Genomic DNA, 72,089 nt, shown 5'->3' with positions numbered 1-72,089 from the left:
CACTTCCCCAACCCTGGCACTAATGTGGTTAGTTCCTCCTTTATCTATAAATCATGTTGAATTTACTTCATATTTATTCATCTGTCTATGTGTTGGTTTTTATGTATGATGTAAGTTCTTTAAGGGAAGAACTGATTCTCTTTTGTAAGTTTATTTCAAATATCTAGACCAGTATCTTGCACATAATAGGCACTTAGCAAACACTTGTCAAATTCAACTGAATTTAATTAAATTCAAGTCCTTAAAACATTTTAATCTCAATCATTTGATCTTAGAATATTGGATATGAACTATTAAAATGGTTATCCACTAGATTGAGAATCAGGATTGATAAACTCTGTTCCTAAACCACCTTTTCCTCACTGCATACAATTACTATCAGAAAAGAAAGGAAAAAAAATAGGCATTAAATGAAAAAAATGAAACAAGAGAGGATTTAGGGCCAGCAGATGTTCCCAGCTGAAATGCCAGCTGGTGGTTAATTGTTTGTATGGAGTGGAGTCTTTTATAGTGAGAAGAGGAGAGAATTCATTTTCATTGCAAAAAAAATGCAGTTTTCTAACAAATGAATTTGATATAAACCTCTTATTAAGTTAAAAGTTGTAATGTCCAAGTACATGACCATAATCAGTTATTGCTGGGATTGACATTTCCTAGAGATATTTCATAAACCTAAAAAATTGCCTTCTCTACAAGATACCATGATAGCTCCCTGAATTCTTATTGTTGTTGCTTCTATCACTGCTACAGATGAAAAGGACAACTTGTTTTCATAGAGTTCTCCCCTGATGAATAATTGTTTGAATCAAAGAACAAGCTAAGTGACATCCAGACCAAAAATTAGTATAGAGCAGGTACATAGTCTGTTTCTGGCACCAAGGAGTACTTTGTGAGAAAGCCTAGCTGTCTTCTGTGTTATCAGCATTAAAAACTTGAGAATGTTCTCTGAAAGATTTGGGCTACCTATGTTTGTGAGGCTCCCAGTGAGCTTACATTTTAGCAATGTAGAAAACAACTTTTACAATGGGAACAGTATTGAAAGCTGAGACATGAGGTTTCCCAATGCTTGGTGAAGGCATCACCAGACAGACAAATCTGACTGTCTGCTTTCTGATTGACTCTCTAAAGAGAAACTCAATTAATATCTGGGATCTTTCTCATTTACCCCTTCTGTATTTCCTATCCAATCAAATAAAGGTTCATGTCATAGACATGCTACAGAGATATGACTACACTACTCTGAAATCAACAATCAATCAAAATTAAGTGCTTATTATGTCAGACAACGTGCTAAATATACAAAATAATTGGTTTAGAGGTTGAAAAGCATTGAGTATCCCATATAAGGATAAAGAGATTAAGTGATTTGGTAAGAATCACATAATAAGTAAGCATTTGAGGCAGAATTTAGATCCTCAACACTACCATCAACAAAGACAATGATAATAATAATAGCTAGCATTTAAATAGCACTTAAAAGCTTTTGAAAGCTCTTTCTATACAGTTTCATTTGATCCTCATAATAACTCTATATATGCTATTATTATCACCATTTTGTAACTGAGGATGAAGAAGTTTAAATAACTTGTTCTGAGTCTTAGTATCAATAAGAATTTGAATGCAAATCTCCAACTTCAACATCATTTAATCATGGCACCTCATGAAAGACTAAGGGCTTCTTAACCCCCACACTCAGCATTTTAACTATCTCTTGAGACACCTGGACATAAATTTCTTCCTGTAGACTCAATAGCAAAACTTAGTCTTGTTAATGTTTATGCACAAGAGCAATATGGGAAATTGTTGCCATTTATTTGCTGCTCTGGATGTGTTTAACATGTATTTACTCTACCAAAATTGAATTAGCCAAGGTGAGTAATGTTTTTTTATTCATTGCAATGAAATTTAGGAAGATTCAAAGTATTCTTGAAGTCCAGTAGCTTTTTTTAAGTGCCTTTGTTGCTTTAATCTCCTTTTTTAGAAAGGGAGGGTCATGGAGCCAGGCTTGGCACCCTGACCAGTGAGGCAAAGCTATATTTTCAAGTTTCAGGCAGGGCTGGATTCACAGATTTGAAAAACAGCCAATGCTCCCACTCCTAACAGGAGATGACAAGAGGCTTTATCTCCTTCACAGATGCTGTTCATCTATAGTGTGCAGTTTATTGCACTGTCTGTGGTCAGCAATAGGGTTTCTAATGTATCTTGTATTTGCCAGAGCTGTTCCTGAACCCTAGCACATGAAGAACTGAGATTAATCTCCACCACATTTTCTACTCATTAAATTATTAACGACAACCTTCTGCGGTTGGTATTTGACAGGAGATATAGTTTCACATGTGGTCGACACATATTTTGGATAGTAGACCTACAGTTGGTTGGCTAATGGATCAGCAATGTCAAATTTTCTCTCTGACCAAACCTGGAGTGAAATATGTCTCAAGGGCTCCTCCCAAACCTTGGATTGGTTGATCCTCAGCTACACAGTTCAGTTAAGGAATAAAGAGAGGTGGTAAATAATGACAAGATTCCAACTAAAGGTTTGTTTTAAGGAGAGTAAATGTTTCTACATGATGCAAAATTAATTGAGAATCCAAAATCAAACCAACAAAAAAAAAAAAAAAAAAAAAAAAAAAACAGGAACTTGTATCTGGTAGAATTAGTTTGTACAGTGATACTGAATTTGAAGGCTGAAGATCTGAGTTCAAATCCCAACTCTGCCAAATCTAGGTAACCTTGGACAAAGAATTTAATTATTTTGCCTCAATTTCTTTGACAATAAAAGGGGGGGGGGGTTAGAGATGATTTTTAAGATCTCTTTCATCTGTAAATCTTATGATCTTGTGATCCTGAGTCCCCTCCTTCTTGGCTGGCTATCTCATTCCAACAATCTCTTTCTCCTATGTCTTCTCTCAACCTTTTTTTAATTTCATTCTCTTTGGTCTTCTGTCCATACCCATTGGTGAAATGTACAAGGTGTTTACAAATCCCCTAGATAGATCAGAAATGTCCCAACTGATAACATAGACAAGTTTTGTCTTTTAAGTCATTCCCAACACTGCTCCCATACTGACAGCAGTGTGAACTTTCTACCTTCTAAAGCCAGTCTTCACATTGAATCAACTTAGTTATCTCCTAAGCCCTTGAAACTCACCATTCCCCACTGACCATGACAAGACTTTCAAAGTTAACATGTGTTCCTTCTTGCTCTGGATTCAATTCTGAGGATGACTCACAGAGGGCAGATGTCTAATGTTATCAATCACATAACCTGTTTAAGTTAGTCACATATAAAAGACAGCCTGTCCACACTTGAGGAACTACCTCCACCCCATCCTCATCTTTAATTTTCTTTTTATATCTGTTTTAACTGCCAGCAAACTTTACTCTAAGTTTGAAATCGTTGTTTGTTTGTTTTTTTTAACATGTAACTTCAAACAAATTTTTTCTATCATAAATCATACCCACCCTACCCCTTTACAGAAGGCTTCTGGAGTAATAATCAGAGAATTCTTGTTCTCTGTTACTATAGTTATATTCTAAGTCCTGATAACTAGCTGTGTGGCAGAAAGTAAGTTCCTTGACCTTTCTAAGTCTCAGATTCCTCAAGTATAAAAGGAGAGGCTTGAGCTAGATGATCTATAAGATTCCTTCCAATTCTAGTGGTCTGGAATTCTATAGTTATTATCACAGAGTCCATCAACCAAGGAAATTAAAAATAATTTTCCTTTCACGATTAAATAGGGAAGCACACCCCAAATGCTAAGAAAATGTTTAAAATAACAAGTACACTTCAAATAATGAGAACCAAGAGAGCCATTGGCATGGATGCTGCTGGCTTGAATTAGAATGTAATATAGTATTGCTATCCATACTATCCAAATAAATATAGCTTTCCAGAATCATTTAGAGTCTGGTTAATGAAAAATTTAGTACTTTGCCTCTGCAATCCCTTTACACACATCAGGCAAGGCAAATAATCCAGGGGAGGTTTGTGCTGAACTGAATTGGACTGGAGTTCTGAGGCTCACCTGGAATGGATTTGGACTTCGCCTCCACTGTCTGGTTTGAAGAAGGGAAGGGAAACTGCAAAGTGCTGGCAAACCCATGCTTCTCAAACAACATAGCAACTTATTTGTGCTATAATGAGTGTGCATATGTGTGTGTGTGTGTGCATGTGTATGTGTGTGTGTGTGTGAGAGAGACAGAGAGAGAGAGAGAAACAGAGACAGAGACAGAGAGAGAGAGAGAGAGACAGAGAGAGAGAGAGAGAAAGACTATTGCTGTCAGCAAATGATAATAAATACATAAACAAAAATTCTCTTTTTTAGTTTTATAAAGTGAAGAATCATAGATAAAGATGTTCTCTAAACTTTTAACTATCTACAATCTTCATAGTAGATACACTTAGAAATATGATTGATTGCTTTCTCCCAGGTTAAATAGAAGAGTATAAATTAGAGAATCCATTGGCCAAGTAGCTTGGAAAGACAATCCATTCTTTCCTCTGTTGGATCTATTTTCTACATTCCTTGGCCAGATTATTTTTGTTTTTATAAAGGAAGTCCCATTCAAAAATTATTGATCATTCTCTTTTGCCTAAACTAGGATTCCCCAAATAATGTGTCCACAGAAAGATGGTGTTCTATATGAGATAAATAGTAGTCCCATAAGGAATTTGGAGGTACTATGAATATTTCCCCTCTACAATATTAAATCTAGAAGTATGTGCCAAGATGCTATTATGCATGACTTCCAGTACAAAAATAGATTAAACTTGCTATATTTTGAGCCAATATTTCTCAACCCTTCTCCCTTCATCTGAAAAGAATTCTGGACTCATAGGTTGTGTCAACATATTTCAAGTGCAAAAGTGATCTTTAGCCAAATAAGTTTGAGAACCACTGACCTACCAAGTAAAGGCCAACATCCTTAACCTGGAATCCAAAAGCCTCAACAGTCTGAAGGTCTCAAATCTTCCCTTTCCAGTCTTAATTCTAACTATTCAATTTCACTTAGCAAAGCTGCCAGGGTATATACATCTAACCTATATTTTGTAATGTCATTCCCAATGTCAGCTATTTAGAACATTAGAGAGCTGCCTGATGTACACAGTGATTGAATTAACTAGTACCAATTACCTAGCATAATTTGTCTGAGATAAGAATTTAACTTTTGTCTTCCTGATTCTTAGGCCAATTTTGAATTCACTAATTTATATTTTCTCTATACTACATATAATGGGAGCTTTATAAATGTTTACTGATATTATCAATGGCATGGTTTTCCAAATATCAGTCTTTAAAGGAAGAGTATGATCAGAGGAAGAAGATCCCACTAGATGACAATCCAAACCACAGTTTATCTATTAGATAATAATTGAAAGCAACAAGTTCTCATTGACATTTATGATATGATTACTCCTACCCCATTGTACTTACATGCAAAGATGATCATACCTTTGATCTTGCCATTACTTGCAAATGCACTATTTCCATGTTCATGAGCTCTGAAATGTCCTTTTCTGATAGATTGCCTTTCCTCCACTTCCTCTACATTGAAACATTGAATCCTGTTACTCAACATCTTAATCTCTAATCCGTGAACCCATCAGTTCTTTCTCAAGCCAGTATCCTTATATAATTACACTCACTTGTCATCCTCATCTTGACATTTTGGTAAATTCAAGTTCTACTGGTCTCTATTTTCATGAATCCTTTGACCCCCCTTATCATACTGCCAATATTATTTACTAATTTTTCCCTTTACCTTGGATCACTCCCACCATATACTGCCTTTACTCCTACCTATTCCTTGTTGCTAAACCAAGGTGGAGAAAAAAAACAAATTAGTTCTGATTATATCCACCATAAATTTATGTCATTTAACTCCATTCAGGCTCCCATTGTGCTAGGAAATCTTACTACTTCACTATCATGTTTAGCATAGTAACTCTTTAAACTCTCATTTTTTTTTCTCAAACTTCCTCATCCTCCCATGTTTTCAGCTGAAAACCTTGCTGTATATCTTATTTTAAAATATTGGGATTATTTCTCCCTCTTCTTTCTTCTTCCTTGTCTTATTTTATATTGATGCTTTATGCCACAATATCTTCCTTCACTCTTGCCTCACATGATGAAGAGATCCAATTCCTAGCCAAGACAAACTCCTCCATATGCACAAATAACAAATTTCAGCAGATTGTCTCTTTACCATCTTCACTTTATTGTTTCCCTCTCCTTCAACTAGCACTTTCTCTACTGTCTACAAACATGCTCATGTCTCCTTTATCTTCAAAAGATCCTAGCATCAAAATTTGGATGTCCAGCAGATCTCTTAAACTTAATATATCCAAAACTGAATTCATTATCGTTCTTCCCCAAACCTTTCTCTCTTTCTTACTTCCCTGTTACTGGGAATCCTTCTGTCATCATCATCTCTTCACTGTCTTTCAGCCTCACCCCCAATAATCTTTAACCAAGTCTTCTTGATTTTGCCTTTGTAATATCTCCCATATATACTCTTTTCTCTCCTCTGACATTGCTACAACTCTAGGGGAGGCTCTCATCACCTCATGCCTGGACTATTGCAATAGCTTGGTAGTGGTTTTGTTTTCCACAAGTTTCTTTCTCCACTCCAGTCTCTTCTCTACTCAGTGATCTTCCTGAATCATAGGTCTCATTATGTCACAAACACATACCTAGTAACCTCAGATGACTACCTATTGCCTCCAGGATCAAAGATGTATTCCTCTACTCTTCTTTCAATACCCTTTATAACTTATCCCTCCCCAAACTTTCCAGCCTTCTTATACACCCCCAGACACATACTCTGTGTTCCAGTGATACTGGTCTCATTGTTGTTCATAGAATGAGATACTCTATCTTTTGATGCTGAGCATTTGTACTGGCTATGTCCCATTCCTAGAATGATCTCTGCCCACATCTCTGTATCCCATTATCCTTAAAATTATCCTTAAAATTCCAGAAAAAAATTCCCCTTCAAAGGAAATCTTTTCTTATCCCCTTTAATTCTAATTCCTTATTTCTATTAATTAACTACAATTATTCCTATATATAGTTTATAGATTCTTTGTATGTAATGGTTTACATATCATCCCCTTCCCTTAGACTATGAGCCACCAAAAAAAAAAAAAGAAACTAGACTTTTTTTGGAGGTTGTTTTTGTATCTCCAAAATTTAGCATGGCCTCTGGCACATAAGTGCTTAATAAATCTGAGTGACTGATTGCTAGATGAGGTAGTATAGGTGAGACTGCTCTTATATTCTTGAAGAAATAAGGGGCAGTTGGAAGTCATATCTAGTGGCTTGGGAGTTAAGTTATGTAGAAGAGGGAGCCCTGAGGGAAATAAGCAGGCCTTCTATCTTCCCAGAGAATGGTAGGTTTTGATGGTAAGCAGGAGATGATTATCAAACAGTTAGATCTGAATATACCTGCAGATTTTTGCTTTATGTCATTAATTTGCCTACAGATATTCCACAGTATGTCTTGCTGTGACAATTATGTCCAGTAATACACACTGTTACAACTTATTGAGAAATTAACCTATTGAGGGGAAAGATTTGATCAGATCATGTCTATGATGGCAGATGTTTTCAATGGGTCATCTAGCAGTTGGGACCTTCTCCATAGTCACTAGGGACAACCTCCAATAGTATTCCAATGGTGTGACCAGGAAGACATTAAACCTCATACAAGAACCAAATCAAAACATTTCATAATGCTCAGAGGAAACACCTCAGTTGAACTATTTTTCACTGGCTATGCTATTTTATGAACCATGTTTCTCTTTGCTTACAAATAATGTAATCCAATTCGGAGGGGGGGGGGGCGGGAGGACAGGAGATTCTTATAAATTCTTGATATTAGTTTAAAACTAAAGTTTAAATTTTAAAGTTTAAAATTTTTAAAATTTATTTTTTTTTAATTCAACTCTTTTCTAGAGTTTTGTTCCATGTCATACAGTCAAACTTTTAGAGGGGATCCATAATTTAGGTGTATGAGAATAGAGGCTAGATAAAAGTAATATGTTTAATGTGGCCTATCTCTATTCATTCCATTCATGCACTGGAGTTGATTTTTACATATATTAGTTGAATTCCTCTGATTAAACACAAATCATTACACATATTCACATATACATATACATAAATCAACTCTGTCCTATTCTGTTTAGATTATTATAACATAATGTGGTTGTCAGTATCTTGGTATCATCTAAAACCATAATTATTTTCATTATAAACACATAGAAAAGAGAACTGATCAAGAGGATTATGAACAAGAGCTCAGTAGAAAAAATCCAAAGTCCCATATTTCCACTTAATTGCTCTTTGGCATTTGGCAGCTCACTTTGTCTTTTTTATACTTTCTCATCTATATTCCCTATTGATAAATGGTCAAAGGATATGAATAGACAATTTTCAGATGACAAAGTTAAAGCCATCTATAGTTATATGGAAAAAATGCTGTAAATGATCATTGATTACAGAAATGCAAATTAAAACAACTCTGAGGTATCATCTCACACCTCTCAGATTGACTAAGATGACAGGAGGAGGTAAGGATAAATATTGGAGGGGATGTGGGAAAACTGGGACTCTAATGCATTGTTGATGGAGTTGTGAAGTGATCTAGCCATTCTCAAGAGCAATCTGGAACTATGTCCAAAGCACTATAACACTTTGTATAATCTTTGATCCAGTAGTGACATTATGGGTAGGAAATCATAAAAGAGGGAAAAGGACTCACATGAGCAAAACATGTTTGTAGCAGCTCTTTTTGTGGTAGCAAAGAATTGAAAAATGAGTGGATAGTGGTCAATTGGGAAATGGCTGAACAAGTTGTGGTATATATAGATAATGAAATATCATTGTTCTATTAAAAATGATGAACTGATTTTAGAAAAGCCTGGAAAGATTTACACAAACTGATGCTGAGTGAAACAAGCAGAACCAGGAATATGTCGCACACAATAACAGCAAAAATGTGCTATGATCATCTATGAAAGATTTGGTTCTTGTTAGTGGTTTAGTGAACCAAAACCCCAATAGACTTTGGATAGAAAATGTCATTTGCATCCAGAAAAAAAATTTGGGAAACTGAAAGTAAATCAACACATGCTATATTCACTTTTTTCTATTTTTTTTTTAAATCTGTCCCATGGTTTTTCCCTTTTCTGTTTTCTCTCCCAACATGATTCATAAAATAATGTTTATTAAAAATAAATAAATTTACTAAAGAAAAAAATTATTCTTCTGATATTTAAAAAAATTTTTTTCTCATCTACAAAGTGGGGATGAAAATAGCCCTCTACACAAAACTGTTAAAATGTGGAAAATAAAGCAATGTAGTATTTGTTTACTCAAAAAAAAAAAAGCCATTTGGGAATTTTTCTTAAATCCAGTCATGATAAGTAGCTAAACATTTCCAAAAAAGATTTCAAAGCACTTTATCAAAGTGCAGAGACATGTTTTCCTGATCCATTTTGCTTCCCACTTGGAAGCTTGTCTAGTTTGGGGAAGACTGCACATTCTTTCTGAGTTGCTCTTGTTTTGGCAAAGACCAGACCTAGCCTCTTGATTTGTAAGCCGTTGTGCATTTTCAAGGAAATTTAATCCGTATGTTTTTGATTCGTTGACACAATAATGCAAGCAAATGGTGTTTCGTAAGTGCTACTTGATTTCCAGGAAGCTGTTTGAGCCTTCTTTTCGTGAAGTTTTGTTTCTTAGAACAAGGGGATTTCCTTTTGTTGGCTGGCAAGAAGAAAGGGTCCTGTCAGAACTGGTAGGACACCTCTTCCTTGAAGCCTCCAAGTTAAAAGCAATCTCTCCTTTCTCATAGAACCTTGCCTAATTCTCACCTTTGTATCTCTCTCAGTCTCTATTGTATACTTGTTTGTCTGTACGTTTTTCTTTTTCTCCTACTACCCTCCATCACACTATAGATCCCTTTAGAGCAAGGTCTATGTCATATAGATTTTTATATCTCCTGCATTGAAGAAAAAAGACATTTAAGAAATGTCTGTTCAATGAATGATTGAATTGCTCATGCTTAGTCCTTTTATGGAGTCCTAAGGAAGGTCTAGATGACTGAGTTGGTTTCATCCATGAAGTAGTCCTTGAAATGGAGAACTATTACCATCTTAGTCAATATCTACACAGGAGAAATCAACCTATATCATTTTTTTCCCTCCAAATTCTCTTCAGGGGTGAGAAAAAGAGCAAATTAAAGGAATTTTAATCTTAAGGGAATGAATGGCTGGCCTAAGGGTACAATCCAAATTCTTGTAAAATGATGATTCATTAGCACACTTTCTGAATTAGTATCACTTATCTAAATATCTACTATGGGAAATCAATCCAGCTTGTATTCTCAAGCTACCAAGGAACTGGCAAGAGCGCTGTCTGTATTGATTATTGGATAGCTTAATTCAGAGCCTTTGCGCCAAAATGGTTGGTACATGTGTGGAGATTACTTAGTGATCCCTCCTTCTCCCTGTTTAGTCTAGGAAGTATTGTTTCCATGAAGGTCACTAATAATAATAGCCCATATTTGTGTAATACTTAACATGCTATCAGGTGCTTTCCCTACAGCTCTCTGCAAGGTATGTTATATAAATATGATCACTTTTATTTTATAAAGAAGGAAATTAAGGTTAAATAAGTTAAATTGTTTTCCTAGATAGTGTTGGAGCTAGAATTCAACACTATTTTTTTGACTCTAGATTCCTTTCTATTATGCTACACATATAATAGAAATTCCTTAAGAAGGAGAAATAAGATATCTTAGCAGAAATATTAGCTAAACTTGAAGGCAGAAGAGACTTGTATTTGAATCCCTTTTGTGACAGTAAATAATGATGATGAGGATAATGATGATGATGATAACGATGATGATGGTAACCATCATTTATATATTACTTTAAGATTTGTAAAATGTTTTATGATATTATCACATTTGATCTTCACAATTCAGACAAGTAGGTACAATTATTATTTACATTTTACAGATGAGAAAACTGAATCACATAGAAATTAAGTGATTTGACCAGGGTAACACAGCTAGTATGTGATTGTATATAAGTCATTTATCCTCTTGTATTTTAAGACTAAATATTTGGATCAGTGACAAAAAGCACTGAATTTAAAATCACAAGATCTGGTTTAATGTCCTAACTCTACAATTTAATAACTGGATTAGTAACTTATCTGCTCTAGGGTTATTTCCTCATCTATAAAATAAGAGAGCTGGGCTAAATGTCTCCTAAAATCCTTCTGCCCTAGATCTATGATGCTATATCCTACAGTCTGAGGGTTGTGTTGTGACAGAGTAGGGTTTTAGAAAATTTTTGCATAAAGATTTCTAAAGTTTACTAAAGTTTATTAAGAAATATGTAAAGATTAGAATACCAATATCTCAAATTACTATAATGCTCCAGAAGACAAGTTCTGAGAAATCTTGGTGTACTTGCATTCAATCTAGCCACCAATATCAACTCCCCTGATTCACACAGGACACTGGATTCAAAGACAATTAAAGGTCACAGTGCTCAGGTGAAATCCTGGTCTCAAACCAAATCCAGCAACCTTGGGGTTAGATCTACAATCTAACATTTGTTCATTATCATTCAACTTCTCTAGAAATCAATTTTCTCTTATGCACAGTCCAAGAGTTTGGCTGGATGAGCACTAAGGTCTTTGCCAATTCCAAATTTTGATGGGGTCTTCCTTTCTCTAATTTTGACACATTTTCTTTTACTTTCCCCATACCAGTTTTTACAAAAGTCCATTATCCTCTGAAGATTTCACTTCAAAAGTAAAACCACACTTAAAATGAAAAAAATTCCACCACTTTTGCTGGAAAGCTGAGACCTTTCTGTTTCTGGACTGTTTTCTTGGGATGAGGCTGGTTCAGATTTGAGCCACATGTGGTATTGAAGCATAACATGTCAGTTCTAATGCAGCAAAGTTCCCAAAGGAACCTCAAATCAGAGGAGGTGGCTTGTCTGCTGAGAAGCTCTGGAAGACAAGAGAGTAGTAAGGCAGAATATACAGACACTCTTTTTTTTTTTCTTTTTTTCTCCCATAATTTAGACCAACTCTCCCTTAGCCACCTGTTCTCAGTCTAGTGTGGCAACTTCAGGTTCAAGTCAGGAAAAAGAAGTGTTTGAATCTTGCCTCTAACATTTACCACCTGAATGATTGTGGGCAAATCTCTTATTTTCCAAAATGGTATATTTCATACTTCAAAAAGTCATTGTGCAGAGTAAATATTATAATGTGTTCAAAGTACTATTGTTATGGAGCTCTTTTTTCTGTTTAAATAGTCCTATGATTGCTGCTGTTGAAAGGATATATAGGTGAAGGATTTCCTCTATTAAAATATATTGGCATCTTTTCTGTAAGTTAGAAAAATTGCCCAGGGCATAAAGGTTCACAGAGGCATACAACCAGTATATATCAGAAGTAGAATTTAAACCAAGGTCTTTCTAATTTCAATGTCAGCTTTTTATCTAAGCTGCTTCTCTTAGAGAGAGCTTAAACTACTATATTGGTTCAACCTTTTGATGTGATATTGCAAGAAAATCTCTAATGGAGAAAAATTACCCATGCTTATGTTTTGTAAATAAAAAGCTTAATAACTTTTTTATTTAGAGAAAATCTCTAATGGAGCAGTATCAGATGGCCATGATAGACTATACCAGTCTAAGAAAATGACATCCAGAAACTGTCAACATGAGAAAGTACCCCATTTATTGAAATTTAAATTTTAATCAAAAATGTATTCTTTAAAATTCTAAATTAGTATAAAATATAATTTAACTTAAAATTATATCTGTAAAATTTTGTTATTTATAACTATGAAGTTATTGAAGGTTAAAAACTATTTTAAAACTTTTGGGACACCTTGTATAATGTCAGTGACTTGTTGCTCAGTGACCAAATTCAATGTGGCATTCAGAAGATTACAAAAAGTTGCTTGGTTTTCTTTTGTATTTAGAATCAGACTTGGCTTGCAGCACCCTGAAATGTTATTCTGACTCTTCCTGTGATGACTATAACAGGCTTTTTCCAATTACATTGTTTGCAATGATTACAAATCCATTTCAACTGGTTGTTCTCCCTCCCTTCTCCCAACAATTTGGCTTCTAAACCAAACTAAAATTTACCCTGTAGGATCTTGAGAAAAAGCCTTATTCATTCTATCTATCCTCTCAACAGCCACATTTAGCAAAGTTCTGGTCACATAGAATTGCATAAAATATGTTGTTTTTTAGTTGTTTCAGTCATGTCCAACTCTTTTTGTGACCCTATTTGGGGTTTTCTTGGCAAAGAGAAACTGAGCAAAGTTAAGTGACGTGCCAAGGATCACACAATTACTAAGTGTCTGAGGTTGAATTTGAACTAAGTTCTTACCAGCTGCAGGACTGATACTCTATGAACCACCTAACTGCTACAATAAATATTCGCTTAATTAAACTAATTGACATTGAAGACCCAAAGGTCTTCCCAAATCAAGGGATGAAGGGCATAATACATAGGAGTAAATGTTTGAATAAAGAATAACAGATTCTTAAAATTATAAGAGATCTCAAACATCTTCTCTTTAACTCATGACTAGCTAGTAGAATTCTCTCTATTTCTCTGACATTAATTATCCAGTTTCTTTCTGAAAATTGCTAGTAAGGAAAAATCCACTCTTTCTGGAAGTTCTCCACCTCACTTTTGAGCAGCTCAGACAATAATTACCATTTAGAAATCACTTTAAATTTTATATCAAGCTCACAGAATTGAGGGAAATACTTTTTAGACCTAAAAATGAGTATTATAATCTCCTTTTTACAGATAAGAACAGTGGGATTTTGTTTGGGAGGTTAAATGAAATATCTAGTCAGGTGGAGACAAAGTAGTCTCCTAATTCTGAATATACTTTTCTTCCTATTTCAACCCTTGCTTCTATAACTTTTAAGCTTGCCTTTACTTTGAGCTAACACATATCTACCTATAACTTCTACTCATTATTCCTATTTCTGCCCTTTGAGGACAAGAAAAATAAGTCTATTTCCTCTTCCTTATGAGAAAACTTCAAATGCTTTAACACAACTCTCATGTCCCATTTCCATCTTCTATTTTCTTATGTACCATTTACATCTTCTATTTTCTGCATGAAATATGCTCAGATCTTTGGTCATCTTCCCAACATGTTGTTTATGATTCATTTCAGGCATGTCCAATTCTCTGTGACTTTATTTGGGGTTTTCTTGGCAAAGATACTGAAGTGATTTGCCATTTCTTTCTCCAATTCATTTTTCAGATAAGGAAACTGAGGCAAACAGGGTTAAGTGACGTGGCCAGGTTACACAGCTAGTAAGTATTTGAGATCTTCAGTTGGCTGTAGTTCTCTTAAAATTTGGCATTTGAGAACTGAATACTATGTTCTTTGCTGTCTAACAAAAACAACATAGAATGTTTCTTTTTCCCCTGGATATGGTTCCTCTTTTACTGCAAACTTTTTTCTTAGCTTCTACAATACACTTATTATTTAAATTGTTCTTGCAATTCACTAACACCTCCAGATCTTTCCTTTTCCCCCCTGTCATATACCTATGCTTTCTTCTTCCTGTATTTCTTGAGTTGATTTTCTAAACCCAAATATATGACTATATATTTTATCCTATTTTTAATCTTAGTCTGAAACCATCATTCAAGATTTTCAAGATCTTTTGGAATTCGTACTGATATCTATGAGTTACTGTTCCTCAATGGTTTTATTATTTGTAAATTTGACAAGTATACCATTTTATCTTTATCAAAGCCACCAATTAAAATGGCAAACTTTGTGGAGCCAAGGAAAATTTTAAGATTATACTCTAGATTAACATCATTTTATTAATGTTTACTCTCTGATTCTGATATAGCAAGCAATTCAAAATCTATCTAGTAGTAATGTCATCTAGTTTATATCTCTCACAGAGATAGATAAATAAATAGAAAATAGACATGATAGTATACATAGGTTATAACAAAATGCTTTGCAAATTGTAAAGCATTGTAAATGTCATATGTTTCATACATATATACACATATTTTATAGGAATATATATATGTTAAGCATAAAGTAAAAAAATAGACTATTGATAGAAGTATAGAAGGAGAAAATGCCTTCTTCTAATGCAGGTAAGCAACTCTTAAAGTGCTGCCTAGTGTTTCCATATGGGAATTCTTTCCTGATATTTTAAGGTGAGGGCAAGTATGGATTTTTTTCTAAATTCTAAATCTTGAGAAAAAATTGTCAAGAAATTGAGGGAAAGTATAATGGAAATTATCCTATAAAAATTAAAGCTTAGCAACATTGAAACATTACTGATTTGAAGGCATCTACTATATCAAATCTAAAGCAAGAGGAGAAACCCTGATATGCAGAGTCAAAGGTTAAGATCAACATTTCAGGGAAGTGGGACAGGAACAAGATGGGAAAGAAATCATCATGATCTAATCAGTCAGTCGTGCTTTTAACTGTTTCCATGTCATAAGTATCTACAAATAAAATGACATTTTGGAAGCAAAATAAGAATTTAAATTGGCATTTTCAATAAATTTTCCTTTGTAGTGCTGTTAACTGCACAAAGAACGAGAATGTTTTATTCTTCAAAGACTATCCAATAAAGTTCTTTAACATCCTCTGTCTAGATATCCTCTATAGGCTATAGTTCTTTGGAAATACTTCTAAATCTAATATTTCTCATTTGTTAAATAATGTTAGATATCCATAATAATGAATAAGAAGTATGAAAAATGTCAGATGTATTTTGAGAAAGTTAAAACAAAGTCAATCAGCTCATTGCCAGATATGATTTACATCATTGTCATGATATATTGGTTCATAAAAATAATAAGCCATCCATTTACTATTTTTACAGAAAGCTCTGGAAATTTTAGCATAACTATATGATGGAAAAATGATTCATTGTTTACTCATTATTAGTTAAACTATGTAAATAAAACTGATGAAAACAGAGAATAACTTATGATATAAAGAATCCTCAGAAATTCCATTTTTTTTCCTTCCAAAATCCCAGAATAATGTCTGTCAGATATCTGGAAACACTATCCTAAAGCACTGGAAAATTAAGTGATTTACCTAAGGTCACAGCACCAATTTGGGTCAAAATTATGTACTGCCTGTGATATGAAATAAATGAAAGCTAACTTTTGAGGGAGGGTCAAACAAACATATTTAAAATTGAGAAGTAAAAAAAAAAATGGGGAAGTATAAACAAAGGGAACAAAAACTGAGGAGAGAGAGGGAGGAAGGCAAGGGAAAGGGAAGGAGGAAGAGAGGAAGAGAAAGGGAGGGAGGAAGGGTGGAAGGGAGGGAGGAAGAAATGGAAGGAAGAAAGGAAGGAAGGAAGGAAGATAAAGAAAGCTATTACTTTTAATTTTACACTTAAACTCTTCCCAAGAATATTTTCATAAATGAAATAGAACAGGGGAAAAAAAGATAGTTGCATATAAAATCATAAATTTCAGCTACATAGATTTGATTTTTAAAGGATTTGTTAAATTCAACTTACTGTTTCTAAAGCTGTCCTGCTTTTTATGTGCCTCTTTCAGAATTTTTTCATTTCCTTATCTGTTTGTTTGTTTGTTTGTTTTAGAGAGCTAGAGGGTAACACTCTGCCTTCCCCCTACAATGCTCCTTTTGTAGATAAAAGCAGAGAACTCTTTTAGCAAATACATATAGTCAAGCAAAACCAAATTCTTTCATTGATTCACCAAGGTAAGTAGAGGTTTTAGAGACTCATATGTTGTTGCATAATTCCAAATTGCTTTCTTGAATAGCTAGGTCAATTTTATAACTTTACCAATAGTTTGTTAATATGTGCCTTTTCCTACCACCCTTACAACTTATTTTTCTTTTTTATTATCTTTACTAGCTTCATGGGTATGAGGTATAATGTTAAATTTTCTCTCTTCTTTCCTTACCTTCTTCCTTCCTTCCCTCTTTCCTTTCTTCCTTTCATTTATTTTTCCTTTATTTCCTTATTTGTTTCTTTCTTTTCAACTATTTTTCTGTAATTATTATTTGACATTTTTGCATGTGATGATTGATAGCTTGGATTTATTTCATTAGGAATTTGCCTGTTCAAATCATTTAACTATGTATGTATTGAAGAAGAGCTCTTGTTATATATTTTAATAAACTATTTATATATTTATATAAGTCTTTTGTCAGAGAAATATAAGGAAATATTTTCCCTAGGTAATTGGTTCCTATTCTAATTTTAATTTCATAGATCTTATCTCAAATCCTATTTCCTAGATATTTGTCTTCAATTTAAAGTGATCAAAGGGATCTAGTCTGTCTTCTTGTGTTCTTCTATACTCTTGTTTTGTCATGAACTCTTCTATCCATAAAGCAAAAGATAATCACTTTCTTACTCTACCGATGTGTTTATGAGGCACCCTTTTATAGTTAGGTTATGTATTCATTTGGACTTTATGGTGTAAAGTATTTAGATATTGGTCTGAACTAATAATTTTAAATCTGGAATCTGTGAACTTCCTTTATTGAAAAAAGATTTTCTCTAGTTATTCATAAAAACCCATTTGTTTAGTTATACCTGTACATTTATTTTATTTTTTACATATTTCCTTATGAATAATATTGGGAGAGAAAAATCAGAACAAAAGGGAAAATTAATGAGAGAAAAAAACAGAAGAAAAAGAAACGTGACTATAACATGGTGATTTACATTCAGTTTCCATAGTTCTCTTTCAGGAAGCTGATGACCTTTTCCATTCAAAGTTTATTGGTATTGACTTGGATCTCTGAATCACTGATAAGAACCAAGTCTGTCATAGTTGATCTTCACACCATCTTGCTGTTACTATGTCAAATTAATTCCTGGTTCTGCTTATTTTGCTCAGCATCAATTCATGTAAATCTTTCCAGACCTTTCTTGTTCTTTTTTTTTTTTTTTTTTTTTTTTTTGGTAGAATAACATTCCACTATTTTCATATACCTTAACTTATTCAACCATTTCCGAATTGGTGGGCATTACTCATTTTTCAGTTCTTTGCTACCACAAAAAGAACTGCTACAAATATGTTTGTACACATAGGTCATTTTCCCTCTTTTATGATTTCTTTGGTGTACAGAACAGTAGTGGCACTGTTGAATCCAAGGGTATGCACAGTTTTATAGTCCTTTGGGTGTATTTCTGTAAACTCTTTTTTTAAAAGTTGATAACAGTTTCAATATAATTGTATTAATTTGTTATCTCATGTATTTTAGTTTATGCATTTAAAAACATTGCTCTAAGAAGAAACGTAGGCTTCACTATACAACAAAGAAGTCCATGATACACTCAGAGTTAAGAGCTCCTATTCTAAACCTGCCAAATTTCTTTCCTATTTTCCCAGAAGTTTTTGTCAAATAGTGAACCTTTGCCCCAAATAACTAAGTTCTTTGGATTTATCTAACTCTATGCTATTATATTCATTGGTATCTAACCTCTTTCACTAATTGACATTCCTATTTTTTAGCTAGCATCAATAGTTACAATAATTATTAATTTGTAGCAGTTTGACATTTGGTCTTTCAAGGCCCTCTACAGTTCCATTTCTCTTCCTCCTCCCGACCCCCAACAATTTTCTTTGAAATTGTTGACTACATGTTCTGCTAGGTGACTTCTATCCATCATATTCCCCCCTGATTCTCTAAGTAATCCTTAGGTAGTTTTGTTGGTAGGTTAGTGAATGAGTAAGCTGATTTAATGCTCAGAGGAATTTTTTTTTCCTCAGTTGAACTATTTTTCACTGGCTACGCTATTTTATGAACCATATTGTCCTGTCTCAGTGGCCTGGAAGCCCACGTGTCCCTGAGCAAGACACTTACCGTCACTCCTTCTCATTTAAGCAATATATAAAATAGGATAATTACAGTACCTATATTTTTATGGGAATTAAATGATAAAATATGCATAAACTTTTAAAAACTTAAATAACTACACTAAATCTAGCTGTTAGTGATATTTACCTGTACTTTTCCCCTCTATTTTCACACTGGTTTAAGTATTAATACCTTACTTATATCATAAAAATAATGTTTCAGTTTTACAAACATACAATATTTGCATTCATTATTCTTTGAAAATTTAATAGGATTTGCTTCATTACTCTTGGGGTCCTCAAACTTTTTAAATAGGGGGCCAGTTCACGGTCCCTCAGACTGTTGGAGGGCTGGACGATAGTAAAAACAAAAAACTTTGTTTTGTGGGCCTTTAAATAAAAAAACTTCATAGCCCTGGGTGAGGGGGATAAATGTCCTCAGCTGCTGCATCTGGCTCGAGGGCTGTAGTTTGAGGATCCCTGCAGTCTAGAAGATGACATTTCCCCCTCGCCCCCCAATAAAACCAAAACTCACCAGAGAGTAAAATTTAAGTATAGAACATGAACCAAATTGGTCTTGCTCTTAACAGATAGAACATAACTAAATGAATGTTTAATGCCCAGAATTTGATTTATGCATGACTCTTTGGAAATCTCAAGAGGACAGATGAAATCTTCCTTAACCATAAATCTGGTCTTGACATTGCTATACCTAGTGCTTCCTTATTATTTACCAAAATTAGTAATAATTTCTTAAGATAATATCCAAAATCAAGAACCCTTTACATATCTTTTTTATATCCCATCACTCCTATTTTTATATACCTTATGATACAAAGTAAACTACTCATACTATAGAATGTTTTTGTTCTTTTTCTGCATACAATTCAGACATTTGAAGATAGTTATCAGGTACTCTCTTAAGTCTCTTCTCCTCCCTACTAAATCTGTACAATACATTCTTCCATCTCTCATGTAACAAAGCTTCATGATTTTTTGCTTTCCTAATTAATATACACTAGATCAGAACTTCTAAAACTATTCCATTCATGACCCATTTCACCTGAGAAATTTTTATGTAATCACAGGTATATAGGTAAGGAAAAATAGGTATGCAAATCATATTCCTGATGATAAGTCATAATTTCATAGCTCTCCATTCATTTGTGAGACTCTATATGGGGTCATGATCCACAGTTTAAGAAGCTTTGTTCTAGATTCTCTAGTTTCTCACCATTTCTTTTGAACTGTAATTAGTTGTGATGAGCAGTAACTAGAGTGAGGAATCAGAGTTATGTCGGACTGTCCTTGACCCATATTTGGGATTTTCTTGGCAGAGGCACTAGATTGGTTTGGCATTTTCTTCTCCAGCTTATTTTATGGATGAGGGGAACAGGATTAAGTGACATGTCCAGAATTATATAGATAGTATTTTAGGACAACTTAGAAAGATGAGACTAAGCTCGGTGCTCTATTCACTGTATCACATAGTTTCCACAAGAACTATAGTAAATCAATTGTTCTTCCAATAGACAAATGACTTAAGATGTTTTTTATTTTATTTTTCCAGTCACCTGGAAATAATACATTCTTGATTAAGAGTACCAATTCAGTTTTTATTTCTGGACCATCTACTTTCTGGGTATAGTTTGTTTACTCTAAATGTAAAATTATAAGTAGGAGATTCCCTGTGTTTCCAGGAGCATAGTTTGATAAGTATACATGTCCAAACAGTTATTTTGCTGTACAAAAAGAATTGGACTCTGAAATAGTGTACAATTTAGCCTGTAAAGGAAATCAAAAATGCAGGTGGACAAAAATAGAGGGATTGGGAATCCAATGTAATGGTTCTTAGTCATCTCCCAGAGTTCTTTCACTGGGCATAGGTGGTTCAATTCATTCCTGCTCCATTGGAACTGATTTAGTCCATCTCATTGCTGAAGATGGCCAGGTCCATCAGAATTGATCATCATATAGTATTGTTGTTGAAGTATATAATGATCTCCTGGTCCTGCTCATTTCACTCAGCATCAGTTCATGTAAGTTTCTCCAGGCATTTCTGAATTCATCCTATTGATCATTTCTTACCGAACAATAGTATTCCATAATATTAATATACCACAATTCATTCAGCCATTCTCTAATTGGTGGGTATCCACTCAGTTTCCAGTTTCTGGCCACTACAAACAGGGCTGCCACAAACATTCTTGCCCATACAGGACCCTTTCCCTTCTTTAAAATTTCTTTGGGATATAAACCCAGTAATAACACTGTTGGATCAAAGGGTATGCACAGTTTGATAACTTTTTGAGTATAGTATGCTATGCATGTATTGTTCTCCAGAATGGCTAGATGTATTCACAATTCCACCAATAATGTATGTGTCCCTGTTTTCCCACATCCCCTCCAACATTCTGCATTATCTTGCCCTGTCATTCTAGTCAATCTGACAGATGTGTAGTGGTATCTCAGAAATGACTCATTTTTCAAACAGGTCCTATTCCAATCCTCACCAAAATAAAACAAAATTAAATTAAAATTCACTATATTAAAAATAAAATAATGCTTATCTTGAAAAAAAGCTTCCACAAATATAATGGGAAAGGGAATCTGTTCTTCATATTGTTCCCAGGCTCAGATACTATCATTAGTTCATGCTATCATCCTATTTTTGAATTCCTCATTTCCCCCAAGTTCTAGCTCTATTAACAAACCACTTAGAATTCATATCAATAATAAAGAACAAAGATTAGTTTTACTTGAAATAGCATGCACTGTGAAATCAAGGAAAAACATCATTTACAAACATTCTCATCTCCCAAGACTCAAATTAGGTAGTTATTCTTCTTATACTAGAAGGCTGGTAGTTCAGCTCATGCGAAACAGCTAAGGCCTATCCCCAAACTCAACATAGAGAATACAGAAACATTGGTATAGGTTTTGTAAGGAATGTTTAGTTTTTTGAATCATGAATCTATAGTTATTTAAATATAAATCTTGCTCTAGAGTCAATTGCAAGTTTAAAGAGCTTGTGATATATGCATTTCTTCACTCTAGTATTGCCTTTTTGCATTAGCAAACACAATAATAAGGAGAATGTTTGGAGACCAAATGAGTGTATCATTTTCCGGTCTTCAATTTGTAACTTCCTTCTTTCATGAAGGCAACAAGGAAGAAAATACAGGTCTTTGGACCCATTATTATGATTATTAACCACATTAATGGTTCTTAAAAAGATCCCCTAGTGGCTTAAAAAAGTGACATTAGCTGCAAAAGAAAAAGAAATAAAGGGTTTCTACAAGTCCAAATTTGTAGCTTCAGGTGCACTAATCATCCACCTTAGGACAATAATAGAGCTCCTCTCAGTTGTTCTATGCTACTCCTGTCCAGTCAAAATTACTGCCTAAATTTGGAAGTAGGCCCAAAGAGCTATAAAACTGCATACTTTCTGATCCAGCAGTGTCTCTATTGAGTCTGGTATCTTTAAAAAAAGATTGTAATAAAGGGAAAATGATTCACATGTGCAAAAATGTTTGCAGCAGTCCTTTTTGTAGTGGCAAGGAACTGGAAACTGAGTGGGTGTCCATCAGTTGAGGAATGGCTGAATAAGTTTGATATATGAATGTAGTGGAATATTATTATTCTATAAAAAATGAGCAGTAGGATGATTTCTTAATGTCAAGTGAAGTGAATAGAACCAAGAGAACAACAAGATTATATTATGATCAACTGTGATGGAACTTGGCTTTTTTCAGCAATAAAGTGAGTCAAACCAATTCTATCTAACAAACTTGTTATGGAAAGAGTCATCTGCATTCAGAGAGAGTACTACGGGAACTGAATGTAGAACATAGTATTTTCACCTTTGTTATTGTTGTTTGCTTGGTTGTTTTTTTCTTTCTCATTTTTTCCCTTTTGATCTGATTTTTCTTGTGCAGAGTGATAAATGGAATTATGTTTAGAAGAATTGCACATAGTTTAGCTTATATTGGATTACTTGCTGTGTAGGCAGGGAGAGGGAGGAAAATAAATTTGAAACACAATGTTTTTCAAGGATGAATGTTGAAAACTATCTTTGCATGTATTTTGACAAATAAAAAGATGTTACTAGAAAAACAAAACAAAACAAAACAAAATTACTGCCTACCTTACAAAGACTGTTAAATAAGGCATGGAACTTCCCATACTGTTATCTATCCCTAGGAATTTTGCCACCTTTGCTGGCAACCCTTTTTCTCTACCTAGAAACAACACCCACTGCAACTCCAGAGATCATGTCTTACTTCACTCTAGAATTAATCCACTTAATAATCAAACTTTGAGTAGGACTGAACCATGCTAATTAATGAATGAATGAATGAGTAAAAACTTACTCATTTCATTACATCTAGATCATTCATTCTAAAGCATATTTCACATCTCATCTATCCATTCCCTTGCCCCAAATTTCTACCTCTTGACTTTGGCCTAATAATTAAATCAATAGGCAATTGCTTCTATCCTCTCCAGAAAAAATATGGCAATCAACTGCCTTGTGGCTCCATTCACTATTGCATAGATTCCTTACACCAAAACTCTTTTCCCTGGTTGACTTTCTTATAAGTATTATTCTCCCCTCCCCCCAAAAATATAAATTTTTCAGAGGCAGAGATTGTCTTACTTTTGGATCTGTATGCCCAACATTTGCTAAAAATAAATAAATAAATGCTTTCTTTCATTCATCCATTCATTCTAATAAAGAAACTATTAATAAAGAAGTACTGTTGCTCTGAAACTTATATTCCCAAAGAGTTACATCTCTACTATGTGTTATAGGTAGGACTTGAACCTAGGTGTCATCTTCCTAAATTGGAGGTTGGCTTCTTTTTACTATTGTAGTGGTCTTAGTGGAGGAGTGATGAAACAGGAGATCCATAAGGATAGTCAAATATGGAGTTCCCTTATTTCAAGTCCTCTCAGCCCTTAAATACTTTAGTCCAATTACATCCCTACAACACACTGAGCATATGCTAACTGTAGAACAGCACATTGCACAAGCACTATAAGCAATCTGCTATTGATATGTAAATTCCTCTTTACTGTAAGTATCCCTTGCTTCAAGTAGAACACAGATGGTCACACCGTCCTTGACTTCTCAGGAAGGGTGAGAGGCATCAAAGGGAGATGGAGAACCAAACCAGATTTTGTCAGCAGGTTCCCTCTGGGCTGAAGGATCTTATACCTTACCCAGAGTTCCCCCACCATCTATGGCCCTCAACAACTACATCTCAAGTCTTCTAAAACATATGAGTTATTATTTAATTTAAAAATCCAAAAAAAAGAAAGAAAGAAAGAAAGAAAATCTCAGATCAAGTTTCTGCTATGTACCTGAAAATAGTTCAGAATTACATAGGACATAGTCTCTGACTTCAAGGAACTTATAATGTGTCTATTAACTCTAGGATTCCCTTAAAGCATTGGCAAACATAGTATTAGAGAAACTATTAAAATATAAAAACCAAATGAGTCCATCACTTTCCAATTTCTAGTTTAACTTCTTTTTTCCATGAAGGCAACAAGGAAAGATGCAACACAGGTCCTTCTACCTATCATAATAATTATTAACTATTTTTATAGTTACTAAATGGCCTCTTAGTGATCTGAAAGAGTAAAAGTAGCTACAAACAAACAAAAAACCATCTCATTGACAAAAGAGGAGTAAGTAGCATAATACTTTGAAAATCTAAAGCATAGGCATTAAACTTTGAGAAATATTCTTTGCCATTAAACTTTGAGGAATAAATACTACAATGATTTAGGCCATAACATTTAGAAAATTGGAAAGAGCCTCTCATGCAATGTATTTGGTAAAGAAAATATTTAGATGGGGACATTCAAACCAGAGATTTAGAGTTCTAAGTGAGCTCAGTCAAACTCTTCCTTTTACTTATGAAGAAATTATGAGCTAAAAAGTGAGAAATAATTTGTCCAAACAACAAAGATATTAAATAGCAGAGCCAGGAATTTAACCCTTGACTTTTGACTCCAAGATCATTGTTCTCTTTATCCCACCACACCCTAGTACTATGGACTTGATTCTTTACAATGGGCTACACATGGTAAGAGAAGCTATTCAGCATAGAGGGAAGTCCTACTTCCTATCTTGAAGGTTTGTAAGCTAGAAGTCTACTAATTGTAGCTGGATAAAGAAGCTATGCCACAAATTGTATTTGAACATCACTGACTAGATCCTAGAATATACTGATAATACCATATTTCCCATTCCCCACTATTCATAAGCCCAAATGCTTTGTTCCAAGATATTCATCAAATTCTCTATAATTTATGTAGAGAGATGAATTTAGTCATCAAGGAACAGCTTGAAAGAACCATACAATTTCCCAAGCACAATTCAGCTCAAACTTGTCATCATGTTCATTTTTGCATTAAACTCATCCATTTATACTGGCAGTCCTTGATATAGCCACTAATGTAGTAATTCATTAGGCAGTCCATCCAACTACATGTTATAGTCCAGAAAACAAAATTTTTAACAACCACTTTTTGATGTATGGATAATTGTGCCTCTTTGTATTGCATAATCTTGGCTTATTTAAAAGGACCCAGAATATTCTGGGTTACAATATCATCCACAAGTAAGAGAATTTAGAAGACCTTGCCATCTACAGAAAAATCTCTCTTCTCCCTGGACTTTGTATAGATCATTGTCCATGCCAAGGACCGATACTTCAAGCCAACCAATATCAATGACTCAGGGATTTCCTAGAAAAATAAAAATATCAAATATTCATTTAAAAAATATAGAGATTCTCATAGTTATACTGAATGATTACAAATCTTGGGACACAACAATCTCTGAAAAACCAAAGTTTCATTTGCCCCAATGGATAATGAAATGACATATGGTGGGAACAAAAAATCTCCACTATACTTCCTAAGATGTCCAAAGCACAAGAAATAGTATAAGCAATATCATTGGGGAAATGCATAATGAGAGGAAGAAATGAGTGAGAGTAGAGGACAACAGATGGGTAGCCACATGCTAAGTTGTACACATAAAATGTAAAAAAAAAAAAGTACTAGAGAAGACTTCAAACATCTTGAGTAGAATATCAATAGAAGATGTATAGAAGAACAAAGAAAAAACACAGAGAATATTAATTCAAAGTAGATTGTAATTTGTACAAACTGAGGCTATACTGATGAGATCACAAATCCACTGAAATATTGATCTGAACATACTATGTACATTTCTGTTTACATACTTTTACTCATGCTGTTCCTTTTACCTACAATACCTTCTCTGATTCCTTAAACTTACTTATATTTTATCTCTCTTTCAAGGTCCATCTCCTTGAAGTCTTTCCTTTTACTATACATGAGATACTATGCTAGGCATTGTAAGGAGATGAGACAGACAGACAGACAGACAAAGAAAAAGACAGAGACAGAGAGAATTGGATCCCTAGGTTTTGAACTAAAAGGAACTTTAAAGTTTATCTAGCCCAATCTCTTCTTTATAAGACCACCATTGCTCCTCCAAACTTACCTATTATCTACTCCACTTATTTGGCCCTTATTGTGTTATGCTGAAAGACACATGGGACAGTGGCAGAAGGTCTAAATTCTGGTGCCAATCCCATCACTTACTAGTTGAGTAAACATGGGTCAGTCATTTAACTACTTCAGCTTCAGTATCTGCATTGCTTCACAGTATCATTAGGTGACTAAAGTGGAGTATAATACTGACTCTGGCAAATACTGGCAAAACTTTTCAGAAAAAGAACCAACTAATCAAAAAAGGAGCACCTCCATGCTAAGATTAAGATCATTATTAATTCTTCCTTTTTCCTTACCTCTCATGTCACTGAGTCCTGTTATTTCTTTTTGTGAAATACCTTATATGTGGCAGGACACACGGCTTGGTAATCTTTGTGCCCTTCCAGGGCCTAACATGGTAGGTACTGGAACAGTGCTTTGTACATAAAGAATGCTTAGTGAACACAGATTTGTTGATTAATAAAGAATAAACCAATTAACAAATCTTTTTTCCCCCTGAGGCAATTGGGGTTAAGTGATTTGCCCAGAGTCATACAGCTAGGAAATGTTAAATGTCTGAGGCCAAATTTGAATTTAGTTCCCTTATGTCAGAGCTCATGCTCTATCCATTGTGCTACCTAGCTGCCCCTAACAAATCTTTTTTTTTTTTTACATAACAATGCAATATAATATAATTAATATTTATCATTGATTAATATCCATGTATGTATGTATTTTAAGACCAAATGGTTTGACTGACACAAACCTGGGTGAAGCACTTAGCACCTTCTACCTGAATTCTGTCTTCTCATACCTGCTGAAACTTCATTTCTCCACCAGACTATAGATTAATCACCTGCCCAGAAATTTTCATGGACTCCTGACTTATTATAACAGAACCACTTTACTGTGGTATTTAAAAACTGGCATTCAATTAACAACTTTAGCAAAAATGTAAGATATAAAACAAACCCACATAAACATTAGCATTTTCTATATACTACCAAAAACCCACCAAAACCAAACTAACAGGAAGAGATAGAAAAAACAAAGTCCCTTTAAAATAATTGTGAACAATATAAAATAACAGGGAGTCTGCCTGTCAAGACAAACCCAGGACTACATGAACAAAATTACAAGGGTTTCTTCACATAAATAAAAACAGATTGTAAACAATTATAGAAATAATTATAATAATAATGCTAGTGATATAAGTCAGTATTTTAAAAATGAAATTCTACTTAAGTTACTTATTCAGTATTATACAAATAAAACTACTAAAAATCCTTTTTAGAGCTAGAAAAAATAAAAACAAAATTCATCTGGAAGAACAAAACATCAATACCAAAGCAATCAATGAGAAAAAAAAAGTGAAGAAAGGTTGCCTACTAGGACCAGGTCTCAAACTATATTATAAAGCAGTAATCATCAGAATAATGTGGTACTGGATAAAAAATAGAGTGGTAAATCAGTGGAATAGGTAAGTGATATAATATGGTAATAAAGGAACATAATATGTTTGGTAAAACCAAAGATCCAAGTTTGTGGAGTAAGAACTCACTATTTGAAAAAATTCTGAGAAAGCTGGAAAGCAATGTGGAAGAAATTGGGCACAAAATATTTTATACCATATACCAAGATAAGATAAAAATGGATAAATTATTTAGACATAAAGGATGATATCATAAATAAATGAAGGTATCATGGGAAACATTTACCTGTATGGTCCACAGAGAAGTGAAGAATTTATGACTAAAAAAAGATACAGAGAAAATCATGGGAAGCAAAATGGATGTCTGATTACATGAAATTAAAAGTTTTTACAAAAATAAAATGAATGCAGTCAAAATTAAAAGAAAAAAGGGCATTGGGGGAGGGGATTTACATCGAGTTTATCTAATAAAAACTTCATTTTCCTAATATGTAGAGAATTGAATCAAATTCACAAAAAAAAGAAACAATACCCAACTGATAATTTGTCATAGTATATGAACATCTAATTTTTAGGAGAAGAATCAAATCTATCAATAGCCACATTAAAAAAAAAAAAAAAAAAAAAGCTTTAACTCACTATTGAGAAAGCAAATTAAATTAAGTTAAAACAACTTTGAGTTACCCCCTCACACTTCTCAGATTGACTAACATGACAGAAAAGGAAAATAATAAATGCTGAAGGTGATATGGAAAAGTTGTCACACTGATGAACTGTTAGTAGAGTTGGAATTAGTCTAACAAATTGAAAACCATTTGGAATTATGCCTACGGGGTTATAAAACTGCATACAGTTGCAGCAATACCACTAATACACATCTTTATCCCAAAGAGATCCCAAAAAAGATGGAAAGGGCCCATACATACAAAAAAAAATTATAGCAACTTTTCTGTGTGTTAGCAATGAATTGAAAATAGAAGGGATAACCATCGATTGCAGAAGGGCTGAACAAGTTGTGTTATGTAATTGTAATAAAATATTATCATGATATAAGCAAAGACAAGTAGAACTGGTTTCAGAAAAATCTGGGAAGGCATAAACTGATGCAAAGTGAAGGGAACAGAAACAGGAAGAGCATTGTATACAGTTAACAGCAACATTGTGGCAATGATTAACTGTGAAAGATTTAATTGCTTTGATCAAAACAATGATCCAATGCTATTCATGTCCAGAGAGATAACTGATGAACTCTGAGTATAGATTGAAACATATTATTTTTTAAATTTATTTTTTCTTAATTTGTGTCTTCTTTTGCGATATGGTTAATATAGAAATATATTTTGCCTGATTTTCACGCATGATCAATATTATATTGCTTGCTTTCTCAAGGGGTGGAAGAAAACAATTTGTAACTTAATTTTTAAAATAAACATTAATATCCTAGAGGTAATAGAGAGCCAGGGGTAGTTTACAGAATAGGGAGGTGATTTGGAAGATGAATTGGAGTGGGGAAAAACTTTGAGATTTACCAGGAGCTCTGTGCAATAATCTAGACATGAGGTGATGAGGACTTGAACTAGGGCAGGTAAGTTTCTAAGCTCTCCGAGTTTTGAAGGAAAAAAAAAGAATCCTAACACCATCTTTTGACATCCATCTGTGGAACCAAAGGCAAGTCCCTTCCAAGAAACATTTAATCTTGTTCATCTACTATATGTAAGGCATACTATTTAAAGAACTTAACTTTTATATTCCTAAGCCTACCAATTCCCTAAGATCTATCTGCTAAACCAAGATGCTCTTAGACTCGACTGCATATATTTTGTAATTAATCCCATATGGTCTTACGATGTTTCTTCCATTTTCTTCAGTGGTTATTTCAAACTTGCATTTCTTTGCTTTTCACATATTTATGCTATATCTTTCCAAATGAGAGGATATGTTCCTAAAGATCAGAACCCATGTTTCTGATTCCTATAGCTGACATGGTCCCAGTGCCAGCAACTGCCATGCAACAGACACTACCACATAAAGAATACTTGTTTTGACTTGATGTGAAACTAATAAATAAAAATTCATACTAGGGTGGTGCCTTCAATGTGCTAACCACAAGGTGTGAGAGCTTTGTGTCCTGGAAGCCTCCATCTCTGAGGTGTCCTAAAGTACTCCTTCAGCTAAATCCTATCTTGCCACATCAAAGTGAAACATTAGCTGCAGTGCTGTCTCAAAGGTCAGAACATACACTTTTTTTCACCTCAGGGTCCCCAAGTTTCTAAAACTTCAACCTCCCCCTCCTCATTTCAAAGTAAGCAAATTCCATTTTGTCATGGTCTCTAAGAAAAAAACTCCTCCTGATGTTTGGGTCACTCTTAAGACCAGAACTCCTATATATATCTATCACTTCACATCTCCTCATAGCTCAGCAGAAAGTCCAGCCATGAAAGTTAGAAGATCTGTATTTTTTCCTAGTTCTGCCACTCTTATTGTGATGCTGGGCAAGTCACCTCACTCTTGTTTCCTCATTTGTCTGTCAAACTGGAAGAGATCATCTCTGAAGCCCCTTCCAACTTGAACAGGCCATGGGTTTCTGACTTTGTATGGCATGGTACTTGTTATCTTCTGACAGTTCTAGTCCACTGATCAGAGGGAAAAAGGGCAAATTTTCCCTCACATATGTGAGCCAGACCCTTCCTTTCTTTGCAGCTGCCAGGATCATCACTTTTATGGAAACTAAACCCACATACGGTCCTTTAATGCTAAAGTGTCTATGGGTCTTTCATGCTATGCCTAAATAGAAATGAGCTTTTTTAAAGTGTTATAAAAAAATAAAATTTACAAAAAAAATACTTCCAGATGGAGGCAGTGGGGCAGAGTCAAAAAAAATGGCTCTGGATAATAAATGATTATAATTATTATAATGATGGTGGTGGCAGTGGTGGTGGTGGTAGTAGTGGTGATACCTATCGTTTCTGTAGCAAAGGTTTTACAAATCACTTTACCTATTATTTCATTTTATCCTCACAACAACCCTGAAAGAATTGGGTGCTATTTTCATCTCCAATCTGCAGAAAGGCAAATGACTTACCCAGTGTGATATAGTTAATGAATGTTTGAATCAGCATTTAAATTCAGGTCTTCTTGACTCAAAGTCCAGCACTCTAATTACTATGTTGTTGTTGCTCCATCATTTCAGGAGTGTCCAACTTTTTGTGAGCCCATTTGGGGATTTCTTGGCAAAGATATTAGAGTGGTTTGTCATTTAATTTTCTATGCCATGTTACAGATGAGGAAACTGGGGCAAATAGGGTTAGCTTATTTGCAGAGTCACACAGTAAGTGTTTATATCACCTAGCTATCTCAAAAGATCTTATTTCAAATCCTATTTCTGATGCTTACTATCTGTGGTACTGGGCAAGTCACTTCAATCTCTTTAGGTCTCTGTTTCCTCATATGTAAAATGAAATAGTCATTGTAAATAGTCTCTAGATTCCTTTCAGATTTAGATCCATATTCTTCTATTAGATCAATGGAGGATGGATGGGTATAGAACTGTTGAGACAATGGAACTATGTTCATTGATTGATGGAAGCAAAATTTCATGAGTTAGGTCCTATGTTTGATATAAATAGATATAATGATAAAGATTAATATATATGCATATATATATATATCACACTGTAAATTAGAACTCATGTTATGTATATAGAAGATGTTCATCTATCTCCCCTTCTAGGAGGGTGAAGAAATAGAGTAACTGGAAGATTGGTGATTTGTTCAGTGTTGTGTATCATTTGAGTGACTGCAAATCATTTGGGATGAAGTTATCTAGTATCCACAGATAGTGAAGGCATTGGTTTTCTAATAGATAGCTGGATAGTTTTGTGAAGAATGGTCTGGGAATGAATGGGTATAATAGCTTAGATAAGTGAAGTCACTCACCCAGAAAAATATGGGGGATAAAGAAGGGAAGATAAAGAAATCCTTGAAGGCTCAACAGGAAGAGATCTTCACCTACATGTTGGCACCCCAAAGTTCTCAAGCTTCATGTAGTTCCAGGCCTCTCCCTCCAGAGACTCCAGCTTTAGTTTTCCCCACAGGATTTTCCTGTTTGGGAGGATATCTACCCCTTAATTCTCAACTTTTTCAGAACTACCTTTCTATTAGAATCCCCACAAATTAGACTTTCTGTTTTTCAAAGACAGCAAATTCTCCTCAAGTAGCACTATTACACAAATGGTCCCATGATCTGGATATGTTATTTCTTCCAAAGTATTTATTTAGATTCTCACAGGGTATGTCTAGAGATTCACATCTTACCCTAAGTAATGAATGATAACATTATGGACACTTTTAGGGGATGTTTTGGAGCTGTTTCTCATTCTTCAAATCATACCACTTTCCAGGAACTCTCAAATCTCAGGATTGTCCACTGGAAGACTATTCCTTGGTGCATTCTTATCATTACCTAGGAAAATTGAGGAAAGGGTAAGTAGATGTGAGATGCTCAGTGCACAATAATAATTTAATAAATATTTTTTCATTGATTCATTTCATTCAGTTACACAAAGAGGAATAGATCAAAACCTAGGATTTTTGACTTCCAGTTCTAAACACTTCACTAGCAATTGCTCATTGATCCTTTCTTTAAAATCTCATTCAGACTTGAGCCCTAGCACAAATTCCTTTCATTTCTTCCAAGCAATCTTTCATGTGCCCTCTTGCCTCCAACCAAACTCCTACCCAGAGCTAACTGCCTAGCACTTATTTTATCTGTTTGAGCAGAACAGAAAAACAGATGAGTCAAATATACCAGGATTTTAATCTGAAGTCTAAAGAGAGTTGGGTATTTGCAGAGCTAAGGAAGGAGCTCACCATCCTTGCTTTGGATGACTTTGAGGATGAAGCCATGTAATGCAGCAATGTCAAACTCAAATAGAAACAAGGCTCTAAATCATACATGAGGAAAAAAAATTACATATTGACATTACCTATGGTCTATTATAGGGCAGCTCGATATAGCACAGTGGATAAATAAATAAATCTGGGAGGGGATAGAGCCCTGGGTTGGAATCAAAAATACTCATCTCCCTGAGTTCAAATCCAGCCTCAGATATTTAATAGCTGTGTGACTCTAGAAAAGTCCCTTAATCCTGTTCATTTCAATTCCTCATCTACAAAATGAGTTAGAAAAGAAAATAAACCACTCCAGTATATTTGTCAAGAAAACCCTAAATGGGGTCACAGAATAGGACACAACTGAAATAAGACAACAATAAAATTTCTATTTTAGCTCTATTTATTTTGTTAGATATTTTCTAATTACATTTTAATCTGTTTCATCCTACCCTCAAGACCACATGTCTGACACCTCAAATGTAACATATCATGCTAATTATCCTCAGTGCTTATGCTTGAAGGAATCCTCTTTGGTTTCAAAAATATATTCATTAACAGCTCAGAAAGGCTAAGTGATTTTCCAAATCTATAAAGTTAGTGAATAGCGATATGAATATATGTGAATATAATGTGATATAATATGAATATAATGTGAGAATGAATATAAGTGAATATAATCAATATTATATGGATAATGCTGAACTCTTGCATTAAAGGCAAAGTCATTTCTGAGGAAACTGGCAGCATCTTGGTGCCATGGCAAGGGCATTGCTTTTGCAAAGTTCTTTGGTTCATATACCTCTTCTGTATCTTAGTACCTATGTCCCTGAGATAAATCACTTATGTCTCTTTCAGAGATACAAGAAGCTTCTATACAATAAAGGAGTTGGACTGAATTACTTATAAGATCCCTTTTGGTTCCTGATCCATAATCTTTGATAAGCAGACAAATGAGGAAAAATTAATTAAACCAACTAGGAAAGATAGCAGCACAGGCATTAAGAAAATTTGACAGTTTCCCTGACTCCTAGAAGTCACTCTTTCTGATTAGACATTTTATCTCTCTACTTAGTAGAATATTTCCTATCAAGAAAGCTATTAAGTCTATTTTTGTGAATGTGGTCAGGCCCTCTGGAGAGTATTTTTTATAATATTTTCATATAAATGTTCCCATTGTTGGGATTTTGGAAAGAGGTAAGTGCTAAGGGAAGGAAGAAATCAACAAATTGGACAGCTATCAGACCTGCTACCTCAGACCCAGATGCCCATGCTTTTTCCCCAAGGGCAAGATCCCTGACCAGTTCAATGTTTAAGTGAAAAAAGTTAACATATCAGTCCAGACATATGAATGATGCTCCAGTGTAAACTTGGGCCCTGAGCCAGAAATGAGCTTGATGTGCAGACGGCAACTTTGTCTGAAGGGTGCTGGACTATACTGATAACAAGACCGGAAACCCATCAGAGACACCCAATTGCATACCTCTGGGCCTCATCAAAATTACCTGCCAAGGAAGCACTGCTCAAGACCTGCACCTTGTCAGCCCTTGTTGTAATAGAAAACAGCTGCTTTGGCAAGGAAATGAGTGAGGCAGAAGAGAAAGAGACTGGAGGAGGAGAATCATTCATAATTTTCTCTGGTTATACTAAGCTGTAAGAGTTGTAGGCACAAAGAATGAGGGAAGATTCTCTCCATTGAGCCTAGAGGTTAAGATTAGCCTTTTTTCTGTTGTGTTCTTTAGGATGTCTTGCCTTGATTATACAAGCCTTCAAAGTCATTATACCTTGATTGGCTTAATATATTTGTTTATTGAAAATTCTGACCACCTCTGCTTGGAATGACCTCAAGCTAGAATAATAGAATGGCAGAGGAGATGAGACAAGAACTCCAGTCATGTTCTACTGTGAAAGAGTGATGATTTAATATCCCCTGACCTATTTTGTGAAGGAAAACAGAGAATTCCCACCAAAGCTTTGTGGTCACCCACTGCATGGCTTTATTTACTAGAATGTAAAACCTTTCTCAAGTGCAGGTGCAACTTTTTGTTGTTGTTTATATATCACAGTATAGCACCTGGCACATATCACAGTAATTCCTTCAACATTTCAGGCATGATGCCCCTTTAATCTGGAAAAAACACAGAAAAATTCTTTTGTCCTTTCTTCATACGAAAAAAGAATTCTGCTTTTTTTCCCTTTTTCTTTTATGGGGTCTTTACAGTACATTATCATAAAATTTGGGTTGATACTGTATAACTACCTATATAGATAAAAATATGTCTTTTATACATTTCTGAGTTACCAAAATTTTTTCTGTATAACCTGTGTGTGTCATCTGCATCTTCCACAAAACTACCCAAAAGTTCCCATTTAATTTCTTATGCCAGCCTGTGACATATTGAAACCATGATGAGGAAAGTCATGATGTGGAAGAGGTAAGTGTAGATTCTTAACAGATGTTTGTTGATTGATTTTTGATAATACTTTGAGAGTATTCCTGTAGTGAATTGAGTCCCACATGACCAATGCTTACCTGCAAAAAGTACAACTTTGTATTATTTGAGTTAATTCCTAGTATTTTCAGCAAGTCATAAAATCATACAATGACTGAGCAAAAAGTGATCTCTCAAATTCAACTCCTTCATTTTTTAGATGAGGAAACTGAAGTGCTTTACTCAGGACCAGATAGAATCAAAGAGAGAAAAATAATAGATTTTGAGCTGAAAGGAGCTCAGAGACTACTCAGTCCAAACTCTACCCAAATTATAGTCTAGAACCTTGGGTCATCAGAATCTTACCCAAGAATTCTTTCTACTATATAGCATTAAGACTATGGAACTGGAATGTCTAACACAAGAAAGTCACAATGCATGTATTGGTTTGATCAACACAAGTTTGGTTGCCTTGAATAATAAATGAATAATAGTGTGAAGTAAATTAGATAGAAATAAAAACATACATTCTTGGACTCCTGGACCATATTTAAAAGTTGTCAAAAGGGATTCCTGCAAAACTCAATGTGAAAAAACCTATAATTAGGACAAGATTTATATACTATGGATGAGTTAATGATCGTTATGATTATTGACTTCTTCCTCTTCTTCAGTGCCTAGCACATTAAATATCTAATAGATATATTTTTATTTACTTATTCACCCAGTAATTCAGCGGCCCTGCAGTATTTATTGTTTAGTTACTACTGCCTTTCTTTTTTTGGACAAAGAAAAAACATAGCCTAAAAGTAATATGTAGAAGCTATTTGAGATTCCATAATTTGAATAGATGAATAGAGTGATGGGCAGATAGATTAACAGATGGATAGATGAATAGACAGATAGATGCATGGAAAAATCAAGAGAGACAGAGAGAAAGATATCAGAAAGAGCTCATTTTTAAGTGTTTAGTATGTGCCAGGCATTGTGTTAAGCATTTGAAATACTAATAAATGCTTACAGACTATTGGAGTAAGATGTCATATTGTTGAAAAAGTAGAAGTTAGGTGGTGAAGATAAGAAGTGGTGTGAGGGCCTGTATTCTGGCAATATTTGGCTTATCTATCAGAATGGGGCACTAGGGGAAGAATAAATGCTTCTAGTAGAAAATTGTGATGAGAATAGTAATCAAAAACTAGATATCAGAACAAGGATTAACATTCAGATAATTAATTATGACTATTCTGTCTACTATCTCATGGTTATATGATTTTGAGAGTTCTTATTAGATTATTCTCATCAGCTATATTAGCAAATTAGAATTGAAATGAAATTTTGCCAGAAAATATTCTAGCTCACTGGTATAATGGTTTGATTTCCAAGATTCATTGGTGGGATAAGAAATGACCCTGGGTTTCATGAAAATATTTTCTTTTATTTTTAATTAAATTTTCAGAATTTCATTCTTTCCCCTTCACATATTCCTCTATGATTGAGAAAACAATGAGAAAAAACTTTTTTACAAATATGTATAGTCAAAGAAAATGAACCACTGTATTGGCCATATCCAAAACAAAATATGTCTGCCTGTGGTCAGATTACATCATCTTTCTACCAGGAGGCAGTTAGCATACCTTATCTTGGGTCCTCTGATATTGTGATCAGTTATTGTGTTGGATCAGTATTTCTAAGATTTTTATCTTTATAATATTGCTGTTTTTGTATAAATATTTCTCCTAATTCTGCTCACTTCATTCTCTAGCAATTTACATGTCTTCCTAGGTTTCTCAAAAAATATCCCTTTAATCATTTCTTATAGCACAGTAGTGCTCAATTGTATATATATACACCATAACTTGTTTGGGCATTCTTCAATTTATGGACAACCTTTCAATTTCCAATTCTTTGCCACCACAAAATCAACCAGTATAAATATTTTTGTCTTTCTGCTCTTTTTTTCGTCTCTTTGAGGGATGATTTAGTAACAGTATTGCTAAGTCAAAGTTTGCATAGTTTAATAGCTTTTGGGGCATAGTTCCAAATTGTTTTTTTAGAATGGCTAGAACAGTCCACAAAAGCTCAATCTAGATGCCTGTTTTTGAACAACTCTTCCATTATTTATCACGTGTCTTTTTGGTTAATTTTGTAAATCTAATGAGCATGAAGTAGGACTTATAATTTACATTTATCTACAAATGATTTAGAGCATTTTTTTCCCTCATGGTAATTGAAAGCTTACATATCTTCTTCTGAAAACAGCCTTTTCATATCACTTGACAATATGTAAATTGGGGAATGGCCTTTATATTTATAATTTGAATGAGTTGCATATTTATCTTAGAAATGAAACATTTATCAGAGAAACATTTTACAAAGATTTTTGCCTCATTTTTTGCCTTCTCTTCTAATTTTAATTGAATTGGTTTTGCTTATACACACATTTCTTGAATCTGTATAATCAAAATTGTTGCTTTTACTTCCTGTGGAGCTCTTTCTCTCTCTTATTTGGTCATGAACTCTTTCCTTATGCATAAATCTGACAGTTAATTTTTTTTTTCTTTTTCTCTAATGTGTTTGTGGTATCACCCTTTCTGTTTAAGTCATTTATTTTTTATGTTACTTTGACAAAATGTGAGATTTTGTTCTATTTCTAGTTTCTTCTAGGCTATTTTCCAGATTTTGTCTAATAGTGAGTTCCTGTCCCAATAGCTGTGACTTTTGAGTTTATACTTTGTTCATTTACATTTGCATTGTGTAGCTAACCTCTTCCATTGGTGAACCTCTCTAATTCTTTGCCAATACCAAATTGTTTTGATGATTACTGCTTACTAGTTGGAATGTGGTACTTTCCTTTTAAAAAATTAATTCCTTTGATGTTATTTTTTATTATTTGTATTTTACCCCCTTAGATGTAAAAACATTTTTGTTTTTTGTATGCATATTCACTCATTTTTACACATTTCCATATGTATCACATTGGAAGAGGAAAATCAGAAACAGAAGAAAAAAATCACGAGGAGAAAAAATAGTGAAAATAGTATGTGATGATCTGCGTTGTCTCCATAGTTCTCTCTCTCTAGATAAAAATGGGATTTCCCATTCAAAGTGTGTTGGAATTGCCTTGGATGACTGAACCACTATGAAGAATCGATTCTATTATAGCTGATCATCACACAATCCTGCTGTTGCTGTATACAATGTTTTCCTGGTTCTGCTTGCTTCACAAAGTATAAATTCATTTAAATCTTTCCAGGCCTTTCTAAAATCAACCTATTATCATATTTTATGGAATATTAATATTCCACTATTTTCATATACCACAACTTATTCATCCATTCCCCAATTGATAAACATCCACTCATTTTCCAATTCTTTACCAGCACAAAAAAAAAAAAAAAGCTTCCATAAATATTTTTACACATGTGGGTCCTTTTCCCTCTTTTATTATATGCTACTTTATAATAGTCTGGTACTGCTAATCTACCATCCTTTGCATATTGTCATTAATTCCCTTAATATTCTTGACCTTTTCTTTATCCAGATGAATTTTATTGTTATTCTTTCTAGCTCTAAAAAAATATTTTTGGTAGTTTGATTGGTATGGCACTGAATAAATACACTAATTTAGGTAGAATCACCATTTTACTATATTATCTCAACCTATCCATGAGCAATTAATATTTTTTAATTTAATAGCTTTTTCTCTATCTAATAATAATTCTTTTATTTTATAACTAATATGGCCAATTATGTTAATAATTAATAGTTCTGTATCAACTAGTATCAACTCCAGCCTGGTCATACTTTGTTATTTTTGTGACATATTGCTATAACTTCCTTGCTAATATTTTGTTTAAAAAACTAGAAATAGAGCAAAATCTCACATTTTATCAAAGTAACATAAAGAATAAATGACTTAAACAGAAAGGGTGATACCATAAACACATTAGAGAGAAAGAAAAAAAAATAACTGTCAGATTTGTGCATAAGGAAAGAGTTCATGACCAAATAAGAGAGAGAAAGAGCTCCACAGGAAGTAAAAGCAGCAATTTTGATTATACAGATTCAAGAAATGTGTATATAAGCAAAACCAATTCAATTAAAATTAGAAGAGAAGACAAAAATCAGGCAAACATCTTTGTAAAATATTTAATTTGTAAAATTTAAATTTAATAATTTTTAATTTAATTAGATCTGACTTTATTTGTATGAAAAGTATTTTGCAATTTTATTCATATAATTCCTGAGTTTGTCTTGACAGGAAGACAACAAAATATTTATTTTGTCTACAGTTAGTTTAAATGAAATTTCTGTATCTCTAGCTGCTGAGTCTTGTTGGTAACATATAGAAATGCTAATGATGTATGTGAGTTATTTGACATTATTGATATTTTGATATTACAGATTAATTTTGTTAAATTCTTCTAGTTTAATATAGAATAATTTTGTACTTTGGTTGGTTTAATATAGCACTAAATAAGTAAATTGATTTAAGTAGTATTGCTATTTTTATTACTGTCTATCTACCTATGCACACTGAATATTCTTTCAATTATTTAGATGGTTTCATTCATGTAGAAAAGTTTTGTGATTGTATTCACATAGGTTCTGTCTATCTGAAAGAGAGACTTTCAGAGTATATTATGCTTTCTTTCATAATTTTAAATAGAATTTCTCTTTTCAGATTTCTGATGAGTTTTGTGAGGAATATGTGGAAATAATGATTTGTGTGTGGCTTTATTTCATATTCTGAAACTTCGTGGAAGTTAAAATTATTTCAGTTAGATTTTTAATTGACTTTATGGTTTTTTAACTATCATCTGAAAAACAAGATTGTTTTGTTTCGTCTTTTTCTGAGCTTATTCAATTTCTATTTTGGATTTTTTTTGACCAGCATTTGTAGTACAAAGTTGCATAATAATGGTGATGATAGACATCCTTATTTTATCTTTGATCTTATAGGGAAAAATTCTAGCTTATCCCCATTACAGATAATGTTGGCTCTTGGTTTTAGATAGATACTACTTATCATTGTGGAAAAAAAAAATCTTAGTTTAATTAATGGATTTCTAGTATTTAAAAAAATCAGGAGTACACATGTTAGTTATATTTTGTCTATAATAGTTTTCTGCAGATATTGAAATAATTTTATGATTTTTGTTCTTTTTGCCATTAATACAATCAATTATATTTATAGTTTTACAAATATTGAATCAGAGCTACATCCCTGGTATAAATCCATCTTAATCCTAGTGTAAGATCTTTTTGATATATTGTTGTAGTCTCTTTGCTAATATTTTATTTAAAAATTTTGCATCGATATTTACTAAAGATATTGACCTATACTTTTCTTTCTTCCTTATGAGTCTTTTAGGCTTAAGTACTAAATCATATTTGTGTCACAAAAGAAATTTAGTAATAGCCTTTTTTATTTTTTACAGTTTTATGTTGTTTTGGAATTAATTGTTAAAATCTTTGGTCACATTCACTTGTAAATGCATAGGGTCCTGGAGTCCTGGGAGTTCATTTCTGGCTTATTCATTTTTTTTTATTTAAGTTAAAGTGATTAAAGTGATTTAGTTCCTTAAGTAACTAGTTATCTTCTAGTGCTATTAAAAGAAATTTTTGCATTGTGTCAAAAGCTTTTTCTCTATCTAATAATATACTCTTTTATTTTATAATTAATATGGTCAATTATGATAATAATTAATAGTTCTGCTTTCCTAGTATCAACTCCAGCCTGGTCATACTTTGTCATTTTTGTGATACATTGTTATAGTTTCCTTGCTAATATTTTGTTTAAAAAACATATGTGTTAATATTCATTAGGGACAGGTCTATAGTTTTCTTATCAGTTTTGAATCTCCCAAGTTTGGCTATCAAGATCACATTTATGTACTAAAAGGAATCTGTTAGGATATGACCTTTACAATTTTTTTTCAAACACTTTCTATAATATTGGAATTAATTGTCCTTTGCATGTTTGGTAAAATTTGCTTTCAAATCTATCTTGTCCTACTTGTTGTGGTGGTTGTTGTGATTATTGTTGTTGTTGTTGTTATTGTTATTGTTGTTTTTATTTTGAGAGTTTACTTATATTTAATTCAATTCATTTTCCTCAGATTGTGTTGTCACATTTTTGAAAGTATTCATGAATTTCACTAAGAATCAGTTTTATTTCATATAATTGGATAAAATAATTCCTAGTAAATTTGTTTAGTTCTTCTTTATTGATTATGAATTAATTTCTAAATATTTATCCTAGTAATTTATTTTTCTCTTTTAAAATGAAATAAACTGATAATTTATCTTTTAAAAATAGTATTTTGTTCCTAGTTTTATTTGTTAATATGTTTCACTGGTTGGTTACTTTTAATTTTATTATATTTTCCCTTGCTATTGAGATTTTTAATGTGGGTTTTAATAGGGAGGTTTTTATTTGTTGGTTTTCTGGTTTTGTTTTAATTATAGGCACAATAGTTTGCTCTTTCTCTGTTTCATGGATAAAAGTATTTAGAGAGAAATTTTCCCTGAAGTAATGCTTTGGCTGCATAATTGATATATAGACTCACTGTTGTTATTATCTTTAAAGAAATTATTGATGGTCTCTATTATTTGTAATTTGACTCATTTACCTTTTTAAATTACATCACTTAGCCTACAAATTAATTTTTAAAATTTATTTCAAAAGTTGTTTATTGAATATAATTTCATTGCATCAATTTATGTAAAAGATATATTTAACATTTTTTGTTTTCCTGTATGTTTGTGAAGTTTTGATGACCTACTATTTTTTTTTTTATTTTGGGGATAGTGTTATATACAGCTCAAAAAAAGAATACTTTTTTAAAATTCCTATTATGTAATCTCCAGAGGTATGTCAAATTTAACAACTAAAATTCTCTTCAAGTCCTTAATTTTAAAACAAATAAGTTTATTATTCTTAATCTAAGAAGGGTAAATATAGGTCATTTACTATTATAATCTTACTATCTATTAAACCCAATAACTAATTTAGTTTGTCCTTTAAGAATTTAAATGCCATGGTCATCAACACCATTTGGTACTAGCTAGGAAATAGAGTGGTGTATCAATGGAATATATTATATGCACAAGACACAATAGCCAGTGAATATACTACTCTAGTGTTTGACAAATCAAAGATTCCAGCTTCTAGGATAAGAACTCACTATTTGACAAAAATTGCTGGGAACCCTGAAAAATAATATGCCAGAAAATGGCCTAGATCAACACCTAACACCCTATACAAAGAAGAAATGGGTTTATAATTTATACATAAAGGGTGACACTATAAACAATAGGAGAACAAGGCATAGTCTATCTCACAGATCTATGGAGAAGGGAGAAATTTATGGTCAAAGAAAAACTAGAAAATATGAAATACAAAATAGATCATTTTGATTATATTAAATTAAAAAGTTTTTTAAAGACAAAATTAATGTAGTCAAGATTAGATGGGAAGTGGAAAGGTAGAGAGAGAAAAATTACAGCCAGTGATTCTGACAAAGGCCTCATTTCTAAAATATATGGAAAATTGACTCAAATTTGTGAGAATACAAGCCATTTCCCAATTGAGAAATGGTCAAAGGGTATGAATAAATAATTTTCAGATGAAGAAATTAAAGCCATCTCTTATCATATTAAAAAAAAACATTCTGTGAATCATCATTGATTAAAAAAATACAAATTAAAAAATTTGCCACTTCACACACAGATTGGTTTAGATGACAAGAAAAGATGGTAAATGTTAAAAGGATGTGGGAAAAGTGGGATACTAATGCATTGGTGGTGGAGTTGTGAACTTATCCAACCATTCTGGAGAGAGATTTGGAATTATGCCCAAAGAGCTATTAAATTGTGTATGCTTTTTGATCCAGCAGTGTGTCTGGAAAGGATCCACATGTGCAAAGGTGTTTGTAACAGCTCTTTTTCTAGTGGCAAGTAACTGGAAAATAAGTGGATGTCATTATCTAGGGAATGGCTGAATAAGCTATGGTGTATGAATGTACTGGAATATTCTTGTTCTATAAGAAATGATGAGCGGGTTTATACCTGTCAAGCCTGGAAAGAATTACATGAACTAAATGTAGATGAGTAAAATCAAGAGAACCTTGTATACAGTGACAACAAGGTCATGTAACAATCAACTATTATGGAGTTGGCTCTTTTCAACAATGAAGTGATTCAAGACAATTCCAATAAATTTGTGATGGAAGAGAGGGTACTATGGAGACTGAATGTAGATCAAAGCATAGTATTTACACTTTTTTGTTTTCTCTTTTGATTTGATTTTTTGTGCAGTATAATGAATATGGAAATATGTTTATAAGAATTGTACATGTTTAACCTATATTAGATTGCTTGCTATCTAGGGGAAGAGGGAGAAAAATTTGGAGCATAAGATTATATAGAGGTGATTCTTGAAAACTATCTTTGCATGTATTTGGAAAACTAAAGAGCTATTCTTTAAAAAAGTATTAAAATGCTATGTTATTATTGTACATAGTGTTATGCATTATTGTACTTACTGTTTAGTAATGATAAAATTTAATTTTTTCTTGGTAATTTTCATCAAAATAAAGTTTCTCTTTATCTTTTAAGAAGTCTATTTTTGTGTTGCTTTGCCTGACATCATAGTCTCTATTTCTGTCTTTTTTTTTTACTTCAATTGAAGAATAATAAATATTTAGTCCAGTCCATTGTTTTAAATTAGTGTTTATTTTTGTGTTTCAAATGTGTTACCCATAAACAATATGTGATTGTATTCCAGTTTTTAATCAATTGTGTATCTTCTTCTGTTTTAATTGTGATTTCATTCTATTCACATTAACAATTGTGGTTGTTAATTGTGTATTTTCCTTCATATTCTCTATTTTCTTTCTTCTTGTTTGTCTACCATTCTTTAAGAGTTTGTTTTGCTTTTAATTAATTTCTTTGTTTATATACCCTAGTTCTCTTTCCTCAGATTTCTTGTTTTCCTGCTGAATAAAATGTATTTCTGTACCTAACCTATGTGTATGTATTATTATCTCCTCTGACCAGTTCAGATAAAAATGAAATTTAAGTGTATCATATTCCCCTCTATCCCTTCCCTTTTGTTTTTATGGGCTACACATTTGAACATAAGCACAAATAGATATATTAGCAGCTCTTTTTGTGGTGGCAAGGAATTGGAAATTGAATGGATGTCCATAAATTGGGGAATTGTAGAATAAGTGGTAGTACCTGAATGTAATATAATACCACTATTCTATAAGAACTGATAAGCAAGCTGACTTTAGAAAAGCCTGGAAAGATTTATATCAACTGATGCTGAGTGAAGAAAACAAAACCAAAAAAAAATTGTACACAATAGCAAGATTGTGTGATGATCAAGTATGACATATTTAGCTCTTCTAAGAAATACAGTGACCCAAGACAATTCCTGTAATGTTCTGGTTAGTTTTCTGGAGGTCTTTGGACCAGCCTTCCTTTCAACTGAGTAATCACCATGAGAATACTCAAGCATAAAGTCTAAATTCTTTGTCTCCTTTACAATCTGTCTCCTTGCCTAGGGTTCCACTAGCTTTCTGGAGGGCCTTCAGACAGGACTTGGTTTCAATGGAGAAATGAAGAAGGACAGGCCAACCACCACGATAGTAGGAGATGGAATATCTCTCTCCCAGGCCTTGTTGGCTCTTATATACTCTAATTACATCATCATAGGTGTCAATCTTGTAGAATAGGTTTCAACTTGTAGAACTATACTAAGTACTAAATACATGTACTGAAGTAGAGAACTATTAATCACCATGCTAAACTAGATAACTATTGTCTTATCAGTTCCACTGAGTTAACACCTTTCTCCAAAATTCTGGCTCATTACAAATTCTAGTGGGCTTTGAATGGAAAATACCATCTGCATCCAGAAAAAGAACTATGGAGACTGAATGTGGATCAAAGCCTCCTATTTTCACTTCTTCTTCTTGTTACTTTTTCTTTCTCATGTTTTTTTTTCTTTTGTTTTGATTTTTCTTTTACAACATGACTAATATGGAAATATGTTTAAGATTATGTATATGTGTGTGTATACATACAGCATGTACAATCTATATCACATTGCTTGCTACCTTAGGGAGGAAGAAGGGAAGAAAAGAAAATTGGAACTTTAAATCTTACAAAAGTTAATGTTGACAAGATTATACAATGATCAATTCTGATGGATGTGACTCTTTCCAATAGTGAGATGATTGAGGCCAGTTCCAATGATCTTGTGATGAAGAGAGCCATCTACACCCAGAGAGAGAACTGTGGGAACTGACTGGGGATCACAACATAGCATTTTCACTCTTTTTGTTGTTGTTTGCTTGCACTTTTTTTTTCTTGCTCATTTTGTCCCTTTTTGATTCTATTTTTCTTGTGCAGCAAGATAATTGTATAAATATGTATTCATATATTGGATTTAACATACATTTTAACATATTTAGCATATATTAGATTACTTGCCATCTACAAGAGGGAGTGGAGGGAAGGAGGGGAAAATTTGGAACACAAGGTTTTTCAGGGCTCAATGTTGAAAAATTATCCATGTATATGTTTTGAAAATAAGAAGTTTTCATTTTAAAAAGTGAATGTTGAAAACTATCTTTACATATAATTAGAAAAAATAAAATATTATTAAATTAAAAAAAAACCATCAGCATGTAACAGAACAACTCCCAGACTCTCTGTTTATACTCTTTTTATGATTCCTAATAATGATAAGCATTCTAAATTCATCATTTATCATCTATCCATATTAAAGGGTAAATATTTTATCCTTATTTAGTATTTTATAAATGCTTGTTTTTTATAGTTCTCTTGATTTCTATGTTTACATTAATTTTTTTTCTAGTCAACTATTTTTATTTATGCTTAGATTTATACACACACACACACACATACACACACTGGATGTTAGCTATAATATTTCTAGGAACTTTCATTTTGTGGTTTGTTTCAAGAGGTGACTGGTGGATTCTTCCTATATCTAATTGGTCTCTAGTTCTAAGTTATCTGGCAGTTTTCTTGAATTACAATGTCTAGGCTCATTTTTCAGTCATGTATTCTAAATAGTTAAATATTCTCTCCTTACTTTTTTTTTTCTTATGAGAATCTGATATTTTGTTCTATTTTTTCAAATGTTTTACTTTGTTTCTGTTTTGTTTTAACATTTTTTTATATTTTGTGGAGTTATTAGCTTTCATTTAGTCAATTATAGTTTTGTGTACATTTTACCTTTTGAGTAATGTTTGGTTTCTCTTGTTCCAAGCTTCTTTAATCCCTTTTCCAATTTTTTTCCCTCCACAATACTCTTCCCCACGATATTTTCTCTAGTACTCTAATTTGTGCTATTTTATTAAATTTTTAAAAAGCCTTGTTTCAGCTCTTCTAGAAAATTGTGCATGAGTCATGTTTTTCTTTGTGGCTTTGCTATATATGTTTTGGAATCGTTCTCTTTCTTCTGGATTTGTGTCTTAGACTTCCCAATCACCATAATAACTCTTTCTGGTGGCATTGCTTGTCTCTTTCCTCATTTTTTATCTGACTTTTTTTACTTTGGACTTTATTGTAGGGATGGGTTCTCTACATTTCTGGAGGAACATCTGTATTTAGAATTTGTCCTGTTGTATACTCCAACTGCTATCTTGGAGTTTTGAATATGACATATTATTCTAAGATCTCAGAGACAATCCATGCTCTGAACCTATAAGATTTCAATGCTCCGAAAGTGACATTATCTGGGCCAATGTTTGATGACCTCTTTCCTGGTTTAAGCTGAACAAACTCTAGATACTGATTCAGGTCTAAGAAATTTGTGTGTTTTTGTCTGAAACTTTTAGTAGTTTGCTCCTGGGCACAATAACTATCAACCCACTGGGAAATTCTACAGGATTAGCATGCAGAATAGATGATTCCCATTTAGTCCAGAAATCCTACTCTTGTTATTCTGCTACAGATTTCAGACTTATCCTTCAGGATTACACAGCCATGTTTTGATTCTGTACTTTTTCCTTGCTCAGTACACAATCTGGGCCCTTTAACTATTTTTTTATTCTGTTGTTTGCATTACTATTGTGTATGTCACTTTTTAGATCTGTAATCTTAAGCAGAGTTAGTATGTGGTATAATTGCCAATATGCACTTATTTATGTATCCCATTTGAGGTTGAAGTGCACCTGATCTAAGCAGGTCCTCTTTTGGATCATAGAGAATATCTAAGTATTCTTTTAAATCCTGAGTTTTGGAATACTTCATGCAGGATGCTTCTGGCCATACTCTATCCCCAATATCCACAGACCTATTTGCTTTTTCCTCTATACTGACCAAGTCTGGAAAATAACCTGCTATGATTTTTCATGGATTTCTCAATTAGTACTTGATCTGGTGTATTTTCCAGATTTCTGAGGAGTTATCTTGAAAGAGTTAGGCAATATTTCTTTTGGCTATTCTACCATCTTTATTCCCAAAACAGTCTTTCTACTCTGAAGAGGGAATATCAAAAGAACTTAAGAAGGACTTCAGAACATATAATGATTTTACTCCATAGGAAGATATGAGAAGGTACCTTCCCTGCTTTTCAGAACTAAAAGAACATGGATATGAAAATATAATAAACAATTCCATTTTCAAAAAATGCATTGATTGGTTTTGATGAACTCATTTTTGTTTTATTTTTTTCTTCTTTGGAAAGGGGAAAGAAGAGGTTCTTGGGCTGATATAAAATAAAAGATAACAAAGATGAATTTTTTTTGAAAGAAGATTTCATGAGTAGAACCAGAAGAACATTGTACACAGCAATAGCTAGATTATACAACATTCAGTTATAATAGGTGTGGCTTTTGAACTGTGAGGTGATTCAAACCACTTCTAACGGTTTTGTGATGGAGAGAGCCATTTGCACCCACAGAGAGGATTGTGGGAACTGACTGTGAATCACAACATATTATTTTCATTTTGGTATCATTGCTTGCATGCATTTTGTTTTTTTTTCCTCATTTTTTTTTCCTTTTTGATTTGATTTTTTGTGCAGCATGATAATTGAGGAAATATATATAGAAGAATTGCACATGTTTAATATATTGAATGACTTGACATCTAGGGGAGGAGTTGAGGGGAATACAAGGTTTTGCCAGGGTGAATGTTAAAAATTATCCATGCATATATGTACACACACACGTATGTATGTATTTACTGAGGCAGTTGGGATTAAGTGTCTTGCCTAGGGTCACACAGCTAGGAAGTGTTAAGTGTCTGAGGCCAGATTTGAACTCAGGCCCTTCTGACTTCAGGTTTGGTGCTCTATCCACTGAGCCACATAACTGCCCTCATGAATATGTTTTGAAAATAAAAAGCTTTAATAAAAAAAAAGAAAGAAAGAAGACTTCAGAGATTAATTTTGGAAATTTATGCTTTTTATTGTCAAATAAAATATGCCAGTGACACACATCATTACCCTATCTCCATTCTATATATAACCAGTTTTTCATGGTGAAAAGCTATTTTTAAAAAATAATAAGCTCTTATTACTGAAGCACTGGATTCTGAATCATGTCACCTGGCATCAGGGTGTTGTTATGATAGCTGTTTCCTTTGTCTGGGCCTTAGGACCTCAGGAGAGTTGTACTTGATAACCTTCGACATCATTCCTAATTCTGAAAATCTGTTTTTCAATAAGGAACATTGTGTAGTTTCCTGACATGGCCTCTGTAAAGACATGAAAAGACACAAAGGGGGGAATGAAATAAGAATTTATTAAGTGTCTACTATGAGACAGGCATTGTGCTGTGCTGTGTAAATATTAACTCATTTAATTTTCACACAACCCTGAGAGATGGGTACTATTATTATCTCCATTTTATAATTGAGGAAGCTGAAGATAAAGATTAAGTTATTTGCCCAAGACCACATAGCTAATAAGTATCTGAGTCAGGATTTGAACTCAGATTTTTCTGACTCCAGGTTTAGCAGTCTTTCCACTGACATATCTAACTGCCTCTAAATTAAGGGAATAGAGTGCACTAAGTACAATGACTCCATATGATTGATAATAAAAATAAAGTATCATTCTGCTATATTTTTTGGCTTGGCAAATTTTTGATGTGGTAATTCTAAAGGCCACTAGTTAATTGTTGTCCTTCATACTCAAAGAGGACAAATTGTGTTCAACTGTGTACAATAAGACAAATATGAGGTCAAGAAGCTCCACCAGAGGTTAGGCACAAATAATTCATGTGAACATTTGGAATAGATATGTCTCTAAATTTGGATATATTACTTTTTTTGAAATATTGAAATTACGTTTTGCTCAGAAAGCACAACCCTATCTTAGATGTGGGCACACCATGCCAGGTGGTCTTGAGCCGGTTTTTCCTATGTCTAACAATTGATTCCAAAGTTCTTCAAAGAGACATTGAGAATATCCTTTATACTGCTTTTCCTGACTTCCATGTGGGCACATGTCTTGTGTGAGTTCTCTGTAAAACAGGCTTGAGGGCAAACATAAATTTGGCATTCAAACAATATAACCAGCCAATTGGAGTTGTGCTCTCTGCAGTTGAGTTTGAATGTTGTCACTTCAGGTCAAGAAAGAAACTTTATCTCATCAAATGATATTCAGAATCTTCCTAAGACAATTCAAATGAAAGTAATTTAGTTTCTGGGCATGGCACTAATATAGTATTCAGATTTCAAAGGCATGCAACAAAAAAGGGCTCTGTAGACCTTCAGTTTGGTAGATAATGTATTACTTCTCTCCCATGGTTTTTTTTGGAGTATACCAAACAATGAGCTAGCTCTGGCAATGCCTCAGCATCTATATCTATATTTTTAGAAAGTATACTGCTAAGGTAACATTTAAAATTTATACTACATTTAAAATTTCTTCATTTGATATAAACAAAGATTTCACATGTAGATGGCATAGAGCTGGCTGGCATAAAAAATTTTTTCTTGGTATTAATTATCAATTTGAGGGCCACCTTCAGTCCTTCTTATCTATATCTTGCCACTGAACCCAGTGCTCCTGGGGAAAAAGTGATAGTGTTGACTTTGTACAAGCCCAGCTCCATCCCTAATTTAAATCCAATTCACTTGCATATAATAGCATCACCTCCCAGATGTGGTCCTCTATGAGAAAGAAGGACAAACCACAAGCTTGGTGAGTGGGAGTAAGAGCTGCCCCTGGGGAGCCAACTAGAATTAGACAATTGGGCAACACAGCTCTGCTTTTTTTTTTCTTTTCTTTAATTTTTCTTTTATTTTCTACTTTCTCCTTCCCTTCCCTCTGTCTACATAGGATACCATACCTTTATCTGCAAGTGCACTGTCCAAAGGAACATACATTTCTATCACTGAAACTTCACAAGGTATCTTGGAGTTTACAGCCTAGAATCATGCCTGAAACTCAAATTACTCTAGCTGTCTTAGACTGACCAACAATAGGCCTCAAATCAAAACCCATTTGGATATTGTTTGGGCTCCAATTAGCTGAGAGTGAATGCAAACAATTGTTTTTTTGTTTGTTTGTTTTGTTTTGTTTTTTGTTTTTTTGACCAGAAATTTTGAGGGTCTTCCCCTCCCATATCGATTTTTTTGACTAGGTAAAAAAGGCTATTCTCTGCCTCTTTTCTTACCTGCCCTTAATCACTTAATTGGAATTACCTCACTCAAACTGAGACCTGTGAAAGACCTTTGCTTAAAAAGGCTAAGGTCTCCCACTGCATCCAGTTATCACTGATTGTCCTGACCTATATGTTGTCACTGGACTCAAATGACTCTGGAGAAGTGAGACATCTATGCACAGCCCTCTGTCATTTAAATCCCATTTATTTGCAAATCATGGTATGACTATCCTGGGAACATGTTGTTTTTTGAAAATAAAGGCCAAAAAACAATTGATCAATATTCTGTTTTATATCAGCCTCAGAGACTGCATTGAATGTACAATTATTTGCAAACAAAAAGTTGTATACTAATTCTCTTCCCACTTCAATCTTGAAACCTTTTCAAATTAAGTCATTTAACATATTTCTGGTAGCTGATCTTGATATCATTGTCATTTTCAGTGAAAGCATCTGACATCACTGAAAAACATTGTAAAAAACATGGGAGCACTCACACAGTTTTGCTGCATGCCACTGAGGACTATGAAAGTACAATAGCACTTTCCATTATCTAGAACCTGTGCAAGCATGTCATCACAGAACTGATTTATAATACTTATGAAGTTCTCTGGGCTGCCAAATTTTTCCATGATCTTCCACAAGACCTTATGACCTCAATGATCTTGATCAGATCAACAAATATTATGTACATACCTCTCTTCTCTTCCTGGAATTTCCTCTAGAGTTGTCAAGTAGCCATATCAATACCATGCCAATCATTCCTCAGCCCTTTTTGAAGTCATCCTGGCTCTCAGATAAGTGGCCTGAATGGATGGATTATTCCAGATGAAGAATCAGCCTATTAAGGAAAATTCTGGCAAGAATCTTGCCAGCAATGAGTAAGAGAGAGACTACTCTGTGATTGTCAAAGGAATACTTATTTCCTTTTTCTTTATATAGATAGACAATGGGTGCATCCTTGAACTCCTGGAGGATGACCTCCTGTTGCCATATAACTCAGAACATGTCAGAAGCTTTTTTATGAACTCTTCAGTAAATCTCAGCTGAAATAGAATTCACATCAGGTGTTTTGCCACAGAAAAAAAGCTTAATGGCATTCAATTTTTTTTTCTTTAGTTGGATGTTTGACTAGAGAAAAATTGACTTCAACCAGAAGAATATAGTCAGTGGCTTCAGTATTGCTTGATGATGGTCTGCTGAGAACGCTTTGAAAATGTTCATCTCATCTCTCCAGGATGATAGGGCTATCCTTAATTAAATGTGGCTTCCTCAGCTCTGAATAGCAGAGATGCATCATGGATTTTTGGTCCATAAATAACCTCAAGGCATCATGAAATCACTTTGAATTTTTACTATCATGTAAAACTGAATTTCAACTGCCTTCTTATTAAGTGAAAAATTCTGCATCTTTCTAAGCTTTGCATGCACTTTACTTTTTTATGTTTCTTTTTTTGTTGATAGTATTTTTTCCTTTCCCCAATTATATATCAAGACAATTTTTAGCATTCATTTTTATAAGATCTTTAGTTCCAAATTTTCTATCTTCCTCTTTCAAAAGTGGTAGGCAATTTGATATGCATTATACATGTGTTATCATATAAAACATGTTTTCATATTCACAGTAGTAAAAGAAAAACATCAAAACATTTAAAAAATAATAAAGTAAATGAAAAAAATTAGGCCTCAATTTGCATTTAGAATCCATTAGTTCTTTATCTGGATGTGAATAACATTTTCCTTCATGAGTCCTTTGTACTTGTCTTGGATCATTTTGTTGTTGAGAAGAACTGAGTCATTCAGAGTTGATCATAACACAATGCTGCTGGTACTTTGTATAGTGTTTTCCTGGTTATGTTCATTTCACTTAGCATAAGTTCATACCAGCCTTTTCAGATTTTTCTGAAGTCTTTTTGTTCATCATTTCTTATTGAACAACAATAGTATTTCATTAGTTATATATATCACAGTTTGTTCAGCTTTCCACCATTGATGGGCATCCCCTAAATTTCCAATATTTTGCCTTCATGAAAAGAGTTGCTATAAATATTTTTGCACATTTAGGTCCTTTTCCCTTTTTATGATCTCTTTGGGATACAGATCTAAAAGTGGTATTGCTGAATCAAAGGATATGCACAGTTTGGATGTCCTTTGTTCATAGTTCTAAGTTGCTCTTCAGAACTGCTGACTCAATTCAAAGTTTCACCAACAATACATTAGTATCCTGATTATCGCACAACTTCTCCAACATTTGCCATTTTCCCTTTAACCAATCTGATAAGTATGAGATGTTACCTTGAGCTATTTTAATTTGCATTTCTCTAACAAAAGTGATTTCAAGCACTTCTTCATATGCCTAGAGTTAGCATTTCAACATTTATTAATTAGATAATGATTTGTATTCTTATAAATTTGACTCAGTTCCCTATATATCTGAGAAATGAAGCCTGTATCAGATATACTTGCTGTAAAGATTGTTTTCCAATATTTCTGCTTTCCTTCTAACCTTTGTTGCATTGGTTTTGTTTATACAAAATATGTTTTTTGATATAATCAAAATTATCTACTTTGCTTTATGTAATGTTTTCTATGTCTTGTTTAGTCATAAGTTCTTTCCTTTCTCATAGATCCGACAGTCTTGCTCTTCTTATTTGCTTATTGTGTCACTCTTAGATCTAAGTAATATATGATTTTGATCTTGTTTTGGTATACAGCATGAGACATTGGTCTATAAGTATGGTTTTCCAGTTTTCCCAAAAGTTTTTTGTTTTTTTTTGGTCACATAATGAGTGAAATGAGTGTGGACCACAAAATAACATTTCTACTCCTTCTGTTATTGTCTGCTTGCATTTTTGTTTTCCTTCTCAGGTTATTTTTACCTTATTTCTAAATCCAATTTTTCTTATACAGCAAGATAACTGTATAAATATGTATACATATATTTTATTTAACATATACTTTAACATGTTTAACATGTATTTGGCTACCTGCCATCTAGGGGAGGGGGAAGGGGAAAAGAGGGAAAAAGGTGAAACAGAAGGTTTTGCAAGGTCAGTGCTGAAAAATTACCCATGAATATGTCTTGTAAATAATATATATATATTATATATAAAAATATATATAATGAGTTCTAATCCTAAATGTGGAGGTATTTGGGGTTTTTTAACATGAGATTATTATGTCTTGTGTATCTGATGTATTCCACTGTTCTACCCTTCTACTTCTTGGACAGTGCCATATAATTGTGATTATTATTTCTTTATAATATATCTTGAGATCTGGTATTGCTAAGTCACATTTTCCTTTATATTTTTATTAATTCCCTTGATATCCTTGACTTTTATTTTATTGTTATTTTTCTAGTACTATCAAATAATTTGGGGTGAATTTTATTGGTATGGCATTGAATAAATAAATTAGTTTAGGCAGAATTGTCATTTTTATTCTATTTGCTCGTTCTACCCATGAACAATTGATATTTCTGCAATTGTTTAGACCTGACTGTGTGAAGTGTTTTTTTTAATTGTGTTCATATAGTTCCTGGGTTTGGTTTGGCAGGTAGACTACCAGGAACTTTAGATTGTTCATAGTTGTTTTAAATGGAATTTCTCTTTTTTTATCTCTTACTGCTGGGTTTTGTTGGCCATATAAAGATATGCTGACATGATTTTAGAGAGATCTGGAGAGACTTACATAAATTGATACTAAGTGAAATGAGCGCAGCCAGGAGATCATCTTACATTGCAACAAGATTATACAATGATCAATTCTGATGGATGTGGCTCTTTTCAACAATGAGATGATTCAGGCTAGTTCCAATAACCTTGTGATGAAGAAAACCAATTGCATCTAGAGAGAGGACAGTGGAAATTGAATGTGGACCACAGAAAAGTATTTTCGCTTTTCTTCTTGTTGTTTGCTTGAATTTTATTTTCTTTCTTATTTTTTTTTCTTTTTGATCTGATTTTCTTGTACAACAAGATAATCATATAAATATGTATGCATACATATTTATATGATTATCTTGTTGTACAAGAAGGGTTGGGAGGAAAGGAAGGAAATTGGAGCACAAGATTTTTCAAGTAACAATGTTGAAAAATCATCTTTGCATATGTTTTGAAAATAAAAAAACTTCGATAAAAAAGAAATGTTAATGGTTTATAGAGGCTTATCTGATATCCTGCAACTTTGCTAGAGTTCTTAATTATTTCAACCAAATTTTAGTTGATTCTCTAAGGATGTCTATAACATCAAATCATCTGCTAAGAGATTGTTTTGTTTCCTTATTACCTATTCCAATTCTTTTGATTTATTTTTATTTTATATTATTTTAAATGCTATATTGAATAAGAGTGGTAGTAATGAGCATCTTTGCTTCACCCCCAAATATCATTGGGAAGTCTGCTAGCTTATCCTTATTATAGATAATGCTTATTAATGATTTTATATCTTATCATTTTAAGGAATGCTCCCTTTAACCCTATTCTCCTATAGTACTTATCCACAGCACTCAAAACTTCACCATTTAATATAACTGATGGTTCCATATATGGATGATGTGGTGCTGGCTGATGGAATTCCTGTGTTTTAAGGTCCTTTCTTAAACTACACTGTCAAGCACTTCAACTCTACTACAGAGAGCACAACTCCATTAAGCTGGCCACATTGTTCAAATGCCAAATGTATGCTTGCATATATATATATATATATATAAACTCACACAGGGCAACAAACACTCACAAGGTGGTCAGAAAAAGTAATACAAGTACATTTTCAAGGTCTCTTGTAAATGCTTGACTCTGGGCATTCATTTCATTTGCAAGCACTCTAGTACTACTCTGCATTTACATTGCCAGTCTGTCCTAATTCCCAGGCCCTCAGAGAAATCTCTGGTCACAGTCTTTTGCAGTGTATAAACCAATTTTACCAATCTTACCTCCTTCTGAGGTCTTCAGAGATCACTGGCCACTGTTTCATATGAACTGTGGTTTAAATACTGGTAGAGTGCTCAAGAACAGCCATGTGCTAAATCCTCAGTCTTTTTATACATCACCAACAAAATCTAACAGCAAGAGATACAAAGAGAAATTCCATAACTGTTGATAGCATAAAATATTTGGGAATCTATCTGCCAAAGGAAAGTAAGCAAAACTACAAAACACTTTCCACACAAAAAAGTTATATCTAAACAACTGCAAAAATATTAAGTGCTTTTGAATAGGCCGAGCACATATAATAAAGATGACAATATTACCTAAACTAATCTATTTATTTAGTGCTATACCAACCAGACTCCCAAAAAACTATTTTAATGACTTAAAAATAATAACAACAAAATTCCTATGGAAGAACAAAAGGTCAAGAATTTCAAGGGAACTAATGAAAAAAAAAATTAAATGAAGGTGGCCTAGCTGTACCTGATCTAAAACTATTACAAAGCAGCGGTCACCAAAACCATTTGCTATTGGCTAAGAAATAGACTAGTTGATCAGTGGAATAGGTTAGGTTCACAGGACAAAATAATCAATAATTATAGCAATCTAGTGTTTAACAAACCCAGAGATCCCAACTTTTGGGATAAGAATTCATTATTTGACAAAAACTGCTGGGAAAACTAGAAATTAGTATGGCAGAAACTAGGCATGGACCCACGCTTAATACCATACACCAAGATAAGATCAAAATGGGTTCATGATTTAGGCATAAAGAACAAGATTATAAATAAATTAGAAGAACATAGATAGTTTACCTCTCAGACTTGTGAAGGAGGAAGGAATTTGTGAACAAAGAAGAACTAGAGATCATTATTGATCACAAAATAGAAATTTTTTATTATATCAAGTTAAAAAGCTTTTGTACTAACAAAATTAATGCAATCAAGATTAGAAGGAAAGTAATAAACTGGGAAAACATTTTTACAGTTAAAGGTTCTGATAAAGGCCTCATTTCCAAAATATATAGAGAATTGACCCTAATTTGTAAGAAATCAAGCCATTCTCCAATTGATAAATGGTCAAAGGATATGAATAGACAATTTTCAGATGATGAAATTGAAACTATTTCATATTTCATATGAAAGTATTCCAAATCACTATTGATCAAAAAATGCAAATTAAGACAACTCTGAGATACCACTACACACCTGTCAGATTGGCTAAGAAGACAGGAAAAAATAATGATGAATGTTGAAGGAGATGCGGGAAAACTGGGACACTGATGGAGTGTGATGGAGTTGGTGGAGTTGTGAATGAATCCAACCATTCTGGAGAGCAATCTGGAATTATGCCCCCAAAGTTATCAAACTGTGCATACCCTTTGATCCAGCAGTGTTTCTACTGGGCTTATATCCCAAAGAGATCCTAAAGAAGGGAAAGGGACCTGGATGTGCCAAAATGTTTGTGGCATCCCTTTTTGTAATGGCTAGAAACTGGAAAATGAATGGATGCCCATCAATTGGAGAATGGCTGAATAAATTGTGGTATATGAATATTATGGAATATTATTGTTCTATAAGAAATGACCAGCAGGATGAATACAGAGAGGCTTGGAGAGACTTACATGAACTGATGCTGAATGAAATGAGCAGAACCAGGAGATCATTATATACTTCAACAACAATACTATATGAGCATATATTCTGATGGAAGTGGATATCTTTGACAATGAGAAGATCCAATTCAGTTCCAATTGATCAATGATGGACAGAACCAGCTACACCCAGAGAAAGAACACTGGGAAATGAATGTGGACAACTTGCAGTTTTGTTTTTCTTCCCAGCATATTTTTTACCTTTCTGAATCCAATTTTTCTTGTGCAACAAGAGAACTGTACAGATGTGTACACATATATTATATTTAAGATATACTTTAACATGTGTAACATGTATGAGACTGCCTGCCTTCTAGGGGAGGGAGTGGAGGGAGGGAAGGGAAAAGTTGGAATAGAAGTGATTGCAAGGGATAATGTTGAAAAATTACCCATGCATATGTTCTGTCAATAAAAAGCTATATATAAAAAAAACAGCCATGCACAAGCTCAAAGTCTTTTATTCACATGTTCACATTCTGCCCCTGACCTCCTGTTGACTCCCAAGTGAACACCAGGTTAAAGAGAGCAACTTCCTCCTCCTTACAGCTTAAATAGGATCTATGAGGTCACACACAGCCAATCAGAGAAGGAGACGCTTCCTTAACGAAGTGTATCTCAATGTGACCAGAGTTCCCACCCATGAGTCAGTCCCTACTAGTTCACAGCTGACCTACTTTCAGGGATCTCAGGGCTTCAAAGACTCTGTTTACTTGTGGACTGCACTGAGCTGTGACGTCTTTCATAGTTGATCATGGCACAATCTTGCTGTTACTGTGTACCATGTATTCCTGGTTCTCCTTGTTTTGCTCAGCATCAGTTCATGCAGAGTTTTCAGCTTGTTTATCATTTTTATAGAACAATAATATTCCATTATTTTCATATATCATAACTTATTCAGTCATTCCCCAATTGATGGGGAATTCACTCATTTTCCGGTTCTTTGCCACAAACATGTTTGCACATAGAGGTCGTTTTCCTTCCTTTATGATGTTCTTGGGATATAGACCCAGTAGTCTTACAGCTTACCTGTTGCTGAGCTGAGTTCTAGTTTTAGGATCTAGGATGTTCTGAGACTAGTGAAGGTGTTTTGATTTTCTTAGGCACTAATAAGTTTTTCTGGCTCTACTTGTTTACTCAGGGCTACACTGAAACACATGGAGGTCTGACTGCTAGAAGTTTTCTGTTTGCCCAGAGTGGTTCTCAAAGTTGGAGTCTGCCCATTCCCTGACTTTGCTGAGACAGGTGGAGGGTCCTGATGTTGGCATTTGCCTGCTCCACAAAATTGGATTTGAGGATCTTCTGCTGTTTTGCGATGCTTCTTGTTCTGGACTGTTTTCCCCTTTTACCCAAGTGAGTCTGAACTTTGCTGCAGATCTTCCAAAGCTCAAAAATTGTTTCATCCCATCTTTTTATGGTTCTGTTGTTCTAGGATTTGTTTTAGGGCACTATTTTATGTTTGTTTGGAGATGAAGGTGGGAGAGCTATAGTAATTTAATAATTATTCTACCATCTTGGCTCCTAGAAGTTCCATAAATTTTACATAAATTTTACTTTTTTTAAAATAACAGCTTTTTATTTTCAAAATATATTCAAAGATAGTTTTTAACATTCACCCTTGCAAAAGTTGTATTCCAAATTTTTTCCCTTCCTTCCTCCCATTCTCTCCCCTAGACAGCAACTAATTCAATATATGTTAAACATGTCTACTTCTTCTATACGTATTTCCACATTTATCATGCTGCATAAGAAAAATCATATCAAAACTTAAAAAAATAAGAAAGAAACCAAAAGGAAAGCAAACAACAAAAAGAGTGAAAATACTATGTTGTGATCCACATTCAATCTTGACATTCCTCTTTTTGGATGCAGATGACTCTCTCCATTACCAATCTATTGGAACTATCCTGAATCACCTCATTGTTGAAAAGAAGTCACATCCATCAGAATTGATCACCGTATAATCTTGTTGCTGTGTAGAATGTCCTCTTTGTTCTATTCACTTCACTTAGTATCAGTTCATATAAGTCTCTCCAAGCCTTTCTGAAATCATCCTGTTGATCATTTCTTCTAGCACAATAATATTCTGTAGCATTCATGTAATGTAACTTATTCAGACATTCTTAAAATCATGGGCATCCTTTCAATGTCCAATTCCTTGCCACTAGAAAAAGGACTGCTACAAACATTTTTGCACACATAGGTACTTTTCCTTTTTTAATGATCTTTTTGATAGAGACACTGATGGATCAAAGCGTATGCACAGTTTGATAACTCTTTGGGCATAGTTATAAATTGCTGTCCAGAATGGTTGGATCAATTCACAGCTCTACTACCAATGTACTAGTGTACCAGTTTTCGCACATTCCCTACAACAGTTACTAACTTTTCCTGTTATCTTAGCGAATCTGAGAGATATATAAAGACACTTCAGAATTGTCTAAATTTTCATTTCTCTGATCAATACTGATTTAGAGCATTTTTTCATGGGACTAGAAATGGTTTTAATTTCTTCATCTGAAAATTGTCTGTTCATATCCTTTGACCATTTATTTATCATTTGGAGAATGGCTTATATTCTTATAAATTTGAGTCAATTCTTTATATATTTTAGGTCTTTATCGGAATCCTTAGAATAATTTTTTCCAGTTTTCTGCTTCCCTTCTAATCTTGGCTTCATTGATTTTGTTTGTACAAAATCTTTATAGTTTAATATAATCAAAATTATACATTTTGCATTTTATAATGTACTCTAATTCTTCTTTGGTCACAAATCCCTTTCTTCTCCACAGATCTGAGAGCTAAACTATTCTTTTTTCTTCTAATTATGCACTTTACTCTTGATGAAGTTAGACACTGCCTTCTTCCATATGGATAAACTGGCCTGGTGGCAAGCCCTGTGGATTTCTCGTTTTTTATTTAATAACTTCTGAATTTCTTCACCAACTTCATTAAACCAATCCTGATGTTTGTGGGTGTTCTGACCCAAATGATTAAATGTTGTGCTGGAAGTTATTTGAATACTCACTCCTTTTATGCTACACTGGTGCCAATCATGTATTAGCTTAACTTTCCCTCCAAGTTAACACTAAACTATTCATGCACAGAGAACCTCTCCAAACTGTTGACTTCAAGTCTTCTGATAATTCTCTTACACTGGGGCTGCTCTTTTGTTGAATGTAAAGTAGACAAGGAGGAGCTTTGAGTTAGTGGTGGACATCTTGACCTTCAAAGATAACATGGTATGCACTGAAAGAAGACTGAATTCAAAATCAGAATATTTGGGGCCCAATTTTGACTCTGCTGTTCATTTGGGATATGAAATAAGACTCTTTTGGCCTTAGTTATATTATCTAGAAAAATCAATCAAAAAAGCATTTATGCCAGGGACTTAAATAAACACTGAAGATACCAGGAGTGGAGCCAAAAATATAAAAATATTGAAATAGTAGTTAGGGCTGAGTTATGAAGAACTTTAAATGTCAAAAAGGCTTATATTTTATCCTAGAGATAATGGAAAGGAGAAACACTATAGTTTATTGACTAAAGGGATGACAATCAGATCTTCACTTTAGGAAAAAAAATCACTTTGCCAAGAGAATAGATTTGAGAGGAGAGGGACTTGATCTATAGGGTCCCTTATAGATTAAAGCCTTATAATTCTATAATCTTTTGATCCTCCATTGTCTGGACTTAATATTTCATAAGCATCCTTCAAAATTAGCTTAATTCCTGTGGCATATTGATGCTTTAAACAAAACATTTAGTAAGATCATAGCACTAAGCTAAGCACTAAGACACAAAGTTGAGTAACAATACTGAATGGAAACTGACTCTGATTAATAATACTAAATTTTGGCATCAGAGAACAGATGACAAAATAGTATTAGAACAAAAATGCAGAACTACATATCCTGAAGATTTCATACCCTCTCAGATATAATCAATTTGGTTTTCTTAACTCTCTCACTTCCAGTTCCTACTTTTTCTTATAAGGAATGATTCAAAAGCAGAGTATTTCAAGAAAAGACAATAGTGTTAGGAAGGGAAAAGAGGGGGAGGAATTAATCAAACTAAAAATCTGAGAGGGTGGCATTATAAATATTATTATCTATATTTTTCAAACTGGAATTTTGAGGAACAATAAATTTTAATAGCTTGCTCAAGGTCACACAATTAATTAAGTAGAAGGGAACCAGAACTTGAATATAGTTCTATTGGTCCCCAAATTCATTTACCTTAATCAAACCAAGTTGCCTTAGATCTTTGCACCCCACTAACTTACAAAGATTTTATATCACCTCCTAAGGTCTTGATTATTAATTTTGTGGCAGTCAAGTTCTATCCAATTGATATTCCCCTCCTCCCTTTTAAAAGGAAAGCATGAGTCTGGGAAAGTGTATTTTTTAATCACCTTGGCTTCTGGTTTCATCAGTATCAGAAATAGCATCAATCATCTGATATGCAGCTGACAAGAGCACAGATCCATGTGTGTGATTTGGAAGTATGCTCTTGCTAAGCTGAATAAGCAAATCATGTGTGGTTGTAAAAAGATGTTTCTAGGGAAAGAGGCGAGGTAATATGTATGCTTGGAGAAAGAAAAACAATTAGAGCTCAGTTTTGAAGGGGCATTTTATGCCAGGCTATATTCAGCAAACATGTATTACTATTGACCTTGGGGAAATTAACAGAAATCTCTAGGGCATTGAAACTAGCAATGGATACTGGTTAGTCTCATATTACATGAGGAAACACAGATTCAAGAATTATAGTCCAGAAGCAAGTAGTCCTAATTTACCAAGCTGAACTGATAAACTTTCCTTTCTTTGTGCACTATAAGAATCTAAAATTTTGCATAATCAAAAGACACTGTCCTTGGTCCTTTTAATTTTAGCTCTTTTGGTTCAGCCTCAGCCCATTTTCCTACTGTTAAATTCCCTAAAGTGAAATAGCTTTGCTTTCACAAAGATGAAAAAAAGATAGTTCATCCTACTCTTTGAATCCAAAAAAAAAAAAGTGAATGTGCAAGGTTTTGATAGGGGAAGTTGAGGTGATAGTTGATTTTCCCTTGACGGTTTTCCTGAAATCATTTGACAGGCAAAAAGGGTGGAGGGAGCATTCTTCTACACTGATAATTAATTTGGCTCATAGTGATTAGGATCTGGGAATGTGTCAATTGGTATATATATGTATGTATGCATATACTATAGGTAGTCTATAAGCTGTCTAAAAGCAATGACTATCTCACTTGTTTTTGGATCTCCTCAACAGTCAAACATGACATTTTGAATATAGTCAATGCTTAATCAATATTTCTTGAATAAAAGAATGAATAAGAAAAAATCATTGAAATTTGCTCAATGTAAATAAATTTGAACAGTTTGCTTTCTTTTCTTACATTATATGCTCAAATTTTGTTTGAAGTTATTTTATATGTTGTTGAAATAATTGTTTTTAATTTTCTAGAAAAAAATCCACAAAGAAAGAGGAGGAAAAAACCCACAAAGCTGATCTGGGACATTAAAATATAGCATCATATATGTGCATTCTTAACTAATGATTGTTAAATCTCTTTGGGCAAGACTGTCATCAGCACCAGTTTACATAATTTCATTCAAAAGGCATAATTTATGTTGCTGTGTCAATTTCACATTTCTTTAAACTGTGGTTGGACAACTTGAAATGTATGCATTGGGAATTCACAAAACACTATAATAGTTATTGAAATATATTTAAATTTTTTATTTTCTATACAAGAATTATTAGCTTCCCTAATCATTTGAAAATATGAATGTAATAGAATGCTAAATCTGGACTCAAGAAGATTTGGTTTTAAATCCCACCACTAGCACTTACTAGCTATAGGATAATGAGCAACCAACAATTTCTTCAGGTCTCAGTTTTTTCATCTATAGATTAGATATGCTAGTTACTATCTTATAAGATTGAAGGAGATGAAAATGTCATATTAGTTGTGTGACTTAAATGTCAGGTGCAATTATCATTTTTAAAAGGAGAAATCCAAGCAATCTGGAGGTGTTCATCATTGTCTGGCTTCATTCATTCAGCAAACATTTATTCAGCATCTATGGTGAAGAAGGCAGTGTCCCAGGTAATCTGAGAAAGAGAAAAGAACAACCAAGGGTAATGATCAAGACAGAGAATATATAATAGATACAATGCTATTCTTGGAGTCAGGAAAACATGAGTTCTAATCTAACCTCAAGCACTAATTATACCACATGTGGCAAGTCACTTATGCACATACACACACACATACACACACAAACACACACACACACACACACGTCCTCATTCAATTATGTAAATCTATCTTATGCAATGGGGAAATAATAAAGGAAGGAGCTGAGAAGTATGGGATAGGATGATAAGAAGGAAAGCAGATTCAGGGAGCAAATGGTGAAAAAGCAAAACAGTTCTTTGAGGAGGGGCATCATAAAAAGAGAGAGAAAAGGAGAAATAGAAAAATGGGGTGAAGGGAAATGCACAATTAATGATCACAACTGTGGATGTAAGTGGGATGAGCTAATCCATAAAATAGAAGCAGGTAGCAGAATAGATTGGAAACCAGAATCCAAAAATGTATTGTGTGCAAGAGACACACTTGAAACAAAAAGACACATACAGAGTTGAAATGAAGGGCTGAAGTGGTGTGTATTATGCTTTAGCTAATTTTTTTTTTTAATGACTGTGGTAGAAATCATGATCTCAGTCAAAGCTAAAGCAAAATAGATCTCATTAAAAGACATTCTCAGGGAAATTATATTTTCCTAAAATGTACCGAAGATTTTGCAGCAAGTTTCTCTCACAAAGGCTTCATTTCTCAAATCATTAGGAAACTGAGTCAAATTTATGAAAATAAGAGCCATTATCCAATTGAAAGTGGTCAAAGAATATGAATAGGCAGTTTTTAGAAAAAAGAAATCAAAGATATCTATAGTCACAACAAAAAATATTTTAAATTGCTATTGATTAGAGAAAGACAAATGAAAACAACTCTGAGGTATAATCTCACACTAATCAGAAATAACAAATGCTGGGGAAGATAAGGAAAAATTGATACATTAATGAATTTTTGGTGGAGTAGCACACTGGTCCAACCACCGGAGAATAATCTGAAACTATGCCCATATGGCTATAAAACTGTATAATTTGACTCAGCAATACCTTTATTAAGTTTGTACCCCCAAAACATATCAAAGAAAAAAAGCAAAGAATCTATAGTTACAAAAATGTTTATAGCAGCTCTTTTTGTGGTGGCAAAGAATTGGAAATTTAAGGGATCATCAATGAGGGGAATAGCTAAACAAGTTGTAGCATATGATTGTGATGGAGTACTATTGTGCTACAAGAATGGATGGGGGGGGTGGTTTCAGAAAAATATAGCAAGATCTATATGAACTGATGCAAAATGAAGTGAGAAGCAGGATATTGTTTTATATATATATATATATATATATATATATATCTAGATTGTTTATGATCAGCTACTCTGATCAATACATTGAACCAAGACAGTTCCAAAGGACTCATGACAGAAAAATATTATCCATTTCCAGAAAGAGAACTGATGAATTGAGAGCAAACTGAAGCATAATTTTCTCACTTTTTTATTTTTCTTGCTTTTTTGGTTAAATATAGTTAATAGAAATATGTTTCACATGATTTCACATGTATAATTTATACTACATTGTTCATCTTCTTAGGGGGTTGGGGAGGGGTGGGAGAGGAGATAATCAGCAATTCAAACTTTAAAAAGAAAAAAATAGCTAAATAAAAAAAAATAAAGGATATTTATTAAAAAAGAGAGTGTTACACTAAGTGACACACTTGATGACCCCTTCTGTGTCTAAATCTATAATCTTATATATATATATGTATTTTTTTTCCTTTAAAAATGTCAAAGGATGCAAAAAATGCAGTCTAAGATAAAGTTTGCATGTACTTAAGCTTCCCTGACTAATTTCCTAACTCACCAACCCAATGTAGATATATTTAAAGTCTTGGTTAAACACAGACCTAATGTTTTACAGAGCAAGCAAAACGAAAGCTTAAACAATCCCATGGAAACCACAAATTTACAGGCGGAATAGACCCATTCAGCAGTGTTACAAACTCATCAAAATGTCTCAAACAATTTCCCACATGATGAGTGCTCAGGAAACCCTCAAATGGACTTTTTTGTAATGGTCTTTTACCTTAAAGTCTCAACTCTCATATGTCTCAGGAGAAACTGTTTCTGGTTAATTTACATTTATTTCAACAAAATGATGTTTGGTCAGAGCAATTTACTCTCCAAGATGCTTTGATGAATTTTGGGTTTGAGCCATGTTTTCATAGATCAAGAAGTCCTATTTAACCAAAATTCAATTGACTTGAACTCCAAAGGTGTCAGTAAAGATGAAAATACTGAAATCAAAATGTCTAAAAGGGTTTTTCACTTGGCAAAATGAGTATAACACAAAACAAGACAGAGAAGGGCCAGCTGAGCAGAAGAAAAATATTCTGACTCAGGACTCTTTACACATATGTACACATATATCTGGATGCATGATACATACATATTTTACATTAAGATATAATCGTGTTGTGGATTTGTGTGTGTGCCTGTATTTATGGCATATACAAGTACTGTGGCCTCACAAATATGTATATATGCACTATGTGCTCATAATGTGTGTACATGAAATCTGATCTCATGCCATATACATGAACTCATGATCCTCATGTATATGTGCATTTTTAGTCATTATACACTGTCCAAATGCAGTCTAAATTTACATGTCTACATGTGTCTAAAGAACTACATACATATACAGTTGAACTAATGCTCCCTGTGTATTCATGAAACTATGATGCATATGAGTATGTCCACATGGACTCACAACATATATATATGTATATATATTGTATATATATATATATATATAATATATATATTGTGTATATATATGTATATAATATATATGTATAATTTTATTCATGTGTACATCTAGCCATATGTCTGAATGAGTTTAAACACATACATCTCCATTCATGATATATTGTATGTGTACATCTAAATATTCATTTGAATGAGTATTCATGCATAGCCATACTAATGATGCATGTATTCATGGACTCCTGGACTTATATGCATATATGTCTGGATCTGAATATATATATATATATATATATATATATACATGTGTACATGTATGTCTACATATCTGGGTATACAATTCATGTCTAAATATATAATTGCTTACGTAAGTATACATGATCTTAGAATTATGACACATAGGTTTAAGCACACAACATGCATGTACACATACCTTTTAACTCTCTCTATCTCCATTATTTCATGCAAGTGAGGCCTAAGGGACTCTTCAACTTGATAGCCATCTTTTCCATGAATTGTTGGAGTAGTTGCCAGAGAGTCTTCTTAAAAGGTAACTGGAATTATACAAGGACCCAGGATCTCCAATCTCTCTAACTCACAAAGTCATTTCAAAACCTGGGCAAGAACATCTCAGAATCCTTATTCAGACACCCCAGATCAAGTAAAAGAAATTCAAAGTAAAAATGCCTCTAGGAACTCAGGCTTCCTCTTACTTATAGGTAGTTGAGTTGGAAGCAGTCAATACACGGCCTAGATGAAAAAGAGCCAATTCTCCACCAACCTTAAATCCCAGATTCCATGATATCACCTGCAGAGAACCATCAAATACATAAGACTACAAAGAAGTGGTTGAAAAAAGAGAAAACAGTTACAGTTGTGGCTGGGAGGGGGGCAGCTCTACTGATCTTCCACCTTAGTGGACAATAAGGAGTTACATAGTTGGCTAGAAGCAGGTAGGAAAGTTTTGGCAATTTCCTGTTATACTTGCCAAGAAAAATAGATTTTAGACTAAGAAATGACAGATCAGAAATGGAGCTAATAAAGAAAGCATCTAGCTGCCCATGGTAAGCTCATCAAGCATGACAGATACCCTCAAAATGTGAATGACTCCCATGTAGGAGAGAACAGAGACTTAGTTTGGCAATAAATTTATGTTACAGAAGTACAGTTTAAGAAAGTCTTCTTTTAGCTATTTATTCATTTATTTTTATCTAGTTAATTATATTTTATGTGAATGTATATTTGTTTTATATACAATATCATGTATGATATATATATAAACCACAAATCGATCATATACAACTTGTTATTCCTTTAATATATTATGTTGTCTTGTATATTTTCTTTTTTTCCTTTTTTTTCCCCTCTTTCCTGCCCCACCCTAGAAAGAGGGCTACTATTAGGTACAAATAGTTGTGTGTGTGTGTGTGTGTGTGTGTGTGTAAAGTCATTCTTTCATACTTCTATTGATCAATTTTTCTCTAGATGGAGATGGCATCTTCTTTCATATTTCCTTTGTAGTTAATTACACATTCATAAAAGTCAAAATGACTTAGTTGTTCAAAGTTATTCTTACAATATTGCTTTTACTATATACAATGTTCTCTGTTATGTTCATTTTGCTCATTTCATGCAAATCTACCCATTTGTTTTCAAGGATCATCAAGCTCATCATTTCTTATAAGGCAGTAGTATTCCATCACAATCATATACTAGCCATTACCCAATTGACAGGCATCTCTGCAATTTCCATTTCTTTGCCATCACACAGAAAGCTTCTCTAAAGATATCAGAACATATTAGTTCTTTTCCTTTTCCCCCCTGATCACTTTGGGAATAGACCTAGAGTAGTATTGCTGGGTCAAAGGAAAGTTTCTTTACAATTAGATCTGTCCCAAAGTAGAATGGGCAATTTCCTCATTGATCAGACAGATATCAGAAAAAGCAACATAATTGCTTGTCCATGTGGTTGGAGAAGGGATTCATGGACTGATAGGAATTGGGTTAAATAATTTCAGAAGGCTCTTCCAGCACTGGGATTTCTGTGAATGAATAGGATGAGAGGACAAAGAGGAAGAAAGATCTTGGAAACATACTTGTGGAACATGATGGTAACAGGTATGTGTGGAGCTCAAAACTTTGAGAGGATTGGTGCCAGGCATATATATGCATAATAAAGACAGAGGTTTAGAAGAAAGGGGTAGAGTTGAGGCTAATTCCATAAAGTAACATCCTGTTGAGTTTTTTGTTTGTTTGTTTTTGCTTTCCTCCTTCCATCATTGATATGTGATGTACACCCCTCTCCCCCCCAAAAAATTAGACAACTCAGACTGGAATAGAGACTTAGGACAGACACATTTCCTCTGGTAAGCAGGAAGGAGCATTAAAAAAATTCAATGTAATCTTAGCCTGAGGATGCTCTTTTGGAGTTTCTAAGTATGCTGGCTTTTATGTAGATTCCCCAGGCTCAGAGTTCCGAATGAAATATTGATGTGATGATGTGCTGGCATAAGCTCCCATAACCACCTCATCATGTCTCCTTCCCCCATCTCCAAAAGTGCCAAATTCTCTGAATGCCTGCCTGGGTGTGGGCCCTGCACTGCTGGCAGTAGAAGCAGCATCTGAAGGAGAGACACAGGGGGAGGATGATCAGACCTTACAAAATGGCTTCTCCAGGTGCTGAGATGGAATTGTGGAAAGAAGCCACTGTTTCCACTTGCTGGCCTTGCTCCTAAAGGGATAGTTCTCCCAGAATTTTAAACAAGGAGCGTTCCAACCCTCAGATTAGAGCCAGGTAAAATTTGGAATCATTGGAGATGCAGGCCCAACTTGAAGTGAACTAGGGAAGATTATTCTCCCAAAGCTAGTCTAGGTCTGTTTTATGATCCTTGGAAATGAGTGGATTTTTTTTTGTGTGTGTTTGTTTGTTTGTTTGTTTTTAGGAATTTTTTTTTCTTTTTGCGGCTTTATGTAAAACTTTCTCTGTGAAAATGCTTTAAAGATGAGGACTTGAGGTCTAATTGGTAGAGAAGTAATGTGCCATAGTGAAAACAGATTTGGCTTTAAAATCTGACCTCTGCTCTTAGTTATATGATTGGGCATGTAACTTTCTTTCTCATAGTTTCAATTACCCCACCTGCAGAATGGGTGACTTGGCTTCTAGAGTCCATTCTAGCTCAAAAACCCAAGGTTTTCTTTCTTTGTAGTGTCATATAGTTAATCATGGAATCAGAGACCTAGAATTAGAAAGGACCAAAGAGGCCATCTAGTTCAAACTATACCCTCTCCCACCCAACCCATTTTACAAGCAAGAACACTGAGTCTCAGTGGAGTGAAGAGATTAGCCAAAGATAAGTGGCAGAGGTAGATTTGGGGTCCAGATCCTCTGATTCCTAAACCTTTCCACAAGACCACAGTACTTCACACCCATGACAAGAGAGAATCGATTTGAAACCTTTCACACAGCTTCATCCAGATCTGGGTATTGTCAAATCTCTGAAGAGTTGGTCCAGGAAAATAAAAGTAGATTAGCTCTGGTTCCCAGGGTGGAAAAGGTCCATGAGTTATTATTATCCAGACTATAGACTATACCAACCGCCGTCTCCTCCTCCACAGCAGACTCCATTTGGCATGCTCTGGCTGAGACAAAGCCCTTCTGAGAAGTAGCATGAGGGCTGTGCTGACTCCAGGGAGTTTGATTTATCAGGACTACTGGCATTTGCAAATGTATCTGGGCTGTTCCAGGAGACAGACTTTCAGAAGGATAGGTTAGCTCTGTGTTCCTCTATCCTTATAACTTCCGAACTTGTCATTGGCTCTTACAGGATATTATTTTCATGATATCCCACTCCTTCCAAATAATGGGAAATCGAGCTGGGGGGGGGGGGGATGCAGGAGGAGGGTTAAGTGTGCTTAGGTCTCACACCCTGTTCTCTCCCACTCCCCAAAACCCCTATTTTCCTCTCCTCATCTCCTCAAGGACAAGTATTCTCTTACACAGACAATATATTTTATTGGACTTGTGTTCTGCCTTCTTCTTCCCTTGCTTACTTGCTAACCTTCTCTGCCACCCCTCCTCCCCCACAAGCCTCCCCTTCAAGCCTCCCTCTTCTTACTCCTCCCCCTCCTCCTGGTCCACTCCCATCTGTTTTCTGTTAGGACTTCATTTTCCGAGTGCAGGCTGGTGGAATTTGGAGTTCAGACCCCCTCGAGTGATGAGAGTTCTGGGGCTGCTGAGGGTCCCTTCGTGCAGCCCCCGCCACCTCCCCCTTCTATTCTCTCCCCATGCCCCATTCGCCCTTGTGCAATAACATGCTGGCTTTCACATCTGCTTTCAATTCCACGTTCATTTGACCAGCTCTGGGAAAATGGAAGCTTTCACTAGAGCTTGAGGTCTTAAAGAAACAGCATGAATGCAAACAGCTATATTCGGTGGGCAAAAGAAGTTTTGAATACATCAGCTAAAGTCCTGGATCCTTCATTTAGCAAGCTGGGACTCAAACACTCAAAGCCTTTCCTTCCATTTGGGTTCCCATCTGGGGCAGCTGCCAGGGAAGACCCTCCTTCTACTCACTGGCTGTCCTTTGCCCAGTTTCCATTGTTGTAAAATGCCTGAGTTCCCTCCTGAAACAACAGAGAGGAGGTTCCCAAACTTCTTTCATGGTGCTCATTTCACTATGTAATCATAGTTTTGGGGGTTCTTTTGTCTAGTTAAACAAAGAAGTAGATTATTTTGTTGCCATTGTTGAACATGGCAGTTTATTTCCAAAATCCACAGATTATCTGAGGGTATGGGGAGGACTTGTATGTGTCATTCACCCAAAGCTGACTGATGATCTGGAGAGTGGGATAGGGTAACAACAAAGCTTTGCCTTTTGCCAGACCTGTTCTTTCTTGAGCAAAATGTGCTAACCAGATATTTTGGATATAGTTTCCATATCAATAGCTTTTGAGAGGAGAACTGATTCCAAACAGCTTTGAAAATTATGGTGTTGGGGCAGAATTGTCAGTTCCATAATAAACTCATGAACCCACTTCTAAGCCCAGTCCACTTCCTTTTTGGTAGTAAGTAAGGTATTTAGGGAAGAACATTTATTCTTTCAGATCACTAGGGGACTATATTCTACTCTGTGGTAACATGTGAGTCAGAGAAAGTGTGGATGGTTCCATGAACAGTACCAGAAAAAATCTAATAATATCTAAAAAGCATTTTAAGATACACAAAATTCTTCGCATATATATTATTTCATTTGATCCTCCAAAAAAAAATCCTTAGAGACAATTAGTTCAAATATTTTTAATCCCCATTGTATAGCTGAGGAAACTGAGCCACAGAGAGATTAAGGCTTTTACACAAGGTATATAACTAGTTGGTTGCAAAATTGAAAGATCTGCTAGCTGAATGCAAGCCCAGAATTGTTTCTTTTGCAAAAACAGTCATGTCATAACACTATGATTTTTTATGACAAAAAAGCCATAACCCAAGCAAAGAAGGCACTAGAAACTAGGAGAAGGAAGACTGAAATCTAACTAGAAAGGGCATAACTAGCACAGGGTAAAAGGAACTTTATTCCAAGATGCAAACACCTAGAAAAAGGTTGGCTATACTGACAGGTAGAGGAAAATGGTAACTGCTTGCTCCACATTTCATCTTGAACTTCTTCATCAATCATGTATCCACTTGCCATAATCATTCTCAGCCATTCTTCCAGGGTCCCAGCTCCATGGCACTCC

This window comes from Sarcophilus harrisii, chromosome 3, assembly GCF_902635505.1.
Source record: "Sarcophilus harrisii chromosome 3, mSarHar1.11, whole genome shotgun sequence".
NCBI classification, from domain to species: Eukaryota; Metazoa; Chordata; class Mammalia; order Dasyuromorphia; family Dasyuridae; genus Sarcophilus; species Sarcophilus harrisii.
This window is presented reverse-complemented; position numbering follows the sequence as displayed.